The sequence below is a fragment of the Hoplias malabaricus genome, chromosome 17 (genome assembly GCF_029633855.1).
Source record: "Hoplias malabaricus isolate fHopMal1 chromosome 17, fHopMal1.hap1, whole genome shotgun sequence".
Lineage (NCBI taxonomy): Eukaryota > Metazoa > Chordata > Actinopteri > Characiformes > Erythrinidae > Hoplias > Hoplias malabaricus.
The window spans coordinates 28,801,658-28,873,746 of record NC_089816.1 but is presented as its reverse complement, the minus strand read 5'-3'; the positions used below and the strand labels follow the sequence as shown (position 1 = coordinate 28,873,746).

General features: G+C 41.9%; 3 protein-coding genes across 8 annotated transcripts; 1 reads left to right on the top strand and 2 right to left on the bottom strand.

The window, feature by feature from the left end:
• Positions 1-22,830: 22,830 nt before the first annotated feature.
• On the bottom strand, positions 22,831-32,111 carry LOC136673672 (terminal nucleotidyltransferase 5C-like). Its single transcript, XM_066649289.1, has 3 exons — positions 31,964-32,111; positions 27,850-28,439; positions 22,831-25,836 (listed from the first exon to the last, which is right to left on the bottom strand). Exons 2-3 carry the CDS (start codon positions 28,426-28,428, stop codon positions 25,204-25,206), a joined length of 1,212 nt encoding a protein of 403 aa, XP_066505386.1. The 5' UTR covers positions 28,429-28,439; positions 31,964-32,111; the 3' UTR covers positions 22,831-25,203.
• Positions 32,112-33,981: 1,870 nt separating this feature from the next.
• LOC136673662 (charged multivesicular body protein 1b) lies at positions 33,982-47,360 on the top strand. Of its 6 annotated transcripts, none has more exons than XM_066649272.1 (9): positions 33,982-34,119; positions 35,806-35,903; positions 36,012-36,158; positions 36,454-36,522; positions 37,141-37,248; positions 37,757-37,800; positions 38,792-38,864; positions 40,706-40,796; positions 47,171-47,360. In XM_066649272.1, exons 1-8 carry the CDS (start codon positions 34,104-34,106, stop codon positions 40,748-40,750), a joined length of 600 nt encoding a protein of 199 aa, XP_066505369.1. In that variant the 5' UTR covers positions 33,982-34,103; the 3' UTR covers positions 40,751-40,796; positions 47,171-47,360. The 6 variants fall into 6 exon arrangements, with proteins under 6 accessions (XP_066505369.1, XP_066505365.1, XP_066505367.1 ...); XM_066649268.1 differs by having other exon boundaries at positions 47,168-47,360; XM_066649270.1 differs by lacking the exon at positions 47,171-47,360 and adding an exon at positions 41,766-41,821.
• Positions 47,361-47,932: 572 nt separating this feature from the next.
• tbx22 (T-box transcription factor 22) lies at positions 47,933-56,541 on the bottom strand. The gene is made up of 8 exons (XM_066648718.1): positions 56,331-56,541; positions 55,307-55,454; positions 54,228-54,329; positions 52,895-53,069; positions 52,189-52,353; positions 50,587-50,651; positions 50,270-50,355; positions 47,933-49,749 (listed from the first exon to the last, which is right to left on the bottom strand). The coding sequence occupies exons 1-8, from the start codon at positions 56,539-56,541 to the stop codon at positions 49,178-49,180; spliced, it is 1,524 nt and encodes a 507-aa protein (XP_066504815.1). The 3' UTR covers positions 47,933-49,177.
• Positions 56,542-72,089: the final 15,548 nt, after the last annotated feature.

The window sequence follows — 72,089 nt, the reverse complement described above, 5'->3', positions numbered from 1 at the left end:
AATATCGCCAAAATTGGAGACAACCCTGGCATCACCCACACTGAACAAACCTGAGTTAACACTGAGAACTGTGGGCACAACTCACTCTTCAAGAATACAAGGACCTAAAGGCTCAGTTCAGCAAAGTTTGCACTCCATACTCTTGGAGGACCCTCACAGAATATCTTGGGGAATACAATTGAATATCTTCTCCAGATCAACAAAACACATGTATGGTGGAGCAGAAAACTTCCATGTCACCTGTGAGAGGGTAAAGCGCTGTTCCACTGTTCCATGGACCAGATACAATCTCAATCTGAACCAATAGAAATGCTCAAAAATTACATTAAATGAAATCTTTTTTATTAAGAATGTTTTTCCCATTTCCTGTAAAGTTAATATTTTGGAGATTTTTTTTTTCATGCATTGGACAGAGACAATATGTGCCTTTCCCAGCAGTTGTAGTAGACTCTCTTGCCTTACATCTTTTCTCTTAGAGGTCCAATCTAATTACATATTCTACACACTATTAAATACTATAATTATATTTCATTAGTATCTTTTACTAGTTGAAGAAACTCCTCTGATGGACTAACTCTCTGTGGACTATAATCTTATCAACTCTTCTACTTTGTGATTTACTCTGTAAACAATTTAATTAAGAAGAAAACGACTGACAGTTATTGTGGTGTCTGCCATGGGCTCAGTGTTTCGTGGGGACCTTTTGGAGTCTGATAATGTAGAGTAGTTCCTGCCATGCCTCCTTTAAAAGAAATGAAGCATGTGAGTGTGGTGGTCTACCACTGAACTACTGTCCTTGTATGTCTTTCCCCCTGCTGTGACTGCCCCCTGTGGTCTGGGTAATGTGTAGTATGTTAATGCATGTCCTATGTAGTCCCTAGCATGCTCAGGTGCCGAAAAGTGCATGCACCCTATGGATGTCCAGAAGAGATGACGGCCATTTAGTTGATGGTGCACTTGATGCACTAAAAGGTTCTAATCAACCTGCTAGAAAGCAACCTTACAACATTGATAACATTTTGTCCAAGCCCTGGCTCCAACAGTAGTGAAGCAGAGATTACAGGGAAGAGGCAACTGGCTAGGGGCAATTGTCCCATAGCTTTGATGGGCAGGTCAAAGAGGAGCTGCCACTGGAGACTTAACCAAATACTTTCCTCCTGGAGACTCTCCAGACTTGTGTGTGGGGTGCCCTCAAACAAGCTGTCAAAATGAGCAGAGCTTATCTTGGGTGTGAGACCACCACAGTGGAGAAACCCATGTTTCACAGCAGAAGATGTGGAGGAGGAAAACATGTCTCAAGTTACCAGCCTGGAGCCTGGTTTGGTGGTGCTGCAAGAAACAAGGCTAGGCAATGCCAAGAGTGAATGCTGGCAAGGAAACGTCGGCGAGGCCACAGAATAAGGGGCATGTCGGAAGTCATCTACCCACACTTACAAACCTGCCTTGGGCCACTGACATGAACTGTGCCTCATCTGCATTGTCAAGGTTGTCCAATTCAGTGCTCTGCTGGATACAGGCTCCACTGTGCTGCCAAGGACAGTGGCCAAAAGCACTGTCTGGTACAGCCCACACACCAGAGAAGTTGGAGCTGACCACAGTGAAGTTTAAATTAGTCACCGGACAAAGAGTGGTCATTAATGGCAGGGGGCGGCTTTGTGTGCATATTGGCATGAGCTTCAAATATGAGCTCATCTTGTAGCACCCAGCCAGTATGCTTGCATTATGTGGCTTGACTTCCCCATTCACGTCTCCATTGGCACCCAGGTGGATTCAGAGGAACCTACTCATGTGCACAACTGGGGGCTTTTCTGAGCCTTTGTAAAAAATAAAAAATAATTTTATTATAAAATTTTGAATTACTCCCTAAACACCATAAAGTACAGTCTGCCTGAAAGCACTATGTTATCCTTGCTGTCTTATTTATAACAGAAAATAAATTCTGTTTATAAATTTAGCTACATATTTTGTGGTTTGACACATCATATTATAATATTTCAATTTAGTTAGAAAAAAAAACATTATCAAGTGAGTCCATCCATCCATCCATTATCTGTAAGCGCTTATCCAATTCAGGGTCGCGGTGGGTCCAGAGCCTACCTTGAATCATTGGGCGCAAGGCGGGTATACACCCTGGAGGGGGCAAAACACCCACTCTCCCTCCCCATTTCCATTATTTTCAGTACAGTGCTGTAAAAATGAATAACACTAGGGAGAGCCACAGAAGAAAAAAATATTACCTAGTGTTACTTTAAAGGCTTTTTTTGTAACTAAATGTGGATGAAATTCACATTCAGGTAGATACTCCTAGGTAGCAGCACTAACCATGAAAAACTGACAAACTCATGTTCAGCTAACAATCTCTTTCAACACTAAGGACAAAGTCACACATGTTCATCCAAGGGAGAGTGAGCAGCTCCTTCTGTATATTTGCTTGTGTGTATGTGTGTGTGTGTGGGGTGTAAGAGTGTCAGCCCAAGCATGTGGTGTAACGTGGATGTTGTCAGAGCCTCACAAATCACAGAACCTTGACAAGGTTTGTCCATAGCAGGTTGCCATGGAGATGCAATGTCAAGCGAAAAGGGAGAAAAAACACACACACAGCCCCTCGCTCTCCTTCTTTCTCTCTCTCTCACACACACACAGACATACATACATAGACACAGTCCAAAACAGAAGAGTGTGAAATAAAGGTCAAACAATAAGACAGATGATGCAAGTAAAGACTCGAAGAAATGGGAAAAAGAAGAGGGTAGAGAAGGAGAGAGAAAGAGTGAGAGAGAGAGAGAGAGAGAGAGAGAGAGAGAGACAGGGACATAACAAGGCAGAGACAGAGAAAGAGATGAGGAGCTTCAGTTAGATGATGCAGGGTAATTATTAGACCTTTTCCCCTTTTCCAAGGTCTCATGGGAATCGCTCTCTAGGTCCTGCGTGTGTGACGGCAGTATTGACGTCAGCGAGCTGGAAAGCACCACCGAGATTTTGAACCATTTTCTTAATGGGCCTCTATTCCCCCTGATGCCCCCGATTCCAGTATACATGCATACACATAAACACACACAAACACACACACACACATTAATATGCTTGTGAGCACATCTGGACCTCACAAGTATAGTAGTACATGTACTCATGCAAATATTCATGAACACACACACACACACACACAAAGAGAATATACAGCCAAATATTCAGACAAACACACACACACAATGTCATAGAAATGTGGGTCCAGTGTGGGCCACATTCAAATTCAGTTAAACTAATGATACATAATGGAGGCTATAGACTGAATATTGGCAAACAGAATTCCTAGAGGTCCCTTACCACAGCAGCACAATCATACACAAAATAGGCGAGTGTTTTTGTGGGACTGTACACAAACCCACAGACACACCATTTCTGAACCTATCAGCAATACAATCACACAATAGATATGTGTGTGTGTCTGTGTATGATTAAAAAAATAAATACATACACTTTTACACACACACATTAGACATCTGTATGTGGGATTGTATTGCTTGCGCGTGAGAAGACTTGGAAATGGAAGTATGTAAATGTACTCAGATAATCATACAGACACACACACATTTACTCAAATAGGGCTATTCACTCTCCAGCAAAAAAGAGTAAACACACTACTGGCTCCACACACTCTTGCGAGCGCTAGTGCAATGTGACGCACCACTGTGTTGGCTGACTGAATTGCGCTGCTTGCCAGTGTGGAGCAACAAGAGCTTGTGGTCGTGTCATGCTAATACAGCCATTTGCAAAAAGAATCTATTAAATCATGGCAGGGGCCTGCAAATCTGGGGAAACACGGTATTTCAGACTAATTACCCAGGCCTGGGCTATTTGCTTTGGCTGATGATGTTACTTTGTCCAACATACAGAAGGTCATTATAGTTCAGCATGCTATTAACCAAGCGTGGGGGTTAGGGGGGTTGTGTTGGGGGTGGCAACAGAAGGAGGGCATGAAAGCCTTTCATAAAGCCTTTCACAGCAAAGCTTTGGAAATAGAGGTTGTATACTGAGATTTGTTTATATATCTACGCTTACTTTATTACAATGTCTCTCAACTGAATCTTGTTCACTTTAGGAGATCAAATTTCGCAGTCACACAGCTCCAGGAACCTGGAGGTTGTGGGTTCGATTCCTGCTCCGGGTGACTGTCCGGGTGTGTTCTTCCTGTGTCTGCGTGGGTTTCCTCTGGGTGCTCCGGTTTCCTCCCACAGTCCAAAAACACACGTTGATAGGAGGACTGGCGACTCAACAGTGTGAGTGAATGTGTGTGTGTCTGTGTTGCCCTGTGAGGGACTGGCGCCCCCTCCAGGGTGTATTCCCGCCTTGCGCCCAATGATTCCAGGTAGGCTCGGGACCCCCCGCGACCCTAAATTGGATAAGGGTTAGAGATAATGAATGAATGAATGAATGAGTGGGTGTTTTTCTACCTTCCACCAAAAGTTACACAGTACATTTTCAGATGTGCTGAGCCCAGAGTAGCAATGGCAGAGGCTCTTTGCTGGTCAGTGAAACATTTTGGACTTGTAATATTAAGGTAAAAATATGACACAGTGTTTCTTTAAACTTTAAAAGTTAAACATAGGCAAGTATTGATACTGGATGAGGACCTCTGGATAACAAGACTAATGCTGTCTCATCCCAAAAGTATCTGATGCACGGCACTGTGAATGGTGGCCTTATAGGCTCAGGTGTATGTACTCCAGAGCTTTCCATGCTATTTGCCTGTGATTTTTTAAAAGGCAGATTATACAAGTTGTGTGTAGGTGTGCTTTTAAATATCTGTGTCAACAATGCGTGCACCTAAGAAAATCTGATTTCACTAAATGGAGTTATGCAATGACTAATGTTTGGGTGAGAGATGACCCCTATAGTCTTCCTTCTGTATATTGCAATTTGTACATATTCCTTAGTTTTTTTAGTTTCCTTTGACAAAAAAAAAACGTTTGTGACCCCGTCAGCTCCCTCTCTCTTTCTCTCTAAAAAAGATAAAAGAACAGGACAAAATTCTATTACAATAAGCATATTTTCCATTTCGCCATTATTTCATTGGCACTCATGCTCACAGGGCCCTGGGCTACAGTCTCTAAAGCTCTTTGATTTAAGACAGTCTTTAATAAAGGCACTGTCATAGGGAAAACAGCTTTTTTAATTATAAAGGATGAAGGTTATTCAATGGGAAAATAATCATCACATTGTCAGGTGGACTCCAGGGGAAAATCCATAATGCAACAAAATGTAGAATATTTGTAATGTATTAATAACGCAAAAAGCATGGTGAATGCGCCAGAGTGATCCTTCACATGTGAACAAAGCTTTCCAAACATTTCTGGAATTCCCAGGCTGCCCCTAGCTCACAGTTGTTTTTACCTGTTTGATGTTAAAGAAGAATTCCACAGATTTTTCAAATTTTTTACTTAATTTAGTGGTTCAGTTTTAAATAAAGTTTTTCAGAGTGTTTTGATGTAGAATGCTTCATTTAGAGAACTATAACAAGTCTATAACTGATAGGAACCAGACATCTGATACATCCAATGCCTGTAAAATAAATCTTACACAATGATATTACATCGAATTGTTACGCACTACTGCTATTTGATTGATTGGTTTCTAAAAAATGTTGTCAATTTATGGACAAATGTACATGCAGGATGTACAGAAACTTATAATAGAAAGAAACAGAACACAACAAACTCATTAAAAAAAATACTTTTGCTATTACCAATAAATATAACAACTTTAAAATGGCTGACTGATTTTTTTTAAGTAAATAATTTGGCTGTATTTACATCATAGGCGCTCACACCATGAAATTGCCCTGAGAGTGTGTTTCATATAAACAATCCAAATGCCTTTGTTCACATCTGAACAATTTGAAACCTTTCCACATATTTGGCCATAAGAATGTTCTTGTGACCAAAATCTTTGCCCAGGTAAGTACCAATTTGTTTAATGCCACAACACAATATGCAGGTGTTGGTCATAAAATTAGAATATTATGAAAAAGTTGATTTATTTCTGGGCGGCACGGTGGCGCAGCAGCTAGAATCGCAGTCACACAGATCCAGGGACCTGGAGGTTGTGGGTTCGAGTCCTGCTCCAGGTGACTATCTGTGAGGAGTTGGTGTGTTCTCCCTGTGTCTGTGTGGGTTTCCTCCGGGTGACTGTCTGTGAGGAGTTGGTGTGTTCTCCCTGTGTCTGTGTGGGTTTCCTCCGGGTGACTATCTGTGAGGAGTTGGTGTGTTCTCCCTGTGTCTGCGTGGGTTTCCTCCGGGTGACTATCTGTGATGAGTGTGGTGTGTTCACCCTGTGTCTGCGTGGGTTTCCTCCGGGTGACTGTCTGTGAGGAGTTGGTGTGTTCTCCCTGTGTCTGTGTGGGTTTCCTCCGGGGTGACTGTCTGTGAGGAGTTGGTGTGTTCTCCCTGTGTCTGTGTGGGTTTCCTCCGGGTGACTGTCTGTGAGGAGTGTGGTGTGTTCTCCCTGTGTCTGTGTGGGTTTCCTCCGGGTGACTATCTGTGAGGAGTTGATGTGTTCTCCCTGTGTCTGTGTGGGTTTCCTCCGGGTGACTGTCTGTGAGGAGTTGGTGTGTTCTCCCTGTGTCTGTGTGGGTTTCCTCCGGGTGACTGTCTGTGAGGAGTGTGGTGTGTTCTCCCTGTGTCTGTGTGGGTTTCCTCCGGGTGACTATCTGTGAGGAGTTGATGTGTTCTCCCTGTGTCTGCGGGGGTTTCCTCCGGGTGACTGTCTGTGAGGAGTGTGGTGTGTTCTCCCTGTGTCTGTGTGGGTTTCCTCCGGGTGCTCCGGTTTCCTCCCACAGTCCAAAAACACACGCTGGTAGGTGGATTGGTGACTCAAAAGTGTCCGTAGGTGTGAGTGTGTGTTGCCCTGTGAAGGACTGGTGCCCCCTCCAGGGTGTATTCCTGCCTTGCGCCCAATGATTCCAGGTAGGCTCTGGACCCACCGCGACCCTGAATTGGATAAGCAGTTACAGATAATGAATGAGTGAAAAGTTAGTCAGTTATAATCATCAAATTAAAAGAAATAAACAACTATATCAGTCTGTGTGTAATGAATGAGTGTAATATACAAATTTCACTTTTTGAACAGAATTACGGAAATAAATCACCTTTTTCATGATATTCTAATTTTATGACCAGCACCTGTATATAGTATGTTCTTATGGAGCCTGGGCTACAAATAAAAGCAGTAATTTTACTTCATACAGTCAGTGCTGACATGCAGAGATCCACGCTATATACTGTATATACTCACCTTTATCAAATATGCACAGATATGATTTGGTCAGCAGATCTTTCTCAGTGCTGATGTTACACTGATGGGTGGAGGTGTTAATGTGTATCGTTCTGGTGTAAGTGAATCCGACACAGCAGTTTTGAACACCTCAGTGTCACACTGCTAGACTGAGAATAGTTTATCTACCAAAAATATTCCAGCCAACAGAGTCCTGTGGGCAGCGTCCTGTGACCACCAGTGATGTACAAGAGCATGACTAGCACAAACTGTACGTGAACAGGGTCACTTCCGTGCTGAGAATGATTCACCACCCAAATAATACCTGCTCTGTGCTGGCCCTGTGCATATCATGATCATTAACAAACAGGGTGAAATTGACTAACAAAGCATGCAGAGCCACAGATGCAACACTTTGTTCACTTATTTATTCAGACTTTGCTTCATAAAAAGTGTTACATGTAATTATTCCATGTGTGACAAACAAGGTCAGGGCAGATATTTAGAGAGTCTAACAAACTAGTCATAACTGAATGAAATGTCTGACGCAAATTCGCTCATGCTGTTCTATATATATGAGTTCATTCTCTTAAATAGTCCAGACCATCTAATCCCTGATGCTGTTGGAAAGCCATGTCCGTAGCACAGCTGTCCTCAAGCTTCCTAACCAAATGGACAGCTCACTATTTAACAGTCTTTAGGGGTGGGGTGGGGGGGGGTGCAGACTGTGGCTGAAAAAAAATTACCATGTCATAAAGTCATAATTGTGTCAAAAATAAAGTTGTAATTATTTCAATAATGTAAAATCACTGTGGTCTACTTGATGACACCTGATACCGTTTTCACATCTACTTTGTGTTTTATAGTAGATTAGTGTGAGCTGTTCTTATTTTCACTATTAGCTAATGCTAGTTTTGTTAGTTTGAAGATGTACCGTGGCCAGACCACATGCATTGCTGCGGTAGGGTTAATTCCCAAGTTAGTCAAGTTCCAAGGTGATTAAGATCCAACTTCCCCTATGACCCATCTGATACATCATCAGAAAAAACACAAAAACACAAAAAGCAGCTCTTTAGCTCTGCTTTGCTGCAAGTCTGCAGAGATATCAGGGCATCTGAATATTAGCACAGTTAAATTTAGGGCTTCATGCCTTCAGAATCACTTGACAGTCATATGTTATCAGCCACTCCTAACTCTCTGTGATTATGAAGCTGAATTCAGAGGTTTATTTGATGGCTTTTGGTTCGAAACTTCAGTTCCACCTTCAAGGTGCTAGAATGTAATTGTTTTACTTTTTTAAAGTGGAACTGGAAAATCTGAGACATTGGCAAACTACTAGGGATGTTTTATGAATGTCCAGAGTCTACCTTGAATCATTGGGCGCAAGGCGGGAATACACCCTGGAGGGGGCGCCAGTCCTTCACAGGGCAACACAGACACACACAGACATTCACACTCACGGACACATTTGAGTCGCCAATCCACCTACCAACGTGTGTTTTTGAACTGTGGGAGGAAACCCACACAGACACAGGGAGAACACACCACACTTCTCACAGACAGTCACCCGGAGGAAACCCACGCAAACACAGGGAGAACACACCAACTCCTCACAGACAGTCACCCGGAGCGGGAATCGAACACACAACCTCCAGGCCCCTGGAGCTGTGTGATTGCGACACTAACCTGCTGCACCACCGTGCCAGTGCATGGAAACTACATTAAATTAAATGAGTACAATACAGTTATATGTTTAATTTATTTGAAAAAACTTGATTTTTTTTGGCCATCTTGCCAAGATTCACAAGGCATTCATAGCCCTTCATTTGAAATGTGCCCCTGAAAAATCTCAGTTTAAAGGGACATACAGCCCTACAACCCTTTCCCAGCAAAGAATTGAGACTACGCTATCCCTAGGCAAAATAAAGGGGTAGGTCAAAGTGGTGAAATGGGATTCACACATTGTTAAAGGAGCCAGTCAAATGAGAGCAATGGGCAACAACTACCTCTACGCTGCAGTCACACTCCTTGTTATTAGATCACAACTTGGGGCTTTCTGCAGGGTTCATGTTAAAGCAAAGAAAAAAAACAACATGTAGTCTTTTAGACATTTGGATGCTTCCAGATGTGTGGCGTATGTTTGGGGTGGGCCCGTTCCTGTGCTTTGACAAGTCTGTTGTGAAGAAAGGACTGAACAGACTCCTGACCTCAGCTCCACTGAACACTTATTAGATGACTTTAAAGCTGATTGTGAGCCAGGCTTCATCCACCGTCAATGATCTTTTGACTGAGTGAAGGCACATTCTCACAGACATTTGCTAACATTGTTAGAACGGCCTTCCTAGAAGAGAGGAAGCTGTTATAGCCACAAACATTAATGCTTGTGATTTATTAATGCCCTAACTAGCACATCTACACTGATCAGCTAAAACATTAAAATGACCTCATTTTTTTGTTCATTGTCCATTGTATGAGCTCCACTTACAATAAAAATGCACTTTGTCGTCCTACAATTATAGATTGTTGTCCATCTGTTGCTCTGCATACTTAGTGTTAGCCCACTTAAACAGCCTTCCTTCTTCAACAGTGAGGACATCCTCAAGATCACCCACAGAGCAGAGGTTATTTGGGTGGTGCATCATTATCAGCACTGCAGAGACACTGAATTGGTGGTGTGTAATTTATTGTTGTTTAGTTATATATTGTCGTTGTCCAAAGAAATTAATGTATCACCATTTCTGTTGATTTATAGCTTACTGAATCATTTGAAGGGAGGCACGCTGGAGCAGCAGGTAGTGTCGCAGTCACACAGCTCCAGGGGCCTAGAGGTTGTGGGTTCGATTCCCGCTCCGGGTGACTGTCTGTGAGGAGTTGGTGTGTTCTCCCCGTGTCCGTGTGGGTTTCCTCCGGGTGCTCCGGTTTCCTCCCACAGTCCAAAAACACATGTTGCAGGTGGATTGGCGACTCAAAAGTGTCCGTAGGTGTGAAGGACTGGCGTCCCCTCCAGGGTGTATTCCCGCCTTGCACCCAATGATTCCAGGTAGGCTCTGGACCCACCGCGACCCTGAATTGGATAAGGGTTACAGATAATGAATGAATGAATCATTTGAGGGCAGCATGATGGCGCAGCAGGTAGTGTCGCAGTCACACAGCTTCAGGGACCTAGAGGTTGTGGGTTTCGCCCTGTGAAGAACTGGCGCCCCCTCCAGGGTGTATTCCCACCTTGCGCCCAATGATTCCAGGTAGGCTCTGGACCCACTGCGACCCTGAATTGGATGAGTGGTTACAGATAATGAATGAATGAATGAATCATTTGAGGGCAGCATGATGGCGCAGCAGGTAGTGTCGCAGTCACACAGCTTCAGGGACCTAGAGGTTGTGGGTTTTGCCCTACCACGTTGGTAGGATTCATCCTGTGAAGAACTGGCGCCCCCTCCAGGGTGTATTTCTGCCTTGCGCCCAAAGATTCCGGGTAGGCTCCGGACACACCTTGTCCCTGAACTGGATAAGCGGTTACAGATAATGTATGAATGCATCATTTGAACATTTTGTGAAAACTTGGACCACTATGAATGCTCCAAGATTCTTTACATTTCCATTGACTTCCACTGAAAATTATAAAGGTTTTTCCTTCTCCGCTAAATTTACAATTTTGGAAAAACATATTTTTCTTTGGACTATACCTGGTATAGTATCTATATATATGGTATATACCTACTTATTGCACCTATAGGGTAATTGGAAGTAGTTTAATGGATGATAGGTGTCCAGAGTAATGGGACTCCTTTTCTGAACATGCCCAGTGCAGTTAACAACGTGTCTGTGTGATTAAACTGTCCTTTGTTCAGACAAGCAAAGTATCTTAAGGAGGTGCCTTTCATCAGCAGAAAATGAAATCAAGGCAGATTGAATTTGATAAACTGAGAAACATCTGGGACATGTGTTATGCTCCGCGCATGGATTCCCCTTGTCCTTTAAACTCTCCTCTCAGATGGATATCAAATAGCTTTGCCTTGGACTGCCTACTGAGAACAGAACACAAGACTGTCACCTGGAGCTGTATTGTTTCTGCCTTTCTCGTTACTACTTTGTGTTAAACTCTTTTATCTGCATCTGTTTTTAACACCCCCCCCCCCCCCCAATCACACACACACACACACACACATTCAACAGAAAATGAGCACTCCAACGGGTTCCCAGATGCCAAGAAATTCAATTTTTCATGAGATGAGCCTTGTTTGTGTTTTCTGCTTATTTTCATCTGACCCCCATCTGTGCTCTTTCCTGCCTCTCCATTTCTCTTATCCACACATGTGCATGCACACACACACACACACACACACACAATCATTCAACAGGAAGAGATAATGAAAATAAAGTATCTTTTCTCTGTTTATCAATCACAACTGAAAACTCAAAGACCTCCAGTCACATACGTATCCTTGTTTTTATGCTATTTCAGAGTGCTCAGTCATATACACTCTCATGTGGGGGTGGGAAAGTACATACATACATACATACATACATACATACATAAATAACGGTGGTGCAGCAGGTAGTGTCGCAGTCACACAGCTCCAGGGACCTGGAGGTTGTGGATTCGATTCCCGCTCCAGGTGACTGTATGTGAGGAGTGTGGTGTGTTCTCCCTGTGTCCGTGTGGGTTTCCTCCGGGTGCTCCGGTTCCCTTCCATGGTCCAAAAAAACACACGTTGGTAGGTGGATTGGCGACTCAAATAAGTGTCCATAGGTGTGTGTGTGAGTGAATGTGTGTGTGTCTGTGTTGCCCTGTGAAGGACTGGCGCCCCCTCCAGGGTATATTCCCGCCTTGCGCCCAATGATTCCAGGTAGGCTCTGGACCCACCGCAACCCTGAATTGGATAAGGGTTACAGATAATGAATGAATGAATAAATAAATAAATAAATAAGAAACAGGCAAAGATTCAGTGGCACTAACTTTATATGGAATGAAATATTGCAGAAATGTTTGCTTCACATCTTTCAGTAAATGTTTTCTGGACAGAAATATCCATCTTGCTCTGCAAAGACCAAGATTATCAGCCTCATTTTTAGGTCAGTTCAGATTATAATCCTATAAATGATAGTTGTTCTCACACTAAAGACAATGTAGTTCTCGTGTTTTAATCTTTTAACTCTCTAAAAAGCCATAAGCGCTGAGTGTGAGTAATGACTCTCTCTGTGATTCTTGCTGATTCTTGCTGTGAAAAACTGCAAGGCTTCAATATTTGAAGAAATTAAATGGAAAATTTATGACTGATTGATAGATGATAGCTTCTTATAGAACACTTTTATAGACACTCAAAGCACTTTGGACTTCTTTGAAACATTAAGGAGTCGCCTCAAACACCACCAATGTGCACCATCAATTTGGATCATGGGACAGCTGATCATTCGCAACAGTACACGCAACACACATTAGGCAGAGGAAAGGAGGAGAGAGACAAAGATTAGGCTAAGTTATTATTTAAGTCTCCCTTCCAAGTACTGGACTTAGCTTTGGTGGATTTGCTTCTTCTGGGGGTGGCACGGTGGTGCAGCAAGTAGAGTCGCAGTCACACAGCTCCAGGGGCCTGGAGGTTGTGGGTTCGATTCCCGCTCTGGGTGACTGTCTGTGAGGAGTTTGTGTGTTCTCTCTGTGTCTGTGTGGGTTTCCTCTGGGTGCTCTGGTTTCCTCCCACAGTCCAAAAACACACGTTGGTAGGTGGATTGGTGACTCAAAAGTGTCTGTGAGTGTGTGAGTGTGTGTCTTGCCCTGTGAAGGACTGCCGCCCCCTCCAGGGTGTATTCCCACCTTGTGCCCAATGATTCCAGGTGGGCTCTGGACCCACTGCGACCCTGAACTGGATAAGCGGTTACAGATAATGAATGAATTAATGAATGCTTGTTCTGGTTTAAAAGGTTCTACAGTATTGCTTAGCCTTAGTTTTTTTTACTTATGGCACTTCTACAACAGTCCTTGGCTCTGTATCTACCACTGTAGACACGGAGAGTTAGTCTGCCTTTTTCAGCTGAGTTTCCTGGAAGGGTTGCCTCCTCCAATTTCTAAGGTGCTCAATAGGATTCGAACTCTCATGTGCTTCATATTATGTGTTTACAATCATTTATATGGTGAAACATTCCTTTCTCGCCACGACTCTTCAGAGTAGGAATCAACTTAATAGTTAGTAGTTTGGTTAAGATACTTGCATTCAGCAAGTTATCTACATAAACCATCTCCCCTGCACCGGCTAAACACATATTGTCCCATAATAATGCCCTACCACCACCATGCTTCACAAATAGCACTATATGCATTTACTGAGAGACTCTAGTTTTGTCTGATTAGAGAATCTGCTGCTAATATTCACTTATTCATTCATTATCTGTAAGTGCTTATCCAGTTCAGGGTCGCGGTGGGTCCAGAGCCTACCTGGAATCATTGGGCACAAGGTGGGAATACACCCTGGAGGGGGCACCAGTCCTTCACAGGGCAACACAGACACACACACACATTCCCTCACACACTCACACACCTACGGACACTTTTGAGTCACCAATCCACCTACCAACGTGTGTTTTTGGACTGTGGGAGGAAACCGGAGCACCCGGAGGAAACCCACGCAGACACAGAGAGAACACACCACACTCCTCACAGACAGTCACCCGGAGGAAACCCACGCGGACACGGAGAACACACCACACTCCTCTCAGACAGTCACCCGGAGGAAACCCACGCGGACACGGGGAGAACAGGACCAGTCACTCAAAGGACTTCATAATGATGGGTGTAAGTGCTACAGGGTGATAGTCATTCAGGCATGTCGGGTTGGAGTGTTTTGGTACAGGTGTGATGGACGTGGTTTTGAAGCAATTTGGAACAGTTGCCTGGGCGAGAGACAGATTGAAGATGTCCGTAAAGACTCCAGTGAGCTGCAACACAACACAAACTAATCACACAACACAACACATCGTCACAACCTGCTCTGTGGTGGTCCTGATGACTGAAGAGCAGGGTGAAATGAGGATGAGAAAGTATGCAGAGAAACAGGTGGACTATCTGTAAATGGACCGTAGTCTGTAATACTAGAACTACAGAGTTTTCATGTGTGGTCAGAGGAGCTGATAAAATGGATAATGAGTGTAGATACAAAGTAGGTGTTCCTAATCCAGGGATCAATTAGTGTAAGTGCAATTCCTTAACAGAGAACATTCATTCATTCATTAGCTGTAAGCGCTTATCCAATTCAGGGTCGCGGTGGGTCCAGAGCCTACCTGGTATTATTGGGCACAAGGTGGGAATACACCCTGGAGGGGGCGCCAGTCCTTCACAGGGCAGCACAGACACACACACATTCACTCACACACTCACACTTTTTGAGTCGCCAATCCACCTACCAACGTGTGTTTTTGGACTGTGGGAGGAAACCAGAGCACCCGGAGGAAACCCACACAGACACAGGGAGAACACACCAACTCCTCACAGACAGTCACCCGGAGGAAACCCACACAGACACAGGGAGAACACACCAACTCCTCACAGACAGTCACCCGGAGGAAACCCACACAGACACAGGGAGAACACACCAACTCCTCACAGACAGTCACCCGGAGGAAACCCAAATGGACACAGGGAGAACACACAACACTCCTCAGAGACAGTCACCCGGAGCGGGAATCGAATAGTAACTGCACACTATAATTTTCAGGAAATGTCACATTGACAATTGTTCCCTGTTTACAAATTTTCAATAGTAATATTATCATCAAGTATTTTTGAAGGTGTATCCAAGTGTCACCCCATCTGTGCATTAATCTGCAACACACACACACACACACACACACACACACACACACACACACACACAGGCACACATCCTCACAGTGGCCTTCTGAAGCTTCCATAAGATTATAGTGCAAACATTATCCCTGTTATTCTGTCAGCAATTGAATTGTCTTTAAAGATATTTTTTGGCAAGGAACGGTGAGTAATGTCTGTCATTTGGCCTGAGTCACTAGCATTTGATACTGAGCTGGGTAAACTATGCCGCTAATCAAATCAAACTAACCTCATTGGCAGGGGCTGTATCACTTATTTTGATTTTCGGATACTTTCCCAGCTACACCTCTTCATTCTCCTCTCTACGCTGATCTTGAGCATGTCTTAGGGGGATCTCCCTAATGCCCACTGCTCGTATATCTGGGGTCTCCTGAAAAACCCTCCTTCTGTATCAACAGATCCAGCAGCTCCTCCCCACTCAAGAGGTTTCGATTCTTATTGACTTCAATAACGGGGAAATCAGATTATGGCTAATTTGCTGTGTGCGTGGCTGCTGAGCTCCCGACTGACAGGCAAGGCCTAGCCACTTCTCTGAGACTGCCCTCCCCTCATCATTCTCCTCCTGGGCTTATTGGTTTTTATTCTTGGTGCAAAGTGAAGATTAAATGGTGTGTATGTAGGAGAGAGAGAGAGAGAGAGAGAGAGAGAGAGAGAGAGAGAGAGGAATCTCAACCATTTCATTAGGGCTACTTCATCTTGGACAAGAGTATGAATGAACCACCTGATGCTCGCTATAGTAACAAGACTTAAATGGCGAGTGTGTGTGTGCATGTGTGTTTGTGTGTTTGTCATTCTCATTTTCCTTCAACCCTCTCATTTTCTCTTGCAATTAAATTCTTCACCATTTCTTCAGATATATGACCATTATTATTACAGTAGTGCTACATTAATTAATTCTTTCATCCCTTGTCTGTAACCACTTATTCAGTTCAGGGTCGCGGTGGGTCCGGTGCCTACCCAGAATCACTGGGCACAATGCGGGAACACACACTGGAGGGTGTGCCAGGCCTTTACAGAGCCACACACAGACACACACACATTCACTCACACCTACCGACGCATGTTTTTGGACTGTGGGAGGAAGCCGGAGCACCCGGAGGAAACCCACGTGGACACAGGGAGAACACACCACACTCCTCACAGAAAGTCACCCGGAGGAAACCCACGTGGACACAGGGAGAACACACCACACTCCTCACAGAAAGTCACCTGGAGGAAACCCACGCGGACACAGGGAGAACACACCACACTCCTCACAGACAGTCACCCGGAGGAAACCCACGTGGACACAGGGAGAACACACCACACTTCTCACAGAAAGTCACCTGGAGGAAACCCACGTGGACACAGGGAGAACACACCACACTCCTCACAGAAAGTCACCTGGAGGAAACCCACGCAGACACAGGGAGAACACACCACACTCCTCACAGACAGTCACCCGGAGGAAACCCACGCAGACACAGGGAGAACACACCACACTCCTCACAGACAGTCACCCGGAGGAAACCCACGTGGACACGGAGAACACACCAAACTCCTCACAGACAGTCACCTGGAGGAAACCCATGCGGACACAGGGAGAACACACTAAACTCCTCACAGACAGTCACCCGGAGCGGGACTTGAACCCTCAACCTTCAGGTCCCTGGAGCTGTGTGACTGACCTTTCAGGAGAATTAAACAATATAACAGCTGTTGTTGTTACTGAATTTTACAAAAGGTCCCAACTTTTCTGGAAATGGGGTTTGTAAATTATTGGTTGAATTGTGCTTTAAGGCTCACCAGCGCTCTCAGAAAAATGGCAACATCAAAACATTGTACCTCTTTTTTATGTCTTTATAATATATATATATATATATATATATTTAACAAATTCTGAAATGACATTAGTCTATGCTATGAAAATATTGAATAAAATCAGATTAATAGAAATTACTTAAATTGACTTGTAGTATTAAATACATTGCTTTTTCTGACATTCACTCTTTTGTTTTTGACTGACGGTCATTTATGATGTAGCCATTTCATGTAAAGCTGTATAAATATCCGGTAGTGTGTTATGATTTTACTATGGTTATTTGCTATAGTTTACTTCAGTTGACAGGGCACTCACTTTACACACCATGAATACAATCACAGCATTCTGTGGTCACTTGTGTTTGTATTTTTTATTTATTCTTTTTCCCCTTTCTCTGTAAATCTCTGTTGTAGTACTATGTGAAAGAACACTACACCTTGCAGCACCATTGAATTTACCCACTGCTTAAATATTTGATTCATTTAGTTGGTGACCCCTATTCTCTGGGTCTTAACACGAGTCTTTCCCATTATATTGTGAGTTAAAACACTCATATTGCTGCTACGTAGTGTTTGTAGGGGTTTGTGTGGCATGTGGCCTGCAGTTATGTAATTGTGGGTGTGCCTTTGCATGGGGATGTTCTTTGTGCGGGGTTAAGAGCTCAATTCAGCTTCAGAGGGCTTTCTTGTGTGGTCGTGCTGGGGTGAATCTTTCTGTGTGTGTGCGTGTAAATGTTTGTGCATGTGTAAATGCATATGTGTGTGTGTGTGTGTGTGTGTGTGTGTGTGTGTGTTTGGAGGGGGTAGGTATTAGTCACACAGTGTGGGAAGCTCTAGGAGTAGGCGGGCATGGTGACATTAGCATGATTACCGTGCTCATTACCAGCCTAGCACTAAGACAAAGTCTCTCTCTCTCCCTCTCTCTCTCTCTCTCTCTAATACTGCTTTGATTTCACTCTCTATGCCACTCTCTCTCATAAGACAGTTCCCATTTTCACAGTTTTCTCTCTCATTCTGTTCCTCTTGATCTCTCTCACTCATCGTTAGTCTCTCTCTCTCTCTCTCTCTCTCTCTCTCTCTCTCTCTCTCTCTCTCGCTCTTCATATCTCCCTCCCTCTCTCAATCTCTAGCCCCCCTCTTTTTGCTGCATACGTCAGACCCTTTCCTTTGACTACAGACACAAAGGGCCTGCTCTCTCTCTCTCTCTCTCTCTCTCTCTCTCTCTCTCTCTCTCTCTCTCTCTTTCTCTCTCTCTCTCTCTCGCTTTCTCTCTCTCTCTCTCTCTCTCTCTCTCTCTCTCTCTCTCTCGCTCGCTCTCTCTCGCTTTCTCTCTCTCTCTCTCTCTCTCTCTCACTCTCTCTCTTGCTCTCTCTCTCTCTCTCGCTTTCTCTCTCTCTCTCTCTCACTCTCTCGCTTTCTCTCTCTCTCTCTCACTCTCTCTCTCTCTCTCTCTCTCTCTCTCTCTCTCTCTCTCTCTCTCTCTCCTGTCTTTCTCCTAATCTCTCCCTCTCTCCTGCCCCCCCACAGCTGCCCTGTGATGTGAGATGGGCGAGTGACGAATTGCGTGGCTTTGTCCCAGCCACCACTGGAGCAGCGATTGAGAGAAAAGTGAAGAGCATTCATTATGAAAGATCATAAGGTGCTTAAGTGACTAATGTTTAGCAGAATTGTGTTGGAAAAGAAGAGAGAGAGATATCCACAGGGTGGGTTAATGGCGTTATTATTACTATAATGCACACCTCATGAATTATTGTTTTCAGACACCCTGATGGCATAAGCGATTACCAGCCGAGGGAAAGTATTGTATCTCTTCTGGCTTCTCTGCTGCATTATGGAGCTGATGCAGTGGCTTAATTGCCGAGCTCAGGACTCTGGCCGTGTGCTGATGAGCACCCAGAGATTTAATGCCCTAAGTATCAATTCTTGTTGTCCTTTTGGCACTCTAGAAGTCTGCAGTTTTAAAAAGGTGTATAAATGACACATCACTCATTGCAGTACATCTCCATACACGTGCACTTACACATGGATATGTGTCCAAGAATTTGAAGATGCCTCTCAAAATGGTGAAATGATCTGAGGTGCACATAGGGACACAGACATTCAACAGCTTGTATTATTTCCACAGAGAGTAATAAAAAGGAAAATTACATTCCATGTAAATGGGAGATCATCATCCTCACTACATTCATTCATTCATTGTCTGTAACCGCTTATCCAGTTCAGGGTCGCGGTGGGTCCGGAACCTACCCAGAATCACTAGGCACAAGGCGGGATCACACCCTGGAGGGGGCGCCAGTCCTTTATAGGGTGACACACACTCACATTTTCACTCACACACTCACACCTATGGATACTTTTGAGTCGCTAATCCACCTACCAACGTGTGTTTTTGGACCGTGAGAGGAAACCGGAGCACCCGGAGGAAACCCACGAGGACACGGGGAGAACACACCACACTCCTCACAGACAGTCACCCGGAGCGGGAATCGAACCCACAACCTCCAGGTCCCTGGATCTGTGTGAATGTGTTTAAATGTAAGTAGAAACAAAATGCAATGGTGTGCGAATCGTCTAAAACCTATATTTAATTAAAAATAGTACAAAGACAACATTATAAATGTTGAAACTTAGAAAGCTTGAGTTTTGAATTTGATGCCAAGAACACATTCCAGAGGCATGTTTACCATTGTGTTCATCACCTCTTCTTTTAACAACACTCTGTAAGCATTTGGGAACTGAGAAAACCTGTTGCTGTAGTTTTGAAAGTGAAAGGTTTTCTGATTCTTGCTAGTTATATGACAGATTTGGGTTAGTTTCAGTCCCAGTGTGTGAATGAATGTGTGAGTGTGTGTTGCCCTGTGAAGGACTGGCGCCTCCTCCAGGGTGTGTTTCTGCCTTGCACCCAGTGATTCCGGGTAAGCTCCGGACCCACCGTGACTCTGAACTGGATAAGTGCTTACAGAGAATGAATGAATGAATGAATGAATGAATGCATTTGCTTGGTTTCCACATTTGAAATATGTTTTGTTCTATTTTTAATTGATTTAAAAGATTTTCCTATCATTGCATTGAGTTAATTTACATTTTGCTCAGCGTCCCAACTTGTTGGAAATAGGGTTATAATATTGCTTACAAATCTGTTTTAGGCCACAGTTTATGTCAAAAGTATAGTAAATACATGTGTCAAACCTTAGACTTCCTGCAAAGTGGCATTTTACATCATTTTGAACATCTGTTTCCCATCACCATTACAGTAAACAAATCTGACTCTCTCTTACACCAGAAAATGGAGCATCTCACATCTTAACCATTTAATTATGTGGAAATAACGAGCCCATAAGCCCTCCCCACTAAATGACATCTGTACATATACAAATACAAAAACATACATTCTCATGCAGGAACACAACACCATGTACACATTAAATAGGATTAATAGATGAAGTGAATAACATTGATTTTTTTTTACAGTGGCACCTGTCATGGGCTGAAATATTTAGGGTCAGTTTTTGACGTTGACGTTGGCAGCAGGAAAGACTCTTTAGGGAGATTCTGGTGTCTTTCACTATTTAATGTAGCCAACAACCGCCAACTACTACAGGAAAACTAATTTGACTGACACGCAAAATAACCAGTCACAAATCTGTTATTTTGGCATGATGTGTAGAAGGAGGAGGAAGCTAGTCAATCAGAATGCAACTGACATAATCCCAGCATGCAATGGCTAGCCCACCAAAAGTGGTGTAAGGAAGGCCCTGAGATCTTTGATACATCAGGGGTACGAAGGCTTATACCCATCTTACAGAAAAGCTACTGCACCATAAGCTGCAATACACTCTCTGTCCTGTCAACTCTCAGTCATATCCAGCATTACATTCTTTTGCTACATTTGTTTGTGCTAATGTATCTCTGATTAAGGTTGCAGTAGATTGTGCTAGATGGAATCAATAAATCTTAGGTACCCATGTCAACTATCTTGAGCCACTTTTGCTGTGTTCTAACGATTGCAGACCAGCGGAACCCCACAAGTCCTGCTCTTTTAGAGATGCCCTCACCGAAATATTATGAACATCACAATTGCATGCTGATCAAAGTTGCTCAGATCTTTACACTTGCCCGTTTTTCCTGCTTCCGACAGCGACTTCAAGAACGGAATGTTCATTTGCTGCGTAGTACATCCCACCTCTGGACGAGTGTCAAATATATAGAGATAATCAATGTTATTCACTTTACCTGTCAGTGGTTTTAATTTTGTGGCTGATTGGTGCATTCATGGTGCCCAGGGGCACAGACATACATTGAGTCATAAGCCATCACACACACACACACACACACACTCAAGCATGCACATCCTGGAGAGGATGATTAGGATTAGAGGTTAAAAACCCCAATTATGCACCTATGTGAAGTGCGTCAGAGACGCTTTGTGATGTGCAGCTGGCTTTGTGAACTCTCAACACAGCCCCACTCGCTCTTCACAAGCGTCACACACACAGACACACTTGCCAAGTGTCAAGGCTGAGCACGCACACACACACACACACATTCATGAACACAGAGCAGAGTAACAGTCCCTATGATAACTCCATCATTGTGACGAGGCCATAAAGTATTCATGAAATCATTCCTGCTATTCTTAGCCAACAACAATGTATGTCCTTCCTTGGCCATTTATCTGTCTCAATGCCGTTGTTATCCAAAGGGCAAAATGGACCTATGATAGCTATTATAATTTATTATTATTGTTATTATTTATTTAATTTTATTTATTTATTTTATTGTGTTGGGCTTATGACCTTCATTCAGACTCTTGAAAAATAGCTAGAGACATCTAGGGATGTTCATATATACATATATAATGTGTGTGTGTGTGTGTGTGTGTGTGTGTGTGTGTGTGTGTGTGTGTGTGTGTGTTTGTATTTAGTCATTTAAACAAACTTATTTTTACTTTTAATTTTTTCCCGCCTCTCACCTCTGTAGCTGATACACTTTTACAAATGTCCCACACACTACCCATGCCTTTATCATTTCAGTGTCACTGCTGTGCTGAGGATGTTCTACTACCTGCTCAGCAGTGATCAGCAGCTGTTCAATAATGAATGGCAGAGAAGGGGGTGATAAATTGTGCATGGCAGCAGATGGGCTACTGTCTGTAATTCTACACCTGTTTAGTGAAGCAGTAATGTGTTGGTGGAGCTCATAAAGGCTCTAGTGATTGGAAATTGGAAATATAAAGCTTTCATAATAAAAGGCTAGTGAGTGTAGTCTGACTCTTTAAAAAGGCCCCACGGACAGAGCCTTGTGCGCGCACTCTTAAAAGTGCTCCCTCTAGTGGAGTGCTGGGTGAGTACTCTGCTAATCACATCTGATTGCGTTCTCCTCAGTGATGCGTTTAGCAGAATGAACCAGGACTCAGCATTAACTGGACCATGTGTATAATGAATTTAAAAGATACACATTATTCAGCCCTCTTCCAGAACAAGCTTTGACTGACTTCTTCAGTTTATGGATCTGAGAAGAAAGGCATGCTCGTGTTATACATGTCCGATGTTTTCTAGATGTCCCATAAAGTTATACACAATGGACACAGATGTTCAGTTGACTAATCCCCTCATAAAAGCATGAAACAAAAGGGATGCTCTGGCACAGCTGTACAAAAGCCTAAAACAGAACAGCACTCTGTACCTCTGGGATGAACTGGAGCAGGTTTTGTAATTCAAAATTAATCATCAAATCATGACAGAAATGTTCCACCATCAAGAGCAATGCCTTCTCAGAAGAGTCGAGACTGGGACTGTTATTACAAGCGACCTGTTCATAACCTCAAGCCCAATGCAGGTGACACAGAATTGTGATTGTGTTTAAAAGATTGTGAGGGCAACCAAATATATATATATTTACTTTTTTTTATTAAAGGTGCATAAACAAGCCATATTACTAGAAGAACTACAGAACTGACACCAACAACAACCAGTACTAGAGAAGGGCAAGGAAAAAACACACACCTGAAATAATGAGGAAAAGCCACAGCTTCATTCCAGAAAAGGTTCTCTTTCTTAATGTTTTCCCTTTCTCTCCAGTTGTCTGTCCCTATTTTTCTGTCTTTAATTAATTTTTTTTTCTTGGATTTTTTTTTTTCCACTTTTTTTTTCTTTTTTGTAGTTCACCTGCTAATGACCATCATTGAGGCACTTAAGTTTTCCTACAAAACCCACCTTTGGTCGTATAAACTGTTTTTTTTTCCCACGAATGGTATATGGTTACAGGTCTTGTTTGGGTAAACAATTCGAAAACCAACCTAAACCTAATATCTAAGCACAGTGTTACTAAAGGTTTTGGCATTAAGGCCGGATCTCAAAGAACTAGACCAGAAATAAATAAACAAACAAATAAATAAAACTCTGAGTAAGACGCCATTTTGTCATACAGTAAAGCTAGGGTAGAATACTCCACAAATTCAAAGCTAAGACCTCACGAGGAATAGGAACTCCACAACTTATGAACAGTGACATAAGTTTATATTATATCTCAGAAAGCTCTACCTTGACGACAGGTTCAGACGTTGTATCGTATCTCCATATAATGGTCATTCGTGTCTGTGTATGTGCATCTGTGTTGGTGTGTGTGTGGTTGGCACAAATTCTGTGTACTGTACTGCGGTGTTTATTTGGAAAAATAGATGTGTTTCTGTTACTAACGTGTAAAAAAAATAGTATATTTGCACCTTGAGCTTTCCCGATAAACGGACACTTCCCTGCTAGTGTCCGTGAGAGGAAAGCTAGTGTTTTCCCTCTCAGGTCTCCGGCTGTGTAACACCGTCCCTTTGTTTCCTTTGAGGCTGAAATATGCATCATAAATGAAATCAAAATCTGAGCTGCGTATTACTCAGTCCATAAAGTTGACTCTGTGCATCACAGACACACAAAGGACACCTACACACTTCATTAACATCCTTCTTTCTCCTTCTCTCATGACAGTCAACGTGTACTTTTGCAAGTTCATTAGACTGTAGTATGACTCAGGTCCTCATATGGTGAAATTTGGCAGTAACGATATTCGGTGACGTTTGTCTGTTCTCTGACGCTGATGTGCACAAACGGTTTTTTGACATCGATTCCAAAAACATAAATCACATTCTGGACGCACAAACAAAAACATTTACAGCCACCGAGGATAAAAGGCCAAAGTGGAAGAGATACAGACATTTAACTTCATATAAATTTCACTCTGGTTTACATCTGAGATCGGTCATGCAGCTGGTAAGTATCAGCATGGAGCTGAGCCATGAGTCATAGACTACTTAGGCTTGTCTCTAAAATGAATGACAGGAATAAGTTGAATACATCCTTAACTCCCCCCCTAATCACATGTCATAATACGGTATAAAATCCTACAGACTCCTTAGTAGAATTGCGATTAAAACCCACACCTTGTAAAACGTTGTTTTTGCATTGTGGTTACTGGACGAAAAACTAATTTTGCTCTTGGCTTTCATACAGTTATTTAAAACATCCGACTGGTAATTTCAGACTACAAAATTTCGTGACAATTGGATGCAAATATAGTTTACACTCATGCACAGTTTTGGCACTGTAGTGCAGCAAGATATGCATAAAAATTGGCACATTCTTCAACTCGTTTTGATTTTTTGCAGTGCTATCCGATGCACTCTACAGTATTACGAGCAAGATATCACAATAAACTTGCTAAAATACTCACGATGGTCCCCTGTAAGACAATAATAAATCTGGCCGGATTATCAATTCTAAACGTAGTGTATATCTTACATTGTATATCTTACACAATACTGTCATTAAATACCATACTTTTCCCCACATATCCCCAGTCTGTCCCTCCTTACAGTTTTACTTTTTTTTTTCATCCCTACATTTATGTTTCTAGAAACTTCTTTTCAAAGTGCCTGACACATTCCTTACTGGTAGCTATAGGTTCTACTAGTGCAATAGCCTTTGACTTAGTTGTATTCAATTTCCACTGATCGCTGACTGTGCTGATCCCAGCGACGGCTGACGGTGAATCCAGGAGCTGATATGTTCATCCTAGATCTTACAAAGTGAGTCCGCTGGCTGCCGAAAACACTGTCAGTCCCTGATTTACATACATGGTATTTCCTTTTTCTTAGTTGAAAGCACTCAAATTGGGTTTTTTTTGTTCAATTAAGTGCTGGGACTTTCTCTCATGCTGAGATTTGATTATTTGTGGAGGCAGTTTTTTGAGTTGCAGGAGGATACAGTTCTGCTCAGCAGCAGGTTCCCATTTGTGGATTATGCTCAGTGCTAAACCAGTCCAGTCTGCATATGTATGTGTAGGGGATAAGGGTGATATATAAGTGGGGACTGTCCGTTGGCAATGTAGTAATTGCTGAAGTTGTGGTCGGCCATGTATGGAGCAGGCTGGTAGTAGCATGTGACGTTGTTTGTGTTGGGGATAATGTTTTGCTCCCCCAGGACCTTAAGAGCTAGGATGGTAATCATGTTGAGAGTCTGACGGCGTTCATGGCCCATCAGGCACACGGTGCTCTCATTGACCACCCGCCGCAGCGTCATCAAGTAATCGTACTTGCTCTTCTCCTCGCCAATGAAGTGGTTGCGCAGATAAGACTCGATCTTCCTCTGCTGCTCGTTCACGTCTGGGAAGTCGATAAAGAAGCGAGAGCACATGTAACGTTCTAGGGTTTTGATTTCGGTCTCGCTGGCAGGCTTGAAGTCCCGAACCAGCAGATTGCTGTACTTGAGCAAGCCACCTCCTCGGATCTCCTCGGGATTGCGTGTTGCAATTAACCTGTAGCGCAAGTGGTCCATGGCTTGCTCGAAATCTCCATACATACTTTCGGCCACAACTATGACAGAAGGCACCTCTCTAGGAGGTGGAGGAGGCTCTTTAGCCTCTGACTCAGGTGGATGGGAACTCTGTGTAGTCTGTACAGTGATCCCTACCTTGGATGTAATAGATGATTGTTGACTATTAGATGGTGATGTGGAAGAACTGTTAGGTGCTTTAGCTTGGGGTGATTCTACAGAAGCTCCCATAGTCTGTGCAAATACTTCAGGTGCTTCTAAGGTTTGAAGGGATTCTACAGAAGACATGGATCCCTCCGATGACAGCATGGAAGATTCCAAAACAGTTGATGGCCATACAGAACAGCCTTGGTTTTCTGATGACGTTATGGGAGGTTCTAGAAGACATGACGATATTTCTGGTGGTTTTGGAAAATCTATCGATAGCACGGCAGAGTCTTGAGTCTCTGGTAATAATATGGGTGGCTCTAGAATGTGTGGTATTAAGACTGAACTTTCTACAGCTTGAGTACATAGTACAGAAGGTTCCTGAGGCTGTACATACGGTATAGTTGGTTCACAAACTTGTGTTGAAATAACAGGAAGCCCCAAGCCCTGGGGAGGGGTTTCTAACTCCTCTGAATCAATAACAAGATTTGTAGATAGGGTTGGCACGGACATAGAGGAAGAATCTACTGTCGGAGCGACAGTTTCTGGGGACTGCTCTTGAGCACACTCAGCAGTTTTAGCAGCAAGCTCAGTCTCTTCTTTATGGGCAAAGTCTGGACTGAGGGCAGGGCTATCATCTACCTGAACTAACGGCTGGGAATTGACCTGAATGATTGGTTTTACTGGCTGAGAGTAAGTTTTTGTCACTTTCTCAACACAAGGCTGGATCTTTATGTTTTGGTCCTGGGGGGCACTAAAGGGTTCAGACAAAGGGCTTACAATTGTAGTTTCGCCAGTCTCTGGCTCTGAAGACTCTACTTGATTTTGAATGCTTTTTTCTAGGGACAAACATACAGGAAGTGTCTCCTCAGAGTGTTGGCCATTCTCCACGCTGGCAACACTAGAAGCTGGGGTAGATAAGTCAGCTGTTTGAAACAGAGAGTCTTTGTCAACTGAGGCACTAGGTAATGAGTCAAAGCAGTTTGTGGTAAGACCTGGCAATTCAACTTGCATAGGTATTGATTCTTTTGGGTCGCTTCCACTGATAAGAAGAGACTTGTTAGGTGAATGGCTAACAGGCTGACAAGGTTTAACTCTTGAATCTTTTGACGCTGATTTTTCTGTGAGCTGTGGAACACACGTAACCTTTCTAGACATTTTCCTGGGGGGTTTCGGTGAGGAATGTTTAAGGACAACCATTTGCGAACTTCGGCTGTTTTTCTTAGCTGGGGGTGGTAAAGGGTATTCATTGTTTGAGTATTCTGTTGCTTGTGTGAGGAAGGTGATAGCAGGGGGCTGGAATGTACATTGTTCAGTGAGAGTTATAGGTTCAGGGGGGTTTTCTGCAGTCTTCATTGACTCACATATTGCATCTGTGTGCTCCATTTCAGGTGAAGATTCAACATCGGGGGGCACTAAAGGATTTGGGCAAAGGGCTGTCTCTGGAGCTAATGCATTTTCAATGTCCTTAGACCCCTCCATAAGAACATCGGTTTGGGAAGCTGAGAGCTGTATGGCGCTCTCATCACTGTTGCTCTTTATTATAACTTCTTGGTCAGTTTCAATTTCTAATTTCTCAGTGTTTTCTCCATTTGAGTGAACCTCTATGGTTTCATCTTTGCTTTCCGAAGTTGTTTGTTGATTCTCGTCTATTTCCTTCATAATCACTGAATCAGATTGTTCTAATTCTTTTTCTATGTCTTCACTCATGGTTATGGATTCATCTAGTTCTTGGTTTTCCTGCTTATAAATGATTTCAAGACTCATTTCTTCAGTGGAAGGCTTGCATTGGTCCTCCATCGCGACCGTTTCACTGTGGCACTCACAGTCATGCAAACTGTCCTTAGTCTCACCTGCCATAATAATATCGGATTCACTGTGACTCTCTGTAGTGGTTTGCGAGTTTAATAAACCTGACTGAGCGTCAGAAGGATCCTGTTCCTTCTCCTTGCGTAATGCAGCCTCCCGTCTCTCCGCCTCAAGGTAGGTCTCCAGCATTGTATCCAGGATGATTTGGAATGAGTCCACACTGAATTCAAACTGCCGCCGCAGAGAGCTGACGAATTTAAGCTCCACGTTTTTCCCACTGTTGTTGGACAGGGAGATCAGGCTCCAGCGGTCATGCTCATTGAAGACCTTCACCATTTTCTGCACATAAGCTTCTTTCATAGTGAGGGCTGTGATTTTGTCCTTGTTGACGCCCCGCGGCAGAAAGTCCAGAAGGCAGCCCAGAACCACCTCCTTTATGATCTGGAAGTCTTCCTGCTTAGGAAGCTCCACGCCAAAGATAATGTCTAAGTCCTTGTAGCTAGTGCCGTTCTCTTTGACTAGCACATGACTCGCCGTGGAGCCGTTGAGGCGGACGTCCCTCACCTTGATGCTTTTGGAAATCAGCCGTTCTCGGACCACATGGATGATGTCCTTGGGCTTGATCTCCAGCGTGGGGAAGTTGCCCCTTCCGTGAATGGGAATGACCTCAGTTAGAACCTGATCCAAAGTCTCCACTTGCTCCTGCGTCAGATTGTGGAATCGCCGGTCATCCTTCAGCTCCGTCATGTTCTGCAGGACTGTGGTAAACATAGAGACAGAGGGGAAAGGTGGGAAAATGAGAAGGAAGCATAGGGAAACAAGACAGAAGGAGCAAAAAAGAGTTGATGATAATGCACAGCAGACGGTTGCTAAGAGGCTCTTGAGAGCTGGAAAAGGCTTTCAATGTGCAAATAAAACCGCGTGCTATACAGTTCTCCTGAAGTGCAATATGCTACCCAATTTCACATGACAGCTGGTTCACCCAACATTCATGCGTTCTTTCTTTCCCCGTTGTGTAGAAGAGAATTTTCACTTCCAAGTCTTTCTGTATGAAAGCAGAAGCTTTGACTTTTTGACAGAAACTTTATCGGCTGTACATTAAGTGTCTCGTGTGTTTTTTTGTTTGTTTGTTTGTTTGTTTGTTTTGTTTTATGTGATACCACAGCTTCTTTATTTTCCTTAGTGCCGATGACTCAAAATATCATAAAACGTAAACAGAATTCATGGGCATATGATGTGAGAATTTATGCCATGTGCCTTTTTCACAGTTTTGATGACGGTTTGAAAAATTCAAACGCCATTGGCCTGGACATAAAGGAAGACAATAATATTTGTAGTTGTTGTTTTTAAAAAGATGCTTTCTCCTTCCCCAAGGAGCTAAGAATGTGCATCCCTCTTTGTCACAAAGTATCTTCACTAGATGACTCATTCTGTGAGGTAAAGGACTGTATCACGTTTCACAGCCTTTGGGCGTGGGTCCTTCACAAGATTTGGGGTAAAATAAAAATAAAAAAAGCAAGCTTTGGGGAATTTAACATCATGAATAAAATTTACTCAAGACTTGATCAATTTCATGGCACGCATGAGAAAATCAGATCAGTGCTGGGTTTCTTTCAGAGGCTCCATGGTTGGAAATATGAGCACTTGCATAAAATTAAACAAATTATTATTTCTCATGAGCTCTTAAATGGATTCTACACCTTGAAAGAAAGGAAAAATAAGTCTGCAATATTAGATCCGTCAGTCTCTGCCAGACTGGGGCTATTGATTGCCTTTCTACCAGAGCTAAGAGGGTTAATCTGAATGACTCACTGGCAGCGGAATGCATTAATCATCTGAGCGTCATTAATTAAAAAATATATGTATAATTATGAATGGCAGAATGCGTGGAAAAGAGAAGGAAAACACATGCCATGTGTCTTAGCTTGTGTGTGTGTGTGTGTGTGTGTGTGTGCGTGCGTGCGTGCGTGCGTGCGTGCGTGCGCGTGCGTGCGTGCGTGTGTGTGTGTGTGTGTGTGTGCGTGCGTGTGCGTGTGTGTGTGTGTGTGTGTGTGTGTGTGTGTGTGTGTGTGCGTGTGTGTGCGTGTGTGCATGCATTCCTCTCTTTATGTTCCTGCTTGTGTGGGAGCACAGATACAGATATGCTTACAAACATAATGATTTTTCAGTGTTCTCCAATAGGGCGAAAATGAAAGAACAAACTATATCACTCACTCACTCACTCACTCGATAGATAGATAGATAGATAGATAGATAGATAGATAGATAGATAGATAGATAGATAGATAGATAGATAGATAGATAGATAACACATAGACAATCTTTCATTTCACTTGTGAACAAATTATTTACAGTTGTGTAAATATTGTGCTGATGCTAAATTAATGTTGATTTAAATCCTGAAACCACAATTATACAGTAATCTCTAAGTCATGGCGAGTGTAAACATCTGTTCCCAACCAAAACCAAGCTTCTGAAGAGCAAATTGAAAGCTTCCATTAACCACATTGTTTACAAACAAGTGAAGTCTGTGTTCCTTAGGTTTACAAAATGGTTTAAGCGTCCTATAGCTTTCAAACCCCGTCTAGCAGTTAGACTGATTAATGCTGATGTTTGTTTAATGTGTATTATTCATATATATATATATATATATATATATATATATATATATATATATATATATATATATATATATATTTTTTTTTTTTTTTTTTAATAACATGATAATAAGGTTTAGGTTAGCTTAGTATGGGACAGTATGGGGCACATCATCCTAAGCTGTCCTATACATTTTAATTAGCCTTTTAATATAGCCACAATTTTACTGTGTCTCTTTATGGAGATAATTTATTCTCAGTTCCATTACAATATGTGACGAAGGTGGGTTATCTATTTTAAAGACATGTTGCTTTGATGCCCACGTTGCCTTCCTTGCAAATTTGCCACAGTGGGGGTGGTTGTTTTCCAGCTGTTCAACTGAATCATGAGATAATCTGCTCCAGCAAACAATAATGAAGTCAATGGGAAGTTGTTGTTGTCCCCCGCCCCTCCCACCCCACCACCAACCCCCAGCCCCGCCACCAACCCCCAACCCCACCACCAAGGGTCTGTGCATGGCTTTCCATTGGCTTCTTTAAAGTATCCAGAAGAAATACTGAAATTTAGGAATGATGGATAAGAAAAAAAAAGCATGGGGGTGGTCTTGTCTTGGGGAAAGTGGTGTATTGTTAGAATATATATGTGAAAACAATCAAAAGTAAAAGAGCTATAGAGTGTACGGGCGTCCCACACTCGGATCAGGAATGCCTGTCAATCTCTGCTTTTAGAGATTCTTGTGGACTTCTGCTTTTGCGTGTAATGTACAAAAAAAATGACAAGAGGTTAACTGTGAGGACTTTGTGGATGGATGCGGCAGGAGGATTTTTGTTTTTCTTCTACACCCCTTTGCCCCCCTGTCTCCTCCCCCTCCCCCTCTTGCTCTCTCCCGCAAACAAGCCGGTGTGAGTCATAGCTTGGAAGAAAAAACTGCACCCAGATGCGCTTTCCCACCTGACTCCAGTCCAATTCCTTTCTCCTTTTACAAAAGCAAAACAATCGGGACAACACAAGATAACTCCGTTCATCTTTTCTGGATGTGCGCATCACTTTTTTTTTTTTAACTCTGGAAAATCCGCACGTGCGCAAAACTTCTGATGCCTTTCGGCACTTTCAGAGCAGTCTCTGTTTCATTCATTCATCCCTACGTACATTCATTCACGCATTCATTTATTCAATCCTACTGTATGTTTCCCATTGCCGATGGCTAAAGCGAGCAGGCCAACAAGTCCAACTTATCAGAAAGCTACTCGAGCTTTAGCTGTGTAGATAAGTGGAACTGTTTATGACGTTCCGAATGCTTAACGTTCTCAGCGTATCACTATCTGCTATGTTTTGTTTGTTATTAGCGACATCAAATGGAGCCAGAAGGCACGAAGGCTGCTTAACAGCTACACTGACGCGGTCACGATTCAGTGCACCTCGACGCAAATTCGTCACTTGGTTCCCTTTTTTTTTTTTTAAATCTCAATTAATTTTTATACTATTATGTACTGATTTGTAACTTCGCTGACGATCATAAACAAACTCGCGTGCGTAGCTTTCAAGAATCTGTTACACTCGAGGCAACTCTTAAGTTCGTTCCTAAAATTAATTAAATAAATACATACATATAATTCTGGATTTAAATAACAAAATAACAGCAACAAGGAGAAATCTGACAGCGATTGGCAACTCCTCAACTCACCTCAGATCTCGATTTGGGGAAATGGAACCACGTTGTGGTGAATTCCAGGAGGGTTAAAATCCACAACAATCCAGCAGTGTAGTTGTGGTAGTTTTAGTAACTGTAGTTGTAGTTGTTGGTGGGTAGTTGTTGTTTGGGGCGTCAGTGGTTCGGTGAAATCATAGGCGCGCTACTCCGGCGGTTGCTGTCCAAGCTGAGCGTGGTGCTGAAACCAAACTCTTAAATATTCTCGCCCTGTTTTCTCCCTCCGAGCCTCAAGCGTAGAGCAGTTTCCATGGCGACGTGGCGTCACGCTCTCTCTCCCGCTCTCTCTCTCTTTCTCTCTGTATCTCTCCCTCTTTTAAGGGAGTCCGCGCGCCCAGCCCAGTCACAACAGTGCCACATATCGAGAGAGTGAGGGCCGAGAGTTAACAGGTGTCAAGTGTGCGAGCGGCCAGGCATTTTGGCAAGCCACGACCACCCATACGACCCCGCACACAAACAGCCCGATGTGTTAGTGAAGTAAACAGAGCCATTCAATAAGTGTGACACATCTGAAAAAGCTTGGAGAAAACCTACAGAGGCATTCTACTGAGTGGATGATGGCAATAATAACCTAATAAAAAAATAATTCCGAGAAAAATCAGTCTGAGTGCAATAGGTTTAGACCTGCATCATTCCATCTATATTTGTATTAGCCCAAGGCTTTTAGCCAGGAATGTGTGGCCATAGAGTTATATTTGTTATAAAAGTAAGCTACTAGTGCTGTAATATATCTATTAGTGGTCTTATAGGCATTTTCACAAATGCTTTTAAGACCTAGCCTAATTGGGGGTCATTATAACGCTATTACTCAGTCAGGCTTGTTTTATATCTGACTTATGAACGCAAACTGCGTTGTTTAAACCTTCACCTGCAACCACTGGCAAATCTGGCATTCACATTTATGTGGACTGGGTTTTTTTGCAGCAGTGCATTCCTGCATTTTCAGCACGAGATTCTTGACAGTTTCAGCTCTACATAAGGCCACACAGAAATGTGGAGATGTGAGATTGGAGGTACTTTAAGTGGACGTTGTTTAAGAATGTAATAATAATAATAATAATAATAATAGAATACATCTGGGCTTTGTGAGTCTGTGGAGGATGGATGCTGTCTCTCGCTGCAGCGCAGTAGCCGCTGAATATTGTATCAGGCAGCGAGTGACTCATCTCTCTCTCTCGTTCCCGTGATGTAGAGACGCAAAACCCAATCATCAATCAAGCCCTCCCCCTCCCCCCTCCCTCCCCCGCCCACGTCAGTGGCGGCTCTCCGCAGTGAAAGTCCAGAACCAACTAGTCATGCATGTCCGTTGCTCCGGGCTCTCCTCAGCCACACTCCCACTCCATACCCGCGCAGTTTCTGGCCAGGAGCGGACGCTTCTGGAGCTTTCTGCTCCACCGCAGCGTGGATAATAGCAGCCCACGCAGCAGGACGCAGTTTACAGCGGCAGCGCGATTAGTGAAAGTGGCCCGTGTCCTGCGGGTAATAACACAGTACGCTGCCTTTGAGTATAGCGGAAAACAAACATGTATAGGTCCTATAAGGGTCCCCGAGTACGTTATGAATGGCTTGCATTAATAAATGTAATAGCACAGGCCAGTCAGACTGGGACACACACTGTCACAGGACTTGCTGAAGACGTGCACGGTCACTGATAAAGCGGAGTAACGCAAATTTAAGCTGCGAAGAGGTTTTCTAAAAATAGCTCCTCGAGGACGTTCACGCGCCACGTTGGGGTCCTAAACATAACGGCGATATCGAGCGCGCGCTGAGAGCTGCTAGGTAGATGAAAGGTCAATTACTCCTAACCAAAAATAAAGAACATGACGTCACTAGACTTGTACCACAACCGACGGAGAACAGGGAGTCTATTAAAAAAAATAAAAATGACTTCGCTTTGAGCACGAGCCGCCTATGGAACGCATCTGACGTCGACGGTGGGCGGGACTGAGACCACGTTAAATGTGACGCAAGCTCGGCGTTGGCGGAAATGGCATTGGGGCCGTCGGTATCAGAGAGAACCAAAACAAACCGACCGTTGAAGACAGCCTCCCACTGAACCGCTGTTAAACACACGGAGCTCTTCTTCGTTGTCTTCAGAAAGTCTCCGCCGCCGAACATGTCTAGTATGGAGAGTATCCTTCGCCAGACTTTGGGTTGTTTAACGTTGTCAGGGGATACCGTTTTCCCACAAAGCAGTATTTAGCCCAGAGTTGAGGACGGTCCGCTTGTCCCTCTGCTTTTTCCTATTGGACAATCTTGACTTTTGGTTTAAAGGCGGCGTTCACGATTGTAATTAAAAACACTGTTTTATACAATTCTGAAGATTTTTTTTCACCATTTGTTAGCTGTTAGCTGAAAATCGATTTTTAAATTATTGTTTATTTATTTATTAATTTTTACAAAACCCTAATGTCTGCAAACGAGCTAAAAAAAAAAAAAGGTCTCGGTCAGACATGCTAGGCTTCCTCCTCTCTCTCTCTCTGCTCAGGGCAGAGAAACGGCTGAGAGAGACCTCCGAACGGTGAAAATTATGAAAAGAGATGAGGATATTCTTTTATTCCTGCTCCGTTAGTGGGTCATATTAATTTTGTGCTATTTCAGATTATTTAGGTATGAACCAACTCTAAATTTGGGAGACTAACTGCTAACGGCATGAAAGTAATTTAAAAGGGAAAGTGCAAAAAAAAAAAAAAAACTAGGTAAACAACTTAAGTTACAAATGCCTTTCTGTAGTAATTCAAACCGAATAAAAACCACACAGACAAGTCAAACTTCAGCCACTTATTGAATAAATCAAAGGTGTGAATTACATGTAAGCCATTTTAAAGATTTTTATTTTTTGTAAAGATCAGTTTCCAAGGGGTAAATCAGTTATCACAGTGGAACTTTATATCTGTCAATTCTTCATTTAATTACTCCAAACACTTAAAGGCACTTTCACTATGCAAAATTAAATCGTTAAAGTCATTCAGAATGATATATGAATTTTGCCAAATGAGAACAATTTACAGGGCGGCATCGTGGGGCAGCAGGTGTCGCAGTCACACAGATCCAGGGACCTGTAGGTTGTGGGTTCAAGTCCTCCCAGTGTCTGCGTGGGTTTCCTCCGGGTGGTCTGGGTTCCCCCCACAGTCCAAAAACACACGTTGGTAGGTGGATTGGTGACTCAAAAGTGCCTGTAAGTGTGAGTGAATGTATGAGTGTGTGTTGCCCTGTGAAGGACTGGCGCCCCCTTCAGAGTGTGATCCCACTTTGCCCCCAGTGATTCTGGGTAGGCTCTGGACCCACCGCGACCCTGAATTGGATAAGCGGTTACAGATAATGAATGAATGAATAGAACAATTACAGTCAAAATTTTTTACAGCTGTTGGAATGGGAACCAGACATTTGAAGACTTTCTGAAAGTATTTCCTTAATTATACAGCAAACGATCAATAATTCCTTTTATAACTCCAATTTCATATTAGTTATCATTGTGGTTACCATACCATACATTATCTATGTAAACTACACTAGGGTTGGCTGAGTGCTAAAATCATTACTGATTCTGCAGCATGTAACTCAGCTTGTAAAAATTGTTGGTGCTTTATCCACAAGGCAATGAATCTTGAGAGTGATTTAATGGATGAAATGTAAATACGCATGACCCACAGAGACCAAAGACTCAATCAATTGATCTGATTTGTTAAGGCCTTCAAGCTTGTATATTGACTTCCCTAGCCATTAAAAAGGCCATTTACAAGAACCATGACATTTCATTGTTATGAATTTACTGTTTGATCAACAGCTTTAATGAGCTCCTTAACTTTAAATCTCAGAGCACCTTTTCAACCTCAGGTTTGCAGCAAAAGAACTAGAACGAAATGCAAAGAAATGTAACAAAGAGGAAAAGTCTGAAAAAGCTAAAGTCAAAAAGGTATTATATGAATTTCTCCTGCACACGTTACTACACCACGTTTGACATAAAAATATATGCTTTTGAAGAAAATACTGATACATTAACCACTAAACGGATGATATTCAGGCTATCCAGAAAGGCGATATGGAGATAGCAAGGATACATGCTGAAAATGCTATCCGACAAAAGAATCAGTCCATCAACTTCCTGCGGATGAGCGCTAGAGTGGACGCAGTGGCAGCTCGTGTCCAAACTGCTGTTACAACGAATAAGGTCAGAACCAGCAAAGGAACAATTTAATAATGCTATTAACTAATAGAATAAACTGTGGCAGCGGAATACTTTGACTTTTTCACTGCTGCAGACCACAATCAGGAAATAGTTCAAAAAACTATTTAAGCATTCAAATAAAAACATGACAGTGGAGGGGAATTGGACACATGCCCAGGTTGAGAGTGACATCTACCTGCGAGGAAGAGCAATTACTCAAAACCACAGATGAAACAAATATCATTTGTTTTTGTTCTCTTGGTATTTTCAATGGTTTTTTTATTTCTTTATATTTTAGGTCACCAAATCTATGGCAGGTGTGGTTAAGTCTATGGATGCCACCCTGAAGAGCATGAACTTGGAAAAGGTGATATGATTATGAATGTCTTTATAATGCATGGACATTCTTCTCTAAGCCAGAATGTAAGCAGAGGAGACATGTTTTTCTGTGTCTTTGACGGGTCATGTGATGTGTTCACTGTATTGTTAGGTTCTTTAAGTTTCATTGTCTTCAGCAATCGCTAATGAATGAATAGTTCATTACATTCATTCATTCATTCATTATCTGTAACCGCTTATCCAATTTAGGGTCGCGGTGGGTCCAGAGCCTACCTGGAATCATCGGGCGCAAGGCGGGAATACACCCTGGAGGGGGCGCCAGTCCTTCACAGGGCAACACAGACACACACACATTCACTCACACACTCACAACTACGGACACTTTTGAGTCGCCAATCCACCTGCAACGTGTGTTTTTGGACTGTGGGAGGAAACCGGAGCACCCGGAGGAAACCCACGCAGACACGGGGAGAACACACCAACTCCTCACAGACAGTCACCCGGAGCGGGAATCGAACCCACAACCTCCAGGCCCCTGGAGCTGTGTGACTGCGACACTACCTGCTGCGCCACCGTGCCGCCTATTTCATTACATTTAAGCAAAAATTTAAAAATGCTTATTGATTATATTGTCTATGTTGTGTAGGTCTCTGCTCTGATGGACAAGTTTGAGCATCAATTTGAAACACTGGACGTGCAGACAGCCCAGATGGAAGACACCATGGGCAACACCACTACACTGACGACACCTCAGGTACCATAGCCCATCACATCTGATGTCATCTATGTTTATGAACACTGCATACTCAAATGTATGTAAGCATCTACTTATCCAACATTTCTTCTGAAATAGCATTATTTTATTTAGTCCTCTACTGGTATAAAAAGGCTTTACAGCAGAAACGTTTCAAAGTTTTGATGGTATGATTGCATTCATTTACAAGAGAATTGTTGAATGCAGGTACTGTTGTTTGATAGCCAGTTTCGCACTTCATATAGCACTACAAAAAGTCCTTACAAAGGTGTTTGACAGTCAGTAGGGAGATAGCAATTGCACTGCTCTACAGCCCAGTGTGTTTGTAACCAATGATTGTAGCTGGACCATAGCATCCTATTCTGTTGCCATTGATTGTCTATGGATATAGCACCATATCAGTGTGTATTGAATTTACCAGGTTATGTGTACATGCTTATTCTTTACAACTTTGCATCATTTGTTTCTGTAATACTTCTTTGTTACAATGGTGTACCTGTTTCCACAGAAAGAAGTGGATTCCTTAATGCATGAGATGGCAGACGAAGCTGGGTAAAACACTGCTAACTTTATGGTTTATTGATTACTAATTATTACCTTCTTACTATACGCACAAGATGTTGGCTACACATATAGAAGGCTAAATGTGTTTGTGAGTCTTTTGTTTGACTCCATTGCTTCATGTCAGACATTTAAACAAAGTGACCTATCAGTTAAGTGTCAGAAAATGAACATCTTAAATACTTTTACTCATTCCCATTCATAAACACATATGTATATATATATATTTACATTTTGAGCTCAGCACAGCATTAAAATTCTTGACATATCAGTGTGTCTGTGACATCCTCCCCAATCAATCCCCAATCTCAGTTTTCTGATATCTACGTTTTACAGAAAAATAGAGCTGAATATTGTGGCTCGAATGAGAAATGCAGAGGAAGGCATCACATGTTTGGATGGATTTCTGCTTAATCCTTCTGTTACACTGTGGGTACTTCAGTCTAAACAAGTGGTGTGTGAGTGTGTGTAGTGCAGGGAGGCAGCTCTGTCAGCTCGCACTCCCTCAGCAAATCACACACCCAGTCACTGCCCACTGGGCCTGCTATGAATAGCCTCAGACAGGAAGAGCAGGCGGCAGCATGAGAACTCCCGCCTCAGCTTAATGCCCCAAGCTGGCCGTCCGTTTAGCTGCATTGCACATCTACCAGTCTGATCAATAGCACGCTTTCTCACCCACATTTATGTCCTCTGTGCTTCTAAAGCAGAATATACACTGTGGAATATTACTGGCTTTTTTAAAGATTCCCCTAAGAGTTGTTCTTTGTCCAGCAGAGGTCACTAGTGATACTAGTATGGAGGACTTAGAATAGCTCTTTAGAGCCTTGAAGCTGTTTTGTGACCTTTTGGACTGTGATGGTTCCCTGTTTGTTAGTTTTGTTAATTCTGCAATGCCTTGAAATATTCCTTCTTCCAAACATAGTAGTTTCAAAGTAACTGGGTATTTATTATTTTGTTTGCATGTGCTACGTGTGTGTCACAGGTTGGATCTTAATATGGAGCTTCCACAGGGGCAGACAGGCTCTGTTGGCACTAGTGTTGCATCAACTGAACAGGTAATACTTGGCCCTTCCATACTTTGTGTCATACGTCATACAAAAAAAAGATATACACTATATTGCCAAAAGTATTCACTCACCCATCCAAATCATTGAAGTCAGGTGTTCCAATCACTTCCATTGCCACGGGTGTTTAAAACCAAGCGCCTAGGCATGCAGATTGCTTCTACAAACATTTGTGAACTCTCAGGAGCTCAGTGAACTCGAGCAGGGTACTGTGATCGGATGACACCTGTTGCATTCATTTACAAGAGAATTGTTGAAGTCAGGTACTGTTGTTTGATAGCCAGTTTCGCACTTCAAATAGCACCATTCAAATAGTCAAATAGCAAATAGTCCATTCAACATTGCTACTAAATGTTCCATAGTCAACTGTCAATGGTCAATGGTATTGTAACAAAGTGGATGTGATTGGGAACAACAGCAACTCAGCCACACAGTGGTAGGCCAAATAAAATGACAGAGCAGGGCCAGTGGATGCCTGCGTAGTGGGCAGAGATCGCCAAATTTCTGCAGAATCAATCGCTATAGACCTCTATACTTAACCTGGCCTTCAGATTAGCTCAAGAACAGTGTATAGAATGGGATGGGTTTCCATGGCAGAGCTGCTGCATCCAAGCTATGGAGCACCAAAGCATTGGATGCATGATGTAAAGTACGCCGCCAGTGGGCTCTAAAGCGGTGGAGACGTTCTCAGTAGTAATGAATCAAGAATTTTCATCTGGCAATCTGATGGATGATTCTGGGTTTGGCTGTTGCTAAGAGAATGGTACTTGGCTGACTGCATTGTGCCAAGTGTAAAGATGGGCTTGGCCCCTTAGTTCCATCAAAAGGAATTCTTAATGCTTCAGCATACCAAGAGATTCTGGACAACTTGCTCCCAACTTTATTGGAAAAGGTTGGGGATGGCCCCTTTCCGTTCCAACATGACTGTGCACCAGTGCACAAAGCAAGGGCCATAAAGACACGGTTAAGCCAGTTTGGTGTGGAGGAACTTGACTGGAATGCACATCCTGACCTCAACCCGATAGAGCACCTTTGGGATGAATTAGAGCAGAGACTACAAGCCAGGCCAGGCTGATCATATTATACCCTATGGATTAAGAATGGGATGTCACTCAAGTGCGTGCAAAGGCAGACAAGCAAATACTTTTGGGAATATAGTGTATTTATGCAGTGGGACATGAGGAGTATACACAACACAACAATATATGTAAGGCATTGGGTGTTGTATTGCTTTTTTACAACAGCTCTAAAGAATTAAAGGAGGAAGAAAATAAAATAACGCTATGTAATATTTTTAGCTTAAAATTCCCTGACGTGTAATACTCTGGGCTCAGCACTGCAGAAACTGGCAGTGTGGGTCAGCGTGGGTTTCCTCTGGGTGACTGTCTGTGAGGAGTTGGTGTGTTCTCCCTGTGTCTGCGTGGGTTTCCTCCCACAGTCCAAAAAAAAATAAAAAACACACGTTGCAGGTGGATTGGCGACTCAAAAAGTGTGCGTAGGTGTGAGTGTGTTAGTGACTGTTTGTGTGTCTGTGTTGCCCTGTGAAGGACTGGCGCCCCCTCCAGGGTGTATTCCCGCCTTGCGCCCAATGATTCCAGGTAGGCTCTGGACCCACCGCGACCCTGAATTGGATACGCGCTTACAGATAATAAATGAATGAATGAATGAATGAATTGTGCATTAGTTTATATTGCTGATTTACCTCACAAACGTATTGTAAACTGATGTTTGTGCATTTGCTGTATTGCTTTATTGTGATTGAATTTGGTTATTTTTTCATTCACAAAAGCATTGCTTTAATTAACCAGTTGCTGACAATTTTTTGTTTGTAGGATGAACTTTCTCAAAGACTGGCCAAGCTACGAGACCAAATCTAGAGCTGTGTGTGAACAATAGTTGCATTGTCTGTGCAATTATCAAGGGGTGAGTGTGTGTCCTCAAACCTGCAGGAAGGGGCTTTTGCTTATAAAAAGTATATAAACTGAATAGTGTGTATGAGTGTGCTTTCCTAGGCCTCATGGTGGCGCTGCTGAGCAGGAACAAAAACATGGTGAAGAAGGCAAGGACTGGATGCTCATATAAATGTCTTTGCCTAAAATATTAAGAATCCATAATTGTAAATTGGACATGTAGTGGAATTTAAAATATGTATTTTCTACGTCTTCCAAGCCTTATTCAAAGTTGGCTCTCTCTCTGTCTCTCTCTCTCTACCTCTTTCTCTCTCTCTATCTCTCTCTCTCTTTTCTCTCTCTTTTCTCTCTCTCTCTCTCTCTCTCTCTCTCTCTCTCTCTCCATATATATATATATATATATATATATATAAACTGGAAACGCATTTATCATTTCCCCTGCATCATCTGCTTATTAACATTATTTGTTAGAGACAAAACACCAGAAACAGTAACTTGAACAGGATACTTATCTTGATCAAGACGCTTATATTTTTATTTGACAGAGGTCTATTTAATACTCATGGAAATGTTACGTGTATATGTACATGTGCATTCCAAAATTAAACTTAACGATTCTGAAAGAACACGTCTAGGTACATTTAAAAACACTCTGTTTTTGATATAAACATATATATATATATATAGAGAGATACTTGCACTAATTTATGTACTGAAATTAATGTCTGGTTTCTGATTAACACATTTCAGTTACACTTATTGTTATCCAGCTGTTTTGTTTTTGTATGTTTGGGTCTGATTTTGTTTTGTTTTAACTATTTATTATTGTTTCAGCTGATCTTCAATTTGTTAAATCAATTAAATATAAAAATAAACCATTTCTTTATTGTGTAATCACTTTACACCTGCTTTACATGTTTTCCCTAAAGATTTCAAACGTTGTATCTTGTGTTATTCTTGATCTGCTGTGATATTCTCGTAGGTGTTGGAGCTACTGAACAACCCGAAGGAATCTAATAAGATTCGATTTTATGCCGATAAGATCATCAAACATTCTGCTTGTATCTTTTTTATAGACTGATGAAAACTCACTCTTCAGTAATGACAAAATATAGTTTGACACTTCAGAAAACATCCCTCTGTTTGAGTACAAGGATTATTTTGACATTCCTGTCTTTTATTCTGTCAAATCACTCATTGTTGCTGCTCTGACAGCACTGATCAGCAAATCTTCTGTTTGAGGAGCTCAGACTGGGAGCTCATTGTGCCGTAAATGGTCAGCTTTGATAGCAGCCCTTGGTCGACTTCTCTCAGTCTCCCTTCTGCTCCGGCTCTACAACAGGAAACAGATGGAAGGTCAAAAGTCTCACCTGGGTCGGAAGCGGCGCTCAGTCACTCGCATGCCAAGCCATCATTACCGTGCGATGAAGGGAGCGTTCTATCTGGCTCAGCTGCAACCAATTTCAGGTACTGAGTGCAGCCCGTGTGCCGACAAACCCCACCAGGGCTTGGACACATGACCTCTGGCTCCTAGAGAAGACCCATCTCGGCCAATTATAATCAAGAGTCTTTGACTGACGGCCCAACTGGGCAGAAGCCTCCATTATACACATTGGCGCAGACAATTTTATTACCTGTTGTTATGCCATTACATTACTTATGATCCCCTCAGCTGGGGATGCTAATTCAAAGCAGGCATCCGATCCGTTCTCCTTGGAGGGGATAAGACTGCTCTGGAACCATTAGGCTGGCAAATAAGCAATGTCAAATCTGAGTAATCTTTAATAGCTGTCACACCTACTTTCCTGAAAGAAGATCTACAGATACGAACAAAAGACCGAACAAAGCTGGACTCGTGGTATATTCGTACGGGACTGGGTTATGATTGTGACACCATGCGTCAATAGTAAAATGTTTTAGACATCATTACTTCATCCTGCCTGGTTCAGGGAGAGCTGCATTATGTTATGCATGTTAAGCAGCAAGCACTCAGCCATGTTCTTGCTCTGTTAGTTGTTAAGTACTTCGGTTAGGCAGATTTCCCCCGGTTCCTTGGGGCTGTTGATGAACAAACCCTTCATGCTAGTGAGCCTCCACAAGGTGAGGACATAGAGTATTCACCTTTTGCACTATAGGAGGGTCTACCCTGTAAGTACAAACCTGAGCTACCTCTCTCTTTTCAAGGCTGGATGTCCAGAGCTTTGGTGATGCTACTCAGGACAGGTAGCTCAGTGCTCCAACCGAAAGCTATGAATTGCCACATTCAGTCTTCACAGCTTGGAGGTGATGTCAGTCATAGAAGATAATCTAGGGCTTTCCCTAGGCCCTGCCTCGTTTTTTTGGGTTGTGAAATTTTAGCCATTCTCTAAAGGGAGCGGAGCATGTAGAGAATCCTGTGATGGGCGATAGTGTGGACCCCCCTCCTCTTGTTGAAACATTCAATTTTCCTTGCCCCTGATGCCTGTCGGAAAGAGCAAGGCAAAAGGCAGACACAGGAAGCTGCGTACATTGGTTCCGCTTGCTCTGGTGGGGCATGTGTGTCCAATTGCTTCAGCAAAGGGCTTTCCCCTGCTTCCTTTGCACACATGCACACACGGGGCATCTGCAGATGACCCCGCTGCCATGCATGGTGCTTCCTCACAGATGTGTTAACGCTGCTTTTAATTTGTTTTTATTGCCTTTCGCCACTGCAGCTGCCCCTATCATTCCCATTTTCAAACTGCGAGGGTCAATTAAGCTTAAAACAGCTCTAGGCTTCATCCTAGTAACTGAGTCTCTTGCCCTTCCACAACCTCAGCTTCCACTATCTGTTACAGTACCCCAGTGTATGGACAGGTAAACCCTACCCCATCGCCTCAACTTCAAATGAGGGATGAGGTTTTACTGCAACGCCCTCCTGCGCTGATGTCCAGGCTGATTGACGGCTGAAGAAGACGGTGCAGGATTGTCATAACACACTTTACTATCCGCAGGGCCTTGACGGTCTGCTGTGTTTTATAGGACTGGGAGGTCAGAGTCAAGAGGTTAATTAGGTGTTACCTTCTGCTCAGCTGGTGACAGGATGACTGGCTGCTGAACTCTGGAGGAGGATGCATTCACGGAGAACCACGTTTGAGGTCACCTGAGGCAATAACTGACAAGAACGTTTGCCTGTGTGGTTTTAGATAAAGCCATTAGCATATTTTAAGGCAGTACTAATGCTCCATTCACTGTGTAGTACAAAATGACAACACCGAGCACACTCCTGGTGTGTGTGGACATAACCACATGTGTGTATTTGATGAGGATTAGTAGTCAGCCTGGAGACAGAAAGAGGAGAGAGAGAAAAAAATGCACACATATGGTAAAGTGCTCGACGGCCTGCAGTTAGTCACACTCCTGCGTCTCTAATTGAATTACCGTTGACAGCACACCACAGGCCGAGCGGTAGATCCTAAGCAGCCGGCAGACGGGGTGTGAGTGTGCTAGGGACTGGGGCATTCGCCCTGAAATCAATTACCAGCAAAAGGGGCCAGGGGGATCCGGGCCCACCGGCCATATCCTGCAGGTCAGCCCTGGGACTGACAGCAGCATCTGGGGCTGTCCTACCGCACTGACCCCAGAGCAGCACTTGAAAGCCGGCTTTGTAGGGAGCGGGCACAGTGTGGCTTTAAATCACCTGCTTTCCCCTGCCACCTGATACCCAGAACTGGAGCATCCTATGCATTGCCACCCTCCCCGGCCTCTCTTACAAAGACAAACTAGGGCTATGGTGGGGTGGGGTGGTGGGAGTGAGGTGAAGTGGAAAGAATAGATAACCTGTCACACACAGGAAGCGAGCAGAGCTGCGGATCATCAATCCTAGGACTGTGGATGTGTCACAGTGCGGGTTATAATCTGATCATTTCAAAAGCATGGAAAAAAGCTTCTCATATTGATGACTGGGCCAACTGCTCTGATCCTATACACGTTATTGCTGTAGCAGCCCAAAGAAAAAAGAGGGAGGTGAGAGCATAACCCCTAATTTTGACCTACCATAATGTTCTGTAGAAGGCCAGGTGGGGCTTCTGGGGAATGCTTGAAAGTGAAAAAATGATACACAAAGCGTAACAGTTGATTGAAAGAGAAAACTGAAATCTGCCTCTTTGGGATTTGGGTCATTTATTCCACCCCTTCCTTTAAACCTCTTCTGAGTCATGGAGAGTGATCTCATGTTATCATTTCTAATGGACCTATTGTGTTCTTGCAATTTTCTCTATGGGGATATTCGAAGGGCATTCAGCAACTAAAGTGTCTTTACTCAACAACTCAACCCTTATTCCCATCCTCTGTAGAGTTTATTCGTCCAAAATTAAGTGCAAACATCACCTGTGAGCAAACCGCCAACCATTCCTGTTCCTCTCTGCGTTCCTCTATGGAGAACTGCTGAACCTTCTGGAGAAGACATCAGACCACGCAACAGGGGTAAAGTGTGTGTGGGGGGACTAGAAACGGGGGGATGATGGACAGCAGGGGTCAGAAAGTGGAAAGTGTTTTGTTGGTCCAGCATGAGGTCCCTGAGACTTGCTGACAGGTCTCTCCACAGTTCACTTCCCCTTTACACAGCTGAGGACCCGCTGTACCACAGAGAGTGGTAAGGGAATTAAGGGAATGTGCTGCAGAAAGCTTCTGGGGAACGGATTTATGTCTAATCAGGCCGTGTTGAAGTGAAAGACCACTGATAGATAGCAAGACTACAGGAACGTTCAGCGTGATGAGCTGGAGCGCTCATTAGCTATCTGCTTGCAGGATCTGTACATTCTTTGCACGAATTGTAGGACACACAAGCAGGCACTGGCTCCAGATAGCTCAGATGTGACTGTATTTGTTTTATCGTCCCTCAGATTTGTTTGGATTGCTCAAGGAAGTGTGAACACTGTTAGGGTCGTTAACGCTGCTGCGACGGGGAGGGGGAGGCAAAGTGATGGATGACATCAGAGCTTGAGGAGGGAAGGCGGCCCACACAAACAGAAGCCATCCGCCTGGCTTCGATGAGCCTGGCTGGGAGGCCTCATGAAATAGCAGTTCCTTCCACTTGGGTCTGACCCCAGCAGCCCTTTGCTAACGGTGCATTGGCTGAACACATGCCTGATCGACATTAACATGAGCCCTCTAATTTAGTTTGCCAAAATGGCAGTAGGTATGGGACTACACATGTGTTTTAATACATATCAGACACAAGCAAAAACATGTCACTCCACCTTTTACTGTTGACGAGACTGATAACCAGATGAGGTTTTCATTTCATTAACTGAGCTGTAAAAAGAAGAAAAATGAGTTTTCACACCAAATAGTGAAATATAGGTTTTGAACAGGCGGTTGAGGTTTAGAGCCAAAGAGTTAAATATACTTTAGTGCGGCCAGAAGCAGACCTGCTGTTTGATAGAGGAGAAGAGGACTGCTTAATAAGCTGTTAAACTGCCCTTGCTTTTCACATTATTGGCTGGAGGTAATTCAATTTCAACAGCAGCTGTTTTCACTTGAAACTTTACAACACCGTTCAGTCACATCCCATAAGCTGACCTGATAAATAACCTTCTTTTATTGAGTTTGCAGAGAAAATACCTTCCAACATAAACCTCACATGAGGCTGCCTAATGCGACCCTATCCCTGACAGAGCTGGAGGGCATGTAATGGTACCAGAGCCACGCTGAGACAGGGCAGAGCGCTTGGAATTTCACAGCTTCGACAAGAAATTGAACCAAGCAGTCCCTAACCATTAACAAATTGAACCAAATAGAGTTTCACACAGTGCAGCCTCGGAATCATGTGGGCAAAGTAAAAGATGTTTACACTCGGTCTGCCATTCTGAGATTTTATTAAGGTGCTGAGTGCAAGTCATTACACTGAGATAATATTAATCAGCACTGAGCTAGAGTTTCAGTCATTCTCCCAGCCTCCCAAAAGTTGTCAATCAATGTTCCTCAGGGTTCCGTGCCTCCTTTTTTAAGGTCTGTTGTTGAAAATAATTTAATGTTAGAGTTAGCTTTCACTTGTTTCTCAGAAGGAGTTTTGAGATGACCTCATTACCGTGTCAATTTTATAATGTGAAAATTCAGTTGAGTCATTTTTCCTATCAGGCTGCCAGAAAAGATGTCTCTGCTCAGTCCCCTCTTATAGCATCACTGATGGCTTCATATCCTGCTATAATTATGGTCCTGCTATTTTAATTGTACACATGACAGAACTCTTCCATTCTTGAGAGCGTGTAGGGCATAATATGCAATTCTCTTCAAAACTGAATTGAAAATAAAGCCATTGTTCACCAGATGAGTGCACAGGCTTGTTGAGGTTGTGTCTTCTTAAACCGTTGTAAATTTGTTTATGTCCACATGCCAAAACGAAGCATTTTGATGATGTTTCAGCAGGCTGACTTCCACATGTGCGAATGGAGGCAAGCATGAAAAAACAGATTGCAGTCAGGTGAAGACTTTCATTCAACCGTTCAACGCATCAGCATTCCTGATGATCTGCGGCATCAGGAAGTCCTAATGGAAACCAGGCTTTCCCAATCAATCTGTTAGTGCTTGTGGGACAAATCAGACAGTCTGTGATTTGAAGGCTGAGTGCTCTGACTGACAGGTAAGGGTGGTTTGGCTTTATCCAATGTTATTATTCTTGTCGGAATTAAGGCTAAACTGATTAACAGGTGCAAACTGTTTACACATGATCATGGGAATGAGAACAAGTTTTTTGTTGTTTAATTAAAATTGTCGTGAGCAGGGTCATGTTGAAAAAATACACTTTATGGAAGTAACTACTTTTTATGTAACACTCGCTAAATAAAAGAGATATTCCTAGTTCGATTACGTGTAATTATTTTTTTTTCTACACCGTACAGACATTGCGCTGTAGCAGAAGCAGCCCTGACAAGAAAATTACTCCTTGTATTTTTTTTTGCGTCAGCTGGGGAAACAGGCCATTTCCACGGCTTTGGATAATCCTTCTTGCTGAGCCTTGAAAAGCGGAGAGGCTAGCTATGGAAATGAGCCCAAGTTCCACTGAGCTGCAGTGGTGAAAATGATCAAAGAAAAATAGCAAAGAGACCACCGTACTGGGGGTACAAAACAATACACAGTAGGTGAAGTACACAAATATTTGATTTATTTTCTTTTTTTTTAAGTGTTTCCTTGACTTAAGTTTTGTTTGTGGTCGGCCTGAGGACTTGGGTCTGTGTGTGAAGTACCAGAAACACATGGCAGGCAGAAAGCTAGACCGCAAACAGAGGAAAATCACATTGAATTCATACTGTAGCACTGTGTGTTGTGTTTTGTCTGCATATCTAGTATGAAACATTTGTTGTATTTGGTGCATTTATTATTACAGCAGAGTTCAGTTGCTGAGGTGTAAAGAAAGTCATCAAATGTTGTTGATTTGTCAAATTACAATGAAAAGCTTACTGACCCATATTTCATTACAGTGGGGGCATCAACGAAGAATCACAGTAGTAATGTTCTGTACTGTCCAAAATCACAACTGAATCTACTGCTATTTGATAATGTGAAATAAATAAAACGAGTAAAATCATGGTAAATATGAACAAGCAGCTTTCCGGGGGTCTGTTGGTGTTGCTTTTACAATACATTTTAGGCCAAAGACTTTACATAAAAATAACGTTCTATGACAATGTTTCTGGCACCACACGCTGCATTTGTAATCATTACATTTAATATCTTTCTGTGAGCCAGCTTTTAGATGCGCTTCAGACATCTGGTTCCTATCTTCACCACTATGCAGTATTCTGTAGCTGTAATCTGCATCTGTTTCACGAGAACAGAGCACTTCACAGCAAAAAAATCGAAACATATTTATTCTTATTTTAACTGATTAATTAAAAGGGCAAAACATATTTTTAGTACGAAAATTGTGGGGTTATTTTTATTCTGGTATTAGCAATTTAAACTGGATTTGTTGTGGCGTTTATCAGTTGAAGTCAAATTGAATGTGAGAGAGGCTAATATATGGCTTAGGTATAATTACATATACATAGTATACTTTAATACACACTTTTCAAAAAAGGAAAAGCTATCTAGTCAACTGGTATAAGAATAGGTAGGAAAAATATTCTACAATTACAATACCTACTGTTTGAGCGAATAGGAATAGGTTTCACTTCATAAAAATAATAAACATGGCACTTGATATCACTGTTATGTCCTTTTTTTGGTCCTATTTTTTAATAAAAGTAAAAAGAAATAAAAATTTCTTTGATTTTGTCTCTATTGGGAACAAACACTTTTATTCCCCAGCATTCCAAACTGTATCATACTCCATGAGTCATCACAAAACAGGGATGGCAGAGGACAACAGCCCCATATTTTGATTGTGGAACTCATTACCCTATCCAGGGTGAGGTTCCAGAACTCTAGCAGAGGTCAGAGGCAATGGTTAATGGTAGAATTCCAGGCCGTAGGATGCAGAAGGCTTTCAGATGGAGACAAAGTCATGGGGTCAGCTGCTTTTGAAGGGCTGGTGATGGTGGACAAGTGGGGGCTGATGGGTAAACTGTAGCTATACAGTCCGTAAGGAGATGTGAGAGAGGATGCAAGAGCGTTCTGCTGGGTCTGAAGAGATCCTGAAGTACGGCCTGCCTGGAGGCTCTGGATAGAGAGCAAGCAGGGGCCGATGGCTGTTGGTGCCTGGAGGCACTGACCTCGACAGCTGGCCGCTTTCTTTCCGTGGAGAGGAGACAGCAGAGGGAAGTCCGTCAAGGGTCTCAATGCCGGGTAACCTCTGAGTCTGTCTGGTCCGAGGCTGCAGTACGCTTGGCTTGTGAAGGCATTGTTTGGAGGAGACACTTTGTAGCAGAGAGGAACACCAAGACTTTGGAGAGCACTCTCAGAACTGGAGAAGGTAAAAGGGTGAGACGCTGGGGAACTGGAATGGGGCAAGAGGCTTTTCAGAGGGGAGAAGGTGCCACAGCTCAATGGAGACCCAGGACTCCCACCTTTAATGAATATAAGAACATTGTGTGAAGATCAAACATACAATAAGGGAAGTATTAAAACCAAAACTTACAATGTCCTGTTTGTTTGATTTGTAGTGTTCAAACGCCTCTTTAAGGCAGTTGTAGTGTCATTACAACTGTATTCATTGTTGTTGCAACAAAGTGTTTCTGTAAGTTATGTGTACCTATGTCTGCATCAGGGAATCAAGACTGAGGCGTGTTTAAAACCAGTTCTAATCATTTCAGTAGATGCTTTTATGCCCAGGTTCCTAAGCAGCCATTATTTGTAGGTGCTTTCTTCATTGTTGATTTGAATACATTTCAAAATCTCCATTTTCTAAAACCAGGTTGCTCTTTAACGTGTTTATAATGTGTTGGTAAAGACCATGCTTCTATAACGCACCAGAAAGGATTGCCTACAATTGCGGTCAAAGAACCCATTTTGCTAAGAGTGTGCCATCAATGGTAATTATTAATAAGTCCTTTAAACTGAAGCTGTGAATGATTCATTGCTCTGTACCTTGCAGATCCAGAGAAAATGGCTTCAAATCAAGACCAAACGGACTTCGCCAAGGGTAAGTCTCCAGTATCCCATCCAGTACGCCCCTGTGGGAATTAGTAGGAGGGGATTTGGAAAAAGAGAGGCGTTGGTGGCTGTAAGTTATTCACTGTGTGTTCTTGACACCATGAATGTTCCTGAAAATTATTTATTGCATGCTTCCTCTCGGCCATAAATGTAAAATGCAATACCTTTCTGAGAACTCTGTGGGCAACAAATTTGAGAATTATTTGAGGGTAAATTTCCACAGCCGATCTGTTACCTGTCCACTCTATTACCTGTTTCTTCCTGGGTCTCTGAAGCCCTTGGCGAAGGGATTTCGGTCAATCTTCAGTTTTGTTATCTTAAAAAAAAAGAAGAATGAAACATTACCCGCACGGAACAGTGTATGAACTTGTAATATTCAAAAACCAACAATGACCTCAGTTTATATTGAACAGGGCATGTGGTTGGCCTTAGCTTCCAGTGGGTAAATAATTCCCAGCACTACACAAGGCAAGTGGCCATGTCAAACAAAATGCACAGATAACTGGGGACTTGTAAGACACCATTTCATGTAGTGCCTATGTAGTCATGGAGTCCATAAGCCTCCCCAGTTGAAAGCATTAACTAAAATTCAAATAACGAAATAATCCTTACCAATAAAAACTGGACCCTAGTGACAAGAGCTGGCAGGCCATGCTGTGGCTTCCAGTTTCTGGAACAACGTGTGTAAAAGCCCCAAGCATTTCAAGAACCTTTTTTCACTTTGCCCCAGTAAACTCCCAGTAGTGCTGCACGCGTTCAGCTCTACTGCTCCCTAGGAGCAAAATGGTGTGATTTATGCACCCACGCAGGGGTAAAAACAGCGAGATATGTGTTCTTATGAATATGATATGCTTGAAATGAGAAAAAATTGGTAGAGATTTCTGTGGAGCAGCCCAATATAATGACCATGGAATGCGTGCAACACAAAAGGGGCTCACAACCTAGTCATGTAGTTATAGCTACAGCTCACAATCTGAGATAAAGTACTCTGCAGAAGTCAGAAACCACCCTTCATTTAATAGATTTCTAGGAAAAACACCCATAATCTACAAGTTATTCGTTTTTCAGAAACTATTTTTCAAGAGATTAGACTTAAGGTAAGTAAAGTCAAAATTATTTTTCAAGAAAAAGAGTGACTCCTAAAACCATGCAAGACCCAGCAGTTTGCCAAAACTACCACTAAAACATGAAGAGTCAAAAGCTTTCCTCTTAAACAGGAGAAAGGCGTCCTCTCTGTTTCTGCCCTTCATACTTCTGTGAGTCTGTGGGTCTGAAAGGACGTGTATCAGTCTGTCAGTATGTCCTTATTGATGAAAGGAAAAGAAGAAATATGTGCTGATCAAATAAAGACTCTGCTGGTGTTCTCAGACCACCACTGAACTGACCGCCCACCAAGACAGACCTCAACACCACTGAAATATGTTTGGGATTATTTGGGTTATGAGAAGCAGAAAAACAACTTCAAAGACTTTTGAGGCTTCTGTTATATTCTGTTTCATATTTCATGACCCCTCTAACTGCAAAAGGTACTCTTTCAGGAAAAAAAAAGAAGTTGGAATGGATTTATGAATCAGTTCAGTCATAATTTGCAAATAATACAATTACAATAATACAATACAAACAAAATAAAAGTGGTATTATATGTACTTTAATAAATAATATAAAAAGACTAGAATTAAAGGGCCCACCACAGTGCTTTTTTTCAGAAGGTGTACAGTATATTTACAACAAACCACAGCACCTGTTTCTGTGTTTATCGTGTGCAGTTCACCTATTGGATTATAGTCCGTAGTGAGACTTCACAATGTCATAGGACTTGGATTAAAGTGAGACTGGCTCTGAATGTTTGGTACCTGCTGGTTTTGGTAAGCAGTGACCGTGGTGAACTGTGTCTCGGGGAAGGAGAATGTGTGCACCCCTCGCGCGGGTAGAGAGGTCATCTGCGCAGGTTCCGGTCCGGGCTCGCGCTCGATAACGTGCACGCGCGGCTTGTACTTGTGCATGGACTGCAGAATGATCTGAGATTAAGAGAAAGCACGAGAAATAATATGCGTTTATTTAATCGTGTTACAGAGGCTTAAACAGTGTTTTGGAAAATACCCAAAGACCTGGGAACTGAATCCACCCTGAGAGCAAGGAGACGGCGGACGACGGTTGGTCCACCCAAGGCAAAGTTGAAGGCCCAGTAACTTTTATATTATTATAATTAATTTTATTAGATTACTACATAATTTTCATCCAGTACAATGTCAACATTTCAGCCTGATCATTTTATATCAGGCACTCATTAATATAGCTCTCATAGTTGTTGATAATATTTGTATTAGTTTGTTTTTCAGAATAAAAGTCTCTGTGACTTTAAAATCTGTTTGAGGAGATTAAATGTTAGTTATATCCTGAACACAGGACAGTAATCTGAGTGGTCCGATGGTGGTCTACAGTCAGTGGTGTGCCAACTTTTTTACGCCAGTGGACCGTTATATGCTCGCTGTCTGGGCAGGTTCGCTACAATGACACCAAGGTAAATGAAGTCAATAGCGTCGAATGGATGCGACCTACGTGGCCTTTGTCATCCATCTCGTTGTTGGTGAGTTTGACGCGGTCGAAGCTGATGACCTGACGCATCCAAGTCTCTCCGGCGCAGGGGGAGTCCGGGTGAATGTAGAGCCGCGGAGAGATACACGAGTGGTCCGTGTTTCCCGCCACCATCCACTGAGAGCTGTGATACACATACCTGTGTAGATCCAGAACATAATATCCATGAGCGTGTCACAATACCAAGTGCTGCCTTGCTATTTGCAGAAGTTGAGTAGGTTAGGTAACATTTTATATTCATATATTGTTTGTTTTTATTATGTATGTATTTATTTATTTTTGTTATTACCGTTAGCGTTATTGCAAACCAGGTTTGAACGATAGGCAGAATACAAAATGGTTGCCCAGATTTCCAGTTTTTCTAATTCAATAATACAACTTTACTCACGTCACTGGTTCATTAAGAGAACTCCCACTTTGTTTTCTTCCAGTTAAACTCCATTTTACCAAAATAGATAGTGTCAATACAAATAAAATAAATATAAAATATCAATTAGTGGCAAATATTACAGAATTCTTCAACTCACTGCTACCTGACTAAATAATAATAATAATAATAATAATAATAATAGCAAATGAAATGTATCGAAGGCCGTGCTGGTCATAACTGGTAACTTTATACAGTAAAAACTAAATGGAAACTTCAGCCTAACCTTAACACTATCAACCTGAGGTGATTGTTATACATTAGGCATCACCCTAAACCTAACCATTGCCATTAAACTTATACGTGTAGTTTTAGTAACAGCGGGATCATATCACGCTTTAGTGGTACAGAAAGATGAACAAACGTCGGTCCAGAAGGGCAAACCTGTATTACAAGTAAACATTATGTTATTGCTCTGTATTTCCTAGTAAATCTGCAGAAAATGTAATTATATATATACGTTAATTTCTAGTAAACCTAGGGAGCGTACAGGCCAACTCAGCTCACATTTGTGATAATATTAAATTATTTGTTAAATTGTTTACCAATTTAAAACGATGTACTAAGGGACTGAAGGGGTTGCATTTATTTAATTATGAGTTGTGAGTTTTGTTCATTTTTGGGAACCCAGCGCTATAGGAATTCCTCGAATATTTGTATATATTTTAAAGATTGATAAAAAAAATACATGCTCACCCATTGTGGCTCTTTCATGATTTGAATTAATCTCACTTTCCTGATCATTTCAGCGAGCTTACTCCAATTGTTTGTTATATTCAGAATCAGTTGTGCCTAACTTCCGGTGTCCAGTGTTACTGGTTCTTTTTCATTTGAATGAGCTTTGTAATGGAACGGGTTAAAACCTCTAACCTGTATCTCTTTGAGTCCACGGGCATGATGTCCATGGCGATGTAGTACTGCTTTAGCGGGTCCAGATTCCGCACTTTCACTCGGATTGACGGAAACATTCTCCTGGAAGAGTTCATCTTCATCAGTAAGAGGCTCAACGCATGTCATTATATTAATACATCACATAAGTTCAGCACAGTTTTGACATAAATATTAGTTGTTTATAGCAGCTTATGTATATTGTGTTTTAAGTTTATAAAACTTTATTAAACTTCCTGGTCCATCAACTAATATCGCATCAAAAATTCCATACAATTATATATTTATATATTTTATACAACGCATTGGACTGTTATTAATATTATAATAGTTTTATTCTAGATTAAATTGAGGTTTAAAATGTTGTTACAAATTAAAGACAGTAAATAATGTTATGTCCAGTGTCTCGTGTTTTTATTTATTTATTTATTTATTTATTTACTCTTAGGTTTTTATCTGTATATTAAATTTGAGAATTTAAAAACATTGATCAATGTATATTTTAAATGAGATACATGGACAAATATGACAATATTGTGCAGGTATATATTAAATCTATTTTTATGCTAACAATCTACTTCTTCGCTGGTTTCAGACAAGGGAATGTTAGATATGTGCAGAATTGTGGTCTCGTGTTATAACCTGGAAAATTGGATACTCTTAAGTTAGAAGAAACGTTTAATCTTTAAATGTTGCGCAGAAAAATGTTCGTGAAACTGATATAAATCTACTGACAATATCATACTTAACACGTGACGAAACTTAGACGTCTTTTTTACAATAACATACAGTATCATGAGATACGATTTCAAACGTCTGAACGATAGCGTGAATTTAATCCGATTTAAAACATTGTAAAAGGGGCTTTTTGTCTAACTGTAAGGTGTTAATCTTATTATTATATGTATTTATCAACAAATGAATCTAAGTCGATCTGACCAAAGAGGAAAAGTATGTCAATTAAATAACTATATTTCCCATCATTTTTTAAATAACGCTGTTGTTAAAGTGATCAGCGACCTCGTGCTATCCATAAGTACGGGGTAAAACTAGTGTCACACCTTCCCGCTTTAGTGATGATCATCTCGGTTCCGATCTGGTGAAACCTCTTCCACAGATCAGATCCCTGCAGATCCACACACACCTGAGACCCAGCATCGCCATCACACTGCTGCTCCGTGGCCTTCAAAACGATCTCACTCTCACAGTCTGCTCAATACAAGCAGCACAACAACAACGTCACAAAAACGTGCGTAAACACCAAGACCAACAAAGCGTACGGAACTTGTGTTATTACAAAAAAGGCCTGAATGTATAAACTGACCACTCAAAAACAGATAGAGAGAGCGAGGCGGGGGAATTAGCTTGGAATTACAAATATTTCCAAGCTAAAATATTTGTAAGTAATATATACAACTGGCATTTCGTCATGTCATTACAATAAAAACAAAAAATAAAAAATAAAAACAAATAACAAAGAAAGCAAACCAAACAAAATCTCACAAAAAAGCTAAAAATTACTTGAAAATGTAACAAGAATTTAGATTGTTTATTACACTGTTGTGTTGTTAGAACACAAAACCTGAAGAAATGTCTGTTGTACAATAAGGAAACTTACTTTGCAACGTTATAAAATTACTGTTAATATTTACTCTGTATTAACAAATAGTAAACAAATGTTTTTACTGATACATAGTATATCTTCTATTATCTGGTGACCTCTGAAAGGTGGACAGCAGAATGTGTATTTCAGTTAAATATAAATGGACTGCTTTTGTGTGTTTTTACTTATAGTTAAGACTCTTAGCTATTAATCCCTTAGTCATTATTTCTTTCATGTTTATTTTTTTAAATATTGTGAACAATACACGCTGTTTGTGACTGGTTTATCATTTTGTTTTAGACCAATCGTATGCTTCAAATGGAATCATATGAACATCACTTCCTAGATGCTGTTTTTTTAGCGTATCGGAGATGTTTTTTAACTTTTTGAGTCATTATTTTACAGAATGTATTTGACTGTGGAGCTATTCCAGCCACCTGTGGTGGGTAGATGGATGGTTGGACAGACAGACAAATACTCACCGTGTTGTTCTCCCTCTCCAGCTCCGGTGTCTGAGTCTCTGTCGGTGATCTGGACTTTCTCCTCCTTCACCTTATCCACTTTCTCTACCTTCATTCTCTTACAACTCTTCCCCACCAGCGCCTCCACGGAAAATGCGTGCGCTCTCGAGCTCAATCCCTGCATCCGTGAACTGCCCGAGTCTCCGGCTTCACTCCCTTTTTCTATCTCCATCTCCCGCGCTTTCCTTCATCCGCGCTCGAGCACTCTTAACGGGAAGCTCGCGCTGCTATCCGGAGAGGAGGATTATTCCACATTTCTCTCAGGGTCAGTTTCCCTCGCGTCCCAAGGAGAGACTTGCCTACCGCTCGCGAATTCAGGCTCCAATTGGAGCGCGAGACTCACGAACTACGTTGTTTTTTTTCCACACCCGTATTCACACAATCACCGCCCTCTCTTATTATTATTGGCCGAGAGCTCAGACTTACAGTCGCAGACTGCAAACTTTTGGCCAATCAAAGCGCAGGGGGCGAGGTTACCCTGAAAACGGGTGGGTCACACTGAGAGCGAAACACCCAGCCGCTACTGAATTTCCTTTCGTGAAGTTGGTTTAGCTGTCGGTCAGAGGACGAGTGACACTGGCAGATCATTTATGGAGCGAGGAAAATGTCTTCCGGGATCTACAGCACCTGTCTGTTCTCTTTTCCGTTTTCTTTTTCCATATACATTTTCTTTTTTCCACACTCTCCTTTGTCTTCATACTAAACACCTTTTTCAGACGTGTAATCCCAAATGTGCAGTTAGGTGCAAAAAGCAAACAAACAACAACAAAAAAGGCAACCGCCAAAAATAAAGCAATTCATCGTAAAAAGCGTATATACGTTTTAAATATAATAAAAAATAAATAGTCGTATTCATAAGCTCATTACATATTTTTTTATTATCATTTTTGAAAGTGAATAGACGTTAGTCACACGGAACAAACTACAACTATTACAAGTATTTGCAAACTATAGCGCACCGTTTATTTACAATTACAGTAAAACTGAATTCAAGTAATAATTTGGCTAGTGGTAAAATTATGAAAGTTCAGAAACTGTGCAAACTATGCAAAAGTGTACAGCAGAAATATGCTCCTGTACATCCCCGGTGAAAAAAAGAAACGGATTTCAGCAACGTTAAAAAAAATGTAAATAATATGTAAGTTTGATTTAATTTAGTTTTTTTTTTTCCCGCCACAATTTTAAACTTATCTTCGCTTCAGATTTATAGCCGGTATGTTGTGAAAAAAATGCAGATTTCTTTGTTATTTTTGCAGTTTCAATCAGGAACATTCATCCTCCTAACAATAGTCTGTTTTAAAGGACTTTTTTTGCTTGTAGATTTTGTAGAATGTTTTGGCCAATATCTCTCCTTATCTGTGTGTAATTAGCTGATGTGCGCAAATCCCACTGCTTTCACTGTTTCTTCAAATAAGATTTTACCAGAATTTTTGCAGAGGAAGAAGGAAATCCGGGAACAAATGTTTTAGTCTCGCTAACCTTTCCCATCTGGGGGCTCGTATTTAAAAAAAAATCTCCGTGAAACTCGCTCCTTTTCGGTTAAAGCTAACATTTCCTCCAACAATTTAAGGGGCTTTCCGCAAAATAAAGTCTCAGCAGTGTCCCCGCTGCCTGTTTTTCATGATATCCAGGTGTAAGCGCTAAAAACTAAGAAACGGCTGGTAATCACAGTTCTGTTTAATTCAGTTGCGTGTAAAAAGGAACCGTTTAATACAAAAATTCATGTATAAAAAATAGCCAGATAATTAAATGATTCGAGAAGAAATGAAACTCATATGTTTATGTCGGTTTGGCATTTTCATGTTTTTTGGAACACGAGAATATTTTACGGAAAACATTTTATTAATTACTTTATGAAGACCCCTTTATGACGTTTTACGAAGCTGCGTTTTTAACGAAATATTTTGTGTCATTAATGGTGGAAATAATCCAACGCAGTGTTTGTTTGTACGTTTATTTTTTTCTGGACGAATATTTTTTTTTGCTTCTAGCTTATTTATTTGATAGCACCTCTCCTGATAAGTCCAAGTGAATACTCACAAAAAATCATTCAACTGTTTTGAGTATTGGAAACGCTTTCTTTGGGCACCAGCTGTCCAGTTCTTTCTTTCTTTCTTTCTTTCTTTCTTTTTCTTTCTTTCTTTCTTTCTTTCTTTCTTTCTTTCTTTCTTTCTCTTTCCTTCTTTCCTTCTTTCTTTCTTTCTTTCTTTCTTTCTTTCTTTCTTTCTCTTTCCTTCGTTCGTTCTTTCTTTCTTTCTCTTTCCTTCTTTCTCTCTTTCTTTCTTTGTTTGTTTCTTTCTTTCTTTCTTTCTTTCTTTCTCTTTCCTTCGTTCGTTCTTTCCTTCTTTCTCTCTTTCTTTCTTTCTTTCTTTGTTTCTTTCTTTCTTTCTTTTTATTCTGCTGTGTCTGATTCACAGTGCAACACTCACATGTCATTATCCAAATAATACATGCTCTGAGATGACAATTGAAAAAAAAACAGTCAAACCAACAAAGTACACCTGTATTGTAAGTGGAGTGATTAAGTGCACAGTGAGTGTAGAAGGAATTTGTTGTAATGCTTTGGCTGAACTTTTTTAAGAGGCAGAAAAAGCCTTCCATAGTAAGTGAGTCTCTGTTAGAGTGAGAGCTGGGAAGTGAAGCCCTGATCAGTGGGAATTACTCAAATTTCCGAAAACCAAGCTCAAACATTTCCACACACAGATTATCGAGGGTGGTCGTTGATCCCACCTTAAGCACCAAGTTCCTTCAGCCTAGACCTGCACTCGCTGAGCTATGCGCATGTGTTTTGACAGAAAGGAGCCAATTTCCAGCAATTTTAGTTGCATGGTTCTTGTGAAAGTTGAAAATAATATGAAATTCTCTGTTTAGAGTTCTACGCTGAGATTGACGTGTAAAACCCGGCATGGAAAACCTGTGGGTGAATTAAATTTAGCAGTGTTGAACACAGTTATACCTTGATATCTGCCAGTCTTCCAGGGGTTTGATTAAGCCCACCTGAGTGAAATACTCCTAAAACTGGATGGAAACTTGGCCAAGCCCTAGTTGCTGTGTTAAGTTACATATATTCAGAGGTGCAGCACTTCATACAATCAGTTGGGGAGGGCAAAGTAAACATTTAAGTGCAATGCACCATGAATGACTGATTGCTAGTTAAATGATAGGCATCAAATAAAGTTCCCCAAGCTGTGTTTGGAGACTATGATAAACACATCCGTTCCTCCACTCATGAGGTGAATAGTGATTAGGACGACCATAATGCACAAACCAAACTCAATAGTTGGCTAGTGTGGCTTCCAGCTATATTAAATTGTCCCTGCCTCCAAAAGATCCAGAGCTAGGGCACATATAGGTCACTTAATTAGCCTCTCCTCACATTATTTTCGCCAATTGCCTTTTTATTGAGGAGCATGACTAGTTTGCCTGCATGTCAGCCATGAGCTCTGGCTGACAGACTGGCGGGAAATCAGAGCTTCTGCATGGAGTTTCTCTCTGTAAACACTGGCAAGCTCCGTGGAGCACAAGCGTGGTGCCCAAACCAGGAGGCTAATTGTAGACAGCAGGGCTGGCCAGGCCAGCCGAAGCCGCTGCTAATTGGGAATGACTTCTCTCCCGATGGTTTGTTTTAGGGCTTCAAACTGACACAGAGCAGAATGCTGAGGTTTCTTGGAGGCACCTTGCATGTGATGACCAGCAGGCCGAGGACCAAACTGGGCCTTTCTCTTCCTATAGAAAGCATGACCCAAAAAATTATCTAGGCAGCATGGGCCAGAATGACCCACAGGCCTGGCTTCATGGAGACGTCTAATAGGGCAATGCTCCTAGCCAATCATCACGCCACATTAAACCTAACATTTTGTACATGCTTCTAAAGCAGGCAGCATAAATAGCACAGGAAAAAATCATAGTAATTTAAAAGGCTACATCGAAAAAAGAAAAAAAAAAAGACGATGTGCAGTAACTGCTTATGTTGCTTTACCCTTGAATAATATATGGATTTAACATTTCATTGATTTTTATTTGGGGCACAGCAGGTAGTGTCACAGTTACACAGCTCCAGGTTCCTGAACATTGTGGGATTGTTCTCTCTGTGTCTGTGTGGGTTTCCTCCAGGTGCTCTGGTTTTCTCCCACAGTCCAAAAACACACATTGGTAGGTGGATTGGCGACTCAAAAGTATCCCGAGGTGTGAGTGAATGTGTGAGTGTGTGTCACCCTGTGAAGGACTGGTGCCCCCTCCAGGTTGTGATGCCGCTTTGCGCCCAGTGATTCCGGGGAGGCTCCAGACCCACCGTGACCTTGAACTGGACAAGCGGTATAGCTATAGGAACAGGCAGCAGCCCTAATATAACATCAGAATCAGTCATTTTCTTCAAGATACTTGTTTTTATCTTTATCTTCAGCTGAAGTTAATAATTTAAAATCAAAAGTTGCTAGCTTATGCTGGTTGACTAACTCTTATTTAGAGTTAAGAGTTAAGTCTGCTTTGCTTAAGCTATGTTTCTAGTTGCCATATGTTTCTGAGTTTACAGTGTCTGTAGATAAAATATTATACATGTTTTAATTTAAAAACATGACAGATGATGTCTGAAGCAAATGCTTGAAAATAACTGAAATGCATGTAAATGAGATACGGAAATCCTTAGGAACAATGTGATATTCTTAATAATGGGATGTTCTTAGAATATATTTAAATCAAATATTATAAAATGTTGGGCGGCACGGTGGTGCAGCAGGTAGTGTCGCAGTCACACCGCTCCAGGGACCTGGAGGTTGTGGGTTCGTTTCCCGCTCCGGGTGACTGTCTGTGAGGAGTTGGTGTGTTCTCCCTGTGTCTGCGTGGGTTTCCTCTGGGTGCTCCGGTTTCCTCCCACAGTCCAAAAACACACGTTGGTAGGTGGATTGGCGACTCAAAAGTGTCCGTAGGTGTGAGTGATTGTGTGTGTGTCTGTGTTGCCCTCTGAAGGACTAGCGCCCCCTCCAGGGTGTGTTCCTGCCTTGCGCCCAATGATTCCAGGTGGGCTCTGGACCCACCGCGACCCTGAGCTGGATAAGCGCTTACAGATAATGAATGAATGAATGATTATAAAATTTAAAAAATGTAATAAATAAAACACACAAAAATAAATAAATACAAATTTAGAACCACAACCATTTTTTTATTTAACAATGGAATCATACACTTTCCAAAACAAGAGTGTGAAGATTTCATGTGTTATGCATGGAGACTATTCTGACCCCCTTGGGAAGTGTTTTAAAACAAATTTCTTTTCATTTTTTTCTGAAACACAGAGTAATTATGACAATCGCACTATTATTAAGCAATACATAAAACAACAAAGTATTAAATATGTTTCATTGATACATCATTGGGTAAGTTTGATCCCCTTTATGCATTCTGTGGTAATCCCAGAGGTTGCCAGAAAATCTACAATAAAATATTTACCAGTTTCTACCATAGAAACCCACACGTTCTAGCTATAGGTCTTTAGTGTCATATTCCATCCACTTCAAGCTCTGGCTTTGCCTGGGAACGTCTGCCACACTATGGGCCTCAGAAGCTGTGTTTTCCTGTATATGTTTCCCTTGTAAATGTTCAGGTATGGGGGCATTCCTGCAGTCAGAGTGGCTGACTTGCATTATGAGCTTGTATTTTTGAGCTTGTCTGTATTTGACATGCACATTGGCACTAACTCCACACTGCCCATCTGACTCCAATAACACAACCCAGTTTTAAACATCCCCTCATGTATTCCCAATAAATATGTTTCTCATGGGTGACACCAACAGTGGGTAAAGTATCCTGAATCCATACTCAAATAAAAGTATTCAAGTGACTGTAAAAGTATGTTGCCAGAAAATAAAAATAAATGTTAGACTTCTTCTAAAGAAGAAGATTGGCAACAATAGACCAGAGGTCCCACTGTATGATATTAATATGTTTAAATATTGGAAATTGAGCATGTTGTACCTTTTAAATATCAAATATTTTAAGAGTGAGCATGGCATATAGAATCCACGTGAACTAAAAATAACAATTTTAGTTAAATATGATACAATCAGGGGTGGCACGGTGGTGCAGCAGGTAGTGTCTCAGTCTCACAGCTCCAGGGTCCTGGAGGTTGTGGGTTTGATTCCCGCTCCGGGTGACTGTCTGTGAGGAGTTGGTGTGTTTTCCCTGTGTCCGCGTGGGTTTCCTCCGGGTGCTCCGGTTTCCTCCCACAGTCCAAAAACACACGTTGGTAGGTGGATTGGTGACTCAAAAGTGTGAGTGTGTGTGTGTGTGTGTTGCCCTGTGAAGGACTGGCGCCCCCTCCAAGGTGTATTCCTGCCTTGCACCCAATGATTCCAGGTAGGCTCTGGACCCCTGAATACCACTATACCGACAGCTGATGTTAACTGAAGGTATTACAATTTGACAATACACAGAAAACTACAAATCCTATAAGTAATTAACTTTAGTAAATGTAGCTGCTTGCTTCACATATCTGGGTGACAGTATGTGAAATGAGAGAGAGAGAGAGAGACAGAGACAGAGAGGGAGAAAATGCAGAGCAGGCCAAAAGCAAAGAAGAAGGCAATAAAAAGCAAGCTCAGTGTGGAAGACAATTATGGGGTGACAAATTCATATGACCCAGACTATGGCATCACCTCCAGCTCGGGAGACTGCAGTGAAGGCCACATCTGCTCTTCATCAGAACTCTCTCTCGAAAAAGTTGTTATCGAGACGTTAATGTTGAATACTGCCTCTTTTATAGTACCACAGAGGCCAACAAAATACTAATTAAAAAGGTTTTGCTCATTTTTAAAAGCAGACTCAAAGAAACTCCATGCAGATATAAGGACTGTGGCCCTCCCCAGGACTTAATTGACCATGTCATCCAACTGGAGCCCATGGAAAATTGCATGCACTTCTTTGATTGGCCATTGAGTGTAGGCCAAAGTCCTCATCTAGGCATGCTCCATTTATATTTACTATCTACTGTTTTACAGTGTTCTCTTTCTGCCGTGTGTAGCCCCTGCAGTGCGTCCAAACATTTAAGAGAGAGACACTCGAGGATAATGTAGCTTGAGATCTGCAATGGGAGGAGAGCTAAATGTGCCCTGCTCTCATTAATATAACAAAAGAGATGTGCAAGTTGATTTAGCATGCAATCATTCAACTCTTAATAGGCATTGTGTCTGATTGCTCCTGTTGGACTTGGAGCTTTTTTTATTCCATGGCATTAATCATATGATTAGTGTGTAAGAAAGAGGAAAATGTTCCTCCAATTATCAGTAGTAATCTGTCTAGTAGCTCACCCAGAACGATAATGTGCATCTCACCTTTGAAGTCGGTTTCAAGCTCCACTGTGTCCACCAATTATTCGATGGTCTAGCATTCCAAGAACTTGTGCAGAGTGTGGTACGGGAAATAAATTTTCAGAGGGGAAACACTAAGTGATACTGTGGGGGTATTTTTCAATGTTATGTACACAGTGGGGAAGGCTGAACATTTTTCTGACTTGCTGTCACAAGTATGCAGTTCAGCTGTTCATTGAAAGGCTTATTATTTGCTTTATTTAAAGTTGTAGGTATATAAAATTTGGATCATTTAATATAAATATTAGCTTTTTCTTTTTTATTAAAACAGAATTGAAATATGAAAACAGTGACTTTCAAAACCCCAGACACATTAACTGTCCATGGTTAAAACACATAGGAAGAATGTGTGGCATGAAAATAAACATAGAAAGAAACCGTTAGTAAAATGTTATAATACTGTAAATACAGTACTGCGCAAAAGTTTTAGTCACCAGAGATTGAGATTTAAAAAGCTATTTATCTGAACAGTGAGTGTTTATTTGCTAAAAAAAAACAAAAACAAATAACATTACTCCAGTGAGTGTGATATTGAGTGTGTGAATGTGTTGGTTTAACTTTTTCCAAATCTCCGTAAGAGTCCGTATTATTTGAGGTTATCATCCAATACCTAGTTTTACCAGTTAATAAATAATGATTTTAAATAATGTATGCTGTTGATTTAACACATTCATGCATTCAAGGAGAATCTGAACAAAACATTGTTCTTTAAACTCACTCACACATAGTACTTTATAGAAAAAAATTGCCTTATATGTCCTGATATATATATATATATATATATATATATATATTGCACCCAAGTGTACAGCACTGTATATCCCTTACTCTGCGACCTGCAGCGAATGATACACTGAATGATCAATGGATTAGGAACACCTACCTTGTATCTACACCTAATTCATCAGCTCCTCTGACCATAGAACCAACTACCTTGCAGTTCTACAATTACAGATTGTAGTTCATCTGTTTCTCTGCATTTTTATTCTCCACATTTCACCCTGCTTTTCAATGGTCAGGACCACCACAGAGCAGGTGTGATTGGGGTGGTGGAACATTCTTAGACCCTGAAGTTATGGTGGTGTGTGAGCATATGTTGTTTTGGTACCAGTGGATCAGACACAGCAGTGCTGATTGAGTTTTTAAACAATGTGTCCATTCACTGTCCACTCTGTTAGACACACCTACCTTGTTGGTCCACCTTGTAGATGTAAAGTCAGCTAGGGTAGCTGATCTGTTGCTGCATGATTTGTGTTGATCGATATCTAGCCCTTCTTTATTGGACACAGGACATCACCCACTGGATGCTGTTGATATTTTGGTTGACACCGAGGGCTTTAAAAACTCGAGCACCACTGCTGTGACTAATCCACTTGTACGAGCACCTCACACACTAACACATCACTACGTCAACACTACTTCAGTGTCACTGCAGAGCTGAGAATGATCCACCACCCAAATCATACCTGCAATGTGGTGAAGATATAAGGTAGGTGTTCCTTCCAGTGATTGTTTGTGTATAAAATGTATGACAGGAGCATGTTTAACACAGTTTGTTTCAACTTTCTTTTAACAACACACACTGTAATTACAGCTATGCAGTTGCAATATATAGAATATGTAAACATAGAAATCCTTGAGAAGTGTATGCCCTAGAAGCAACATGTTGCTTTACATGTGTAAATTTCTGTTAATGATGCCATGGGCACTAATGCACATTATCAATACCATGACAAGCTCAGAATTTTACTTTGAAAATCTCACTAGTAACAATTTGCATGGCAAACCTTGAACTATTTTTGAACATAATGTACTAGGTCTTTCCTGGATGCTGCTTTAATTTCCAAGCATGAGTTTTGAACATTTCACAATATTCTTTAACTTACATTGTCAAACACATGTTGCCAGTATATTTTTGTTTAAATAGAGGTCAAATTAAATTTACAAATTGCTGTATTTGGGCGGCACGGTGGCGCAGCAGGTAGTGTCGCAGTCACACAGCTCCAGGGACCTGGAGGTTGTGGGTTCGATTCCTGCTCTGGGTGACTGTCTGTGAGTAGTTGGTGTGTTCTTCCTGTGTCCGCGTGGGTTTCCTCTGGGTGCTCCGGTTTCCTCCCACAGTCCAAAAACACACGTTAGTGAATGTGTGTGTGTTGCCCTGTGACGGACTGGCGCCCCCTCCAGGGTGTATTACCGCCTTGCGCCCAATGATTCCAGGTAGGCTCTGGACCCACTGCGACCCTGAACTGGATAAGCGTTACAGATAATGAATGAATGAATGAAAATTGCTGTATTTTGTTTTAATTTACATTACACACACTATGCTAACACTTTTGGAATTTGTGTCTTTTAGATTCTTGCCCCTCACCTGCAGAACTATCTCTAATGTGTTTTATAACATTATAGGAATTGCAATTATTTGTAAGTCAAATGATTTTTATTAATAATCTGAAAATATGAAATTTGTCAGGCTTTATAGGTGATTCAGCCACGGATATATATATAGAATTTTTTACTGTGTATGTTCCAGAATAAAACAATATTGCAGCACAAAATTCAACAGATTGATATTATATACACCATGAGTTGAAATGCAGTGTGGCTGATCAATCATAGCTTGCCTCGAGGAGCTGTTGCTTTTGCTCTTGTTGATGCATATAGCCCAAGACCCCAAAATTCTTATATGTGGCTTCCAGTTTGTGACTGTTAGGTTTCATATTTGCATCAACTGAAGACATATACATTGGATACATGTACATTACATATACATATACAATAATACATTGGAAATAGTTGACTGTTTAAATATATTTTTGTTTGTTTGTGTGTGTAACATGATATATACTCTACATATGAAAGTGTGGCTTTTTGAATGAGGTCTTACTAAAGGGTCACCCAGGTCCTCTGAGCCACCCTCTGCAGCCTTGAGGCAGGGCACATATCTGGGACCTGGAAGCTTTCTGTGCTTTTTGGAGCCCAGGCCCATAGTGTGGGTGGAATTTAATGGCTCATGTGTACCATAGCATTCAGTATTTACTGCCTCATTCAGCTTGGCTGCTGGCTGCTGCCTGAGAAGAAGAGGGAGAGGGAGAGGGGGAGGGTGGCAGGGGGAGGGCAAAATGGGCTTTGTAGCTCACTGCTGGACTGTGACTGCCAGGATGGAGCTTCTTGCCACAAGTGTGTTGTGAATTATCACTGAGGGTTGGTGCCCCTGTTACAGAAGATCAGGGTTCTCTCTCTCTCTCTCTCTCTCTCTCTCTCTTTTATCAAATTGAGTCTTGGCTGTATTGTATTAAAGTGCCTAATATATTTGGATTCTTAATTAATTTTTAATAGATACCGTATGGTACATTGTTCCGTGCAAAGATCAGAGACCATTCTATATATAATAAAATATTCAGTCAAAGCAGCCACCAGTTTCTAAAATAAGATTTTAGACATTATTTCATGACATAGAGAAAATGGGACCATTGTTTTCTGCACATTCCCTTATAGAACATCAGATATATAGTAGTACTTAAAGCATTGTATCTTTGAGATATATGAGGAAATCCAGCTCCACATTTGCTTCAATATTGAAAAAAAAAAAACAACAATCCAGATGTCTTTCCCTCCTTCCACTGTGAGAAGACAGGATGTTCATTCGGTTCCAACCAAATTCAAAGACTGCATTTTGAAAGTGCAGTTTCATTATTAAAAGAGCAAATTTCATTATTAACTGATAAAAAAAATCTCTTCTAAAATTACTTCGGTCACTTTTGAGTCGCCAATCCACCTACCAACGTGTGTTTTTGGACTGTGGGAGAAAACCGGGGAGCACCCGGAGGAAACCCACGCAGACACGGGGAGAACACACCAACTCCTCACATACAGTCACCCGGAGGAAACCCACGCAGACACAGGGAGAACACACCAACTCCTCACAGACAGTCACCCGGAGGAAACCCACGCAGACACAGAGAGAACACACCAACTCCTCACAGACAGTCACCCGGAGGAAACCTACGCAGACACAGGGAGAACACACCAACTCCTCACAGACAGTCACCTGGAACGGGAATCAAACCCACAACCTCCAGGTCCCTGGAGCTGTGTGACTGCGACACTACCTGCTGCGCCACCGTTGAAAAAATACATTAAACATTAAAGTTATGTTAAAATAAATTTAATTGATGAGGCTTTTGTATCATTAATAATTAAATATCATCCCAATTGTAGCACCACAATGTCCTCTGCTTAAAAACCTATATTGTCACTGGCCAAGGAAAGACATGTATCTCCATGTTTCTGGATTGTTAGTATACTACATCATTTCAGTGTTCTCCCTGTGTCCACGTGGGTTTCCTCCGGGTGCCCCGGTTTCCTCCCACAGTCCAAAAATATGCGTTGGTAGGCGGATTGCCGACTCAAAAGTGTCTGTAGGTGTGTGTGTGTGTGAGTGAATGTGTTATAGAGTGTTCTGGGTAGGCTCCGGACCCATCGTGACCCTGAACTGGATAAGCAGTTACAGACTCAGGATAAATGAATGAATGATGCATCATTTCAACAAAACAGCTGTCATTCTCGTAGTGTGATAATGTAACGAGGAGGAGGAACTGACTTCTGTTAGAAGTTAAGAAAGTTTATTCCTTCTTCTGTAATGTTACTATTTTGGAAATACGTGTTTGAATTTGGACAGCAACAATATATATTTTTAAGCAGTAGACATTGTGGTGCTGAAATAGTTTTGCTGCCACACTGCTCCAGAATTTCTGGGCTTCGCGCTCTCGCCTCGAGTCTCTGAGGAGTGTGGTGTGCTCTCACTGTGTCTGTAGGTGCTTTGTTATTTCTCATAAAACTACATATTGATAGGTGGAGTGGATGTGAAAAATTGTTCCCAGTTTTGAGTGAGTGACTGGGTTGTTGTGGGATGACCAGCAATCGACTGGTACCCTGTCCAAAGTATGTTCCAGCCTTTTGTCCACTACTTCTGGTTAGGCCCTTGGACCCATCACAACCCTGATCAGATGATGCAGTTGCGGGTGAATGTATTATTATAGTTTTCCTGATTGAAAAGTTGTAATTTCTGTTATTCAGGACTAAAAAACTTCAAAAGTGCAAATATTTGCTTTATTCCCTGTTAATTAAATACATGATGGATGGTTTCTGACTTTTCAATATTACTCCACAAGTCTGTAGAAACATTTTGTTAAAAGGAAAGATTCTTTAGTTAATCAAGGTTTTCTGGGCATGTTCAAGTTAAACATTTATTAGGCTCCTTTACTTTTTTATGAGCCTACTATTGTTTAGCCTCATTGGCAGTATCTGAAAATTAGTCCCAACAGCTAAATGTTCTCGTGCCATCTTTTCTCTGTCTCTGACTCCTTATGTGAGTCTGGCCACCAGTGACCGTGTGGTTAATGACTGTGGTCGAGGAAACAAAAACAAGCTCAAATTGATAATGAATTTCAGACTCGCCATGGAGACCATCAAAAAGCCATCCAAAGAGGAAATACCCATTACGTGGTCACTGGCCCCAAACTCCCAGCTTAGCTAAACGTATACAGGCTTTAGAACTTCTCACCATTCGAGCCGACGGATCATAAAACCTCTGTTTTTTTCGGGATTGAATGGTTGTGATTGAATGTGTTGTGAGTGCAAAAATAATTTGTTTGATGTTTGTCCTTAAAACAGCTTTCTAGAGGTTCTAGGGGAAATTGCTTCATGTCGTTGCATGGCTACTGTGTTCCATGTTGGTAAACTGTAAGGCCCAAGGCGTTGCCATGCTTTATAGCACTGGCCAAGCTACTGAAATCACAGAGAAAAGAAAGCGCTTGGGGTTTAATATGGGTTTCATGTTTTTGGGGTTGTTGTACAGCATGCTTTAAGTGAATATGGCAGACCGGCTGGATGGAAAAAAAAAAACAAACAAAAAAAAAACAGACTCCACTGGTGTGTAATGCATTTTCGATCTTTGTGGCTTTTGGGAAGGCGTCTGTTTTTACCCTGTCACCGAGGTGAAAATTAGACGGCTACACCAGCGACATCTTTCACAGTAATTTCAGTTGTTGTAAGCAAAAACATTTCTCATTGCTGCCTTCCAGCCGCGGTGATTATTACGTTTAGATCTTCCCTGATAAATTGGGTGGTTCATATATCTGGATGTGGTTTCTGGAGGGGGTGGAGGGGGGGGGGGGTCATAGAGGGAGAAGGGGTTGAAAAATAAAATGGAATATGAAGAAAAAAAAGTGATAGAGAGAGAGACAGAGAGAGAGAGAGAAAGAGAGTCTGGCATATCCACAAATGCTTTTAAAACAACATGTGAAAAATCAGCAGTTCTTTAACAGTTAGCTTGTCATTTTTATTTGCCTCTTCAAATAGCTCCAGCGTACAGCTTTTAAGGTGGTGCCAAATATGAATGGGTGATGGCTGAAAGGCTTAGATTCTGGCTCGGACTCACGCACTTATTATCATTACCGCAAACTGTAATTCACATGTCACTCAAAGCCGCGGCAATGCAGGGGCCGACTTGGCATGAAGGCAGTGGGCTTCTCTGAATACTTCCAGGCCTTAATCTAACCCACCATCGTATGCACAGAGCCGAGAGAGGGAGGGGAGGGTAGAGGAGGAAGACAGGCCAGTTAACACAAGGAATGCTTCTGCACAGTGAGAGAGAAAGAGAGAGAGAAATTTTATCCTGAGGTTAAAACACCAGAGGGTAATGCCCACCATGGTCAGGGGCACAGGTTTCACCGCTTGCCAAAATGAGGAATTTCAAGCTTTCTCTCTACTTAAGGGAAATCTGTGCACATGTAAAGGAAGTATATAAACGTGTTTTGAGAAACACTGCATTAGACTTATGTTTTAAAAGAATAAGTATATAAAAGAAGGGCAGATGGGAAGCAGTGAATAGCACCTCCTGGGGTGCATTTTGATAAACGTGAGTGAGTGAGTGAGTGAGTGAGTGAGTGAGTGAGTGAGTGAGTGAGAGTGGGTCGGTGAGTGAGTGGGTGAGTGAGTGGGTGAGTGAGTGTGAGTGGGTCGGTGAGTGAGTGAGTGGGTGGGTGAGAGTGGGTGGGTGAGAGAGTGAGTGGGTGGGTGAGAGTGGGTGGGTGAGTGAGTGGGTGGGTGGGTGGGTGGGTGAGTGAGTGAGTGAGTGAGTGAGTGAGTGAGTGAGTGAGTGAGTGAGTGAGTGAGTGAGTGAGTGAGTGAGTGAGTGAGTGAGTGAGTGAGTGAGTGAGTGAGTGAGTGGATTTGAGAGTTATACGCGCAGAAGCTTTGCATCTAAAAGCAACTTTTCATTTAAAAAACAGACAGCTTTGAGTATTGTCACCATAACCCAGTGTTTTTGAATAATAATAATAATAATTTGATTAATAAGTAATTACAGTTAGGATGTAGCAGTGCTTCCCCCTTTACACTTAAGGTAGAATTCTACCAATATGTCTGTCAAGAATTTTAAATGAACTTGAATTTCTATACATAGAAAAAATATAAATATAGCTATAAATATATTTCCTTTGCTATCCAAAACAACCTTTTATATTTCTCAGGGTTTTTTTTGGTACACATTTTTAAAAAACGTATTTTGATTCAGGGACTATTGTCTTACAGAAGAGTGTGTGTATTTTTTTAAATAAATAAAAATATTTTTTTTATGTTTAAAACTTAGGAAACACAGCTCTGCAAGTATGTTCTCCCTGTGCCTGCATGGGTTTCCTCCAGGTGCTCCTCTTTCCCCACTTTAAGGCAAGCCTTTATTTGTTTTCCCAGAGGTTTGCCAAGTAGCACTCTGCAAAAGAGGTTTTGAATCTGACTGAAAATGACATCAAGTTCTGGTGAATCACATGAAATTAGAGGGAGTCACTTTTAGTTACAGGGTCTTGAGTTTGATAGGGCTAAACCGGTTTGGTGAGTTGCTATCACGTGAGATGGATCTGGGTGAAAGAAATAATCTTGTCACCATTTGGAGCTGTGCTTCTTCTGTGGTGAGCACCCTGTGTGAAAAAAAAGAAACCAAAGTGCCAAAGTTCCATTTAGCCGTAAGAGGAATTATATTTGTATATCAGACGTATTTTCTTCTCCCTGCCTTTTTTCAAACCGGAGCCATTTTTCAAACTGCACAGACACTATAATTTAGGTTCTCCCGATGCAGGAACTTAAAGACAACATGCTATTTCAATCAAAGACAGCAGCAGGCCCATCATGACTCGCTGCCAGCATGCGGTTTCTCCTCATGATACTTTAATTCCTCGTGGTTCTTTTTCTTTATCAGGGCCATGCAAAATGATTTATTAGAGGGGTCCAGCCTATATTTTTAGATAATGATCCCTCTGTCACTGTTAATAAAGCTATCCATTCTCCAACATCATGGAAGCCA

Excerpts from the sequence above, each read along its gene's own strand:
- LOC136673672 (XM_066649289.1), bottom strand. The coding sequence starts at position 28,428 with ATGACGGAGCTGAAGGATGACCGGCGATTCCACAATCTGACGCAGGAG. Across the intron at positions 25,837-27,849 it reads TGCTGGAGACCTACCTTGAG|AGTTCCCATCCACCTGAGTC; the intron begins GCGGAGAGACGG and ends CAGACTACACAG.
- LOC136673662 (XM_066649272.1), top strand. Across the intron at positions 35,904-36,011 it reads AAAAAGCTAAAGTCAAAAAG|GCTATCCAGAAAGGCGATAT; the intron begins GTATTATATGAA and ends GATGATATTCAG. Across the intron at positions 36,523-37,140 it reads AGAGCATGAACTTGGAAAAG|GTCTCTGCTCTGATGGACAA; the intron begins GTGATATGATTA and ends TATGTTGTGTAG.
- tbx22 (XM_066648718.1), bottom strand. The coding sequence starts at position 56,541 with ATGGAGATAGAAAAAGGGAGTGAAGCCGGAGACTCGGGCAGTTCACGG. Across the intron at positions 52,354-52,894 it reads AGATGGATGACAAAGGCCAC|ATCATTCTGCAGTCCATGCA; the intron begins GTAGGTCGCATC and ends TCTTAATCTCAG. Across the intron at positions 50,356-50,586 it reads AGAGACCCAGGAAGAAACAG|GGGCGTACTGGATGGGATAC; the intron begins GTAATAGAGTGG and ends TAATTCCCACAG.